Source organism: Amborella trichopoda, chromosome 10 (assembly GCF_054954075.1).
Source record: "Amborella trichopoda isolate Santa Cruz 75 chromosome 10, AtrichopodaSantaCruz75HAP2 v2.0, whole genome shotgun sequence".
Taxonomy (NCBI): Eukaryota; Viridiplantae; Streptophyta; class Magnoliopsida; order Amborellales; family Amborellaceae; genus Amborella; species Amborella trichopoda.
In genome coordinates, this window is record NC_142345.1 from 31,575,742 (window position 1) to 31,636,689 (window position 60,948).

At 35.5% G+C, this 60,948-nt stretch overlaps 2 protein-coding genes and 1 long non-coding RNA gene across 5 annotated transcripts; 2 read left to right on the forward strand and 1 right to left on the reverse strand.

The window, feature by feature from the left end:
- The first annotated feature begins 4,994 nt into the window (after positions 1 to 4,994).
- On the forward strand, positions 4,995 to 18,188 carry LOC18429792 (ABC transporter C family member 3). 3 transcript variants are annotated; one of them, XR_016041936.1, is made up of 11 exons: positions 4,995 to 7,903; positions 8,126 to 8,212; positions 8,373 to 9,020; positions 11,639 to 12,293; positions 14,525 to 14,689; positions 15,340 to 15,634; positions 15,985 to 16,199; positions 16,829 to 17,134; positions 17,237 to 17,300; positions 17,473 to 17,712; positions 17,798 to 18,188. XR_016041936.1 is itself a non-coding variant. In XM_020664608.2 (11 exons), the coding sequence occupies exons 1-11, from the start codon at positions 5,510 to 5,512 to the stop codon at positions 17,908 to 17,910; spliced, it is 4,428 nt and encodes a 1,475-aa protein (XP_020520267.1). In that variant the 5' UTR covers positions 4,995 to 5,509; the 3' UTR covers positions 17,911 to 18,188. The 3 variants fall into 3 exon arrangements, 2 of the variants coding, with proteins under 2 accessions (XP_020520267.1, XP_006839138.3); XM_020664608.2 differs by lacking the exon at positions 11,639 to 12,293 and having other exon boundaries at positions 8,373 to 8,766; positions 8,866 to 9,020; XM_006839075.4 differs by lacking the exon at positions 11,639 to 12,293.
- LOC148780147 (uncharacterized) lies at positions 8,221 to 21,347 on the reverse strand. Its single transcript, XR_016041937.1, has 2 exons — positions 21,024 to 21,347; positions 8,221 to 9,047 (listed from the first exon to the last, which is right to left on the reverse strand). It is a non-coding gene; the product is annotated as an uncharacterized LOC148780147 (long non-coding RNA).
- Positions 21,348 to 52,497: 31,150 nt separating this feature from the next.
- Positions 52,498 to 60,660, forward strand: LOC18429793 (ABC transporter C family member 3-like). Its single transcript, XM_088848722.1, has 10 exons — positions 52,498 to 55,095; positions 55,299 to 55,385; positions 55,545 to 56,192; positions 56,414 to 56,578; positions 57,944 to 58,238; positions 58,525 to 58,739; positions 59,297 to 59,602; positions 59,706 to 59,769; positions 59,943 to 60,182; positions 60,269 to 60,660. The coding sequence occupies exons 1-10, from the start codon at positions 52,702 to 52,704 to the stop codon at positions 60,379 to 60,381; spliced, it is 4,527 nt and encodes a 1,508-aa protein (XP_088704848.1). The 5' UTR covers positions 52,498 to 52,701; the 3' UTR covers positions 60,382 to 60,660.
- Positions 60,661 to 60,948: the final 288 nt, after the last annotated feature.

Genomic DNA, 60,948 nt, shown 5'->3' on the forward strand with positions numbered 1-60,948 from the left:
GTAATATTTTCGGATGTAGAACATCCGAAAACTCACTGTGAAAATCTCACATACTCACTGTGAAAATCCAAGAAGCAAGTTTTCTGATGTTCAACATCCGAAAATATTACTTTTTCGGATGTTCAACATCCGAAAATGGTACTGTGAAAATCTAGGAAGCTCCTGGATTTTCACAATGAGTTTTTGAATGTTCAACATCCGTAAAAACAATATTTTCAGATGTTGAACATCCAAAAACTTACTTCCTGGATTTTCACAATGAGTTTTTGGATGTTGAACATCCGAAAACTTAGTGTGAGATTTTCACATTGAGTTTTTGGATGTTGAACATCCGAAAACTCATTGTGAAAATCCAAGACCTTCTTGGATTTTCACAGTACCATTTTCGGATGTTGAAAATCCAAAAATATGTCAATTTCGGATGTTGAACATCCAAAATTATTTAGACATCACATTGATCATGGACATCAAGATGCATTGGCATGATAAAAAAATAGACATCATTTATGGATGCATGGACATGAGAATAACTCATTATGGATGTATGGATATGAATTTCATTTTTCTTATTTTAAGGCTATCACAAAGATTTCTAATATTGAAATCATCTATCTTGACACAAAGATTGACAAACTCATCTATTAGAAGATTTATGACATCAAAGAATTCCGATTGCACTGATACAATTTTGACAACAAAAACACAATATTCACTCAATTCATTAATTCATGAAAATCATAATTCCATACAAGAATACAATATTAACATCAAGTTCACTCTATCGGTTCTCTGCATGTCCTCCTATTATGACCCTTTGCGCAGCATCGCTTGCACTTCAAAGGCCTGGTAATTGGATGTTCCGTTTCGGATATTCTTCGTTGTTTTTTTTGGCGAACCTGGAAGGCGTGTAGTCTTTAGTGGCAACACTGTCCAGTTGTAAATACATGTCAACTCAATATCATCCGAGACAGGTGTAAAGGGAGTTTCAAATGCCATTCTAAAGTATTTCACTGTAAAATATTTAAGGCAGTACACAGTGGGATCCATATGCATATGGTTAATGGCCGCAATAGCATGGGCACAAGAAATGCCACTGAGTTTCCATTTTCTACAACTGCATGTCCACTGCATTAAATCGACAGCGTACTTCTTCCCAAGATAGTGGATATCAAAACACGCGTCCATGGTGGATATAACTTTGTGCAAAAATCGAGCCCACATCTTTCGCGTGTCAAGTAATTCTTGAGCCTTCGATACTAACATGCGCTCCAAGTATTACCTAATTCCCTCTTCTCTTCAAACTTGGTTATCAACTGTATCCTTATTTCTTCACACATTGTAATGATCGACATTTCTTGAGCCGATAAAATCCAAACAATTGGGTGAAATATTCTTAATCTAATCATATGCTTCTAGGTCGGCACACTGTATATCAAACATTATTTTTTCAAACCCACCAATGATCGCTTTACGAGCAGCGTTGCAAAACAGAATCAGCAATATTTCAGTATTTGCTGACCTCTTCATAAAGCCCTTGAAGTCTCTCCCATATATCGCATGCAAAATGATGGAAACACATATTGGAAAACATTTTTCTATTGCTTCTGGCAAGCTTTTCTGTTGATTCGATATAATGGTTAAGGCAGGCAGACTAGGGTACCCATTTAAGAGCTCACTCAATATACTTAAGAACCAATACTAACGCTGGTAATTCTCCTTCTCAACCACTGCAAATGCCAATGGGAAAAGCTCATTATTTGCATCTACCGCGATAGCGCACAATAAAATGCCTTGATACTTTGCTTTTAGGAATGTTCCATCAATACCAATTAATGGCCTGCATCCATTGACAAACCCCATAATGCATGAACGATAGGCAATGAATAGTTGTTTGAACCTATCTTCATTTGTGTGGATGCGAACTTAGGTTCCTGGGTTGGTTCTTCTGATCTTCTTAATATACAGAGGGAGGTTATGGTATTGTTGTTCATGTGATCCATCTATCATCTCTCTAGCAACCTCTTTTCCCCGCCAAGCTTGCATGTAGGAAAGCCTGACCTCGTGATCACGTTGAACATCCTTTACAATGCCTTTTGCTTTACTTTTTTGTTGGTCAAGACGGTGGCCTTTAATATTTGTTGTCACAACCTCTACGAGCTAGTGGCTGATGGACCCTCCCTATGGGACAACTACATGTGTGCTCCTTAATTATAGACTTCACTTTAAAGTATGCGGTGATGCCAACTCGTAAGCACCGCACTTGCCATGTGCATCCATCTACCTTGCAACTTGCCCACACCCGTCCTAATTCACTTTTGTCAAACTTCAAAACAAAATTGTTGTGGATTGTCAAATTAGATGATGCCGATATTCATTAATATTTTCAAAAAATTGCCCAACATTCAATTGAACATCGTTACCAACTGCTCTACATGGACTCTCTAGTGGTTTAATGTCCTCCATATCATGCTCTGGTACAAGCTCAGGGTTGGGTACCACTCCAATATTTTGATCTTGCTCAAGTAAAGTGTTACACCAACTGTTGACAAAAGATAGAGTGCAAGATGAAGCAACAATTTCTACACATATAAGATTAAAATAAAGCAATTTACAGATGAAAAAATAAAGGGCAGATATACCTAATCCTTGAAGATGGGCCCTCAGGAACAAATTCTTGTTGTGCCTCGGCAATATATACTACAATTCTCGAAGATTCTCCACCCAATATAAAAGATACATCTATATCATCACTAACATCAATCAAATCAAGCCCACTAGATAGACTTATGTTGTGGTACATAATAGCTAATTTGTTTAGATCACACTTGGTTAAATTTGCAAAATGACTTTATATCTCCTTTAAGAAACTATTCCCATTATACTTGGTGACCTTCACTTTTCTTCCTTTATAAATAACACGTTCGTCATCTGCATTCGTCTCAAATGACCCCCCATATTGGATTACTAGTTGCACTCAATCAGTAGTCATTGTCAATACTACTGTATTAAATGAATAACAAAGTTACTGTTATAAAAATTCAACACAAAAAAATTACCAAAAAATGGTATATTTCTAACTACTTTAGGGTTCATAAAATCTGAGTATTCCATAATACATTGAAATAGTGTACTACTAAAATTATCAGTAGCGATCATCAATACTCATGCATTAAATGAAAAGCAAAATTAGTGTTACAAAAAAATTACCAAAAATTGGGATATTTCTAACTACTTTAGGGTTCATAAAATCCGAGTATTACATAATAGATTGAAATAGTGCGTGAGTAATACTCACATAAACACAAAATAAACAACAAATTTTATTACAAACAAACAAGTTTAACAATTATTTCGCCAAAACAAATAATACAATGTATCAACATGATACAAAGAACAAATAATTATATAAAAAAACAACTTCATCAATATTTAAAATAATTCCATTTATTAATCTCAAATACACAATAAATGTTATTAACAAAATTAAATATTCTAAATAATAACAGATAAATAAACTTTAATTAATCAACCGTATAAAGAAAGAGTAAGAATGGTACCAATCACGTCCAAATAGTGAGTCAATCTCTTCAACTTTGTGGGTTACTGTATTAAGGGATAGTAAAATGGGGCATATTCTTTTAACGAGTGGTTTTTCCCAACTTTATAAAAATAAACATATATAAGTTTCCGCCTGTGCGCGGGAAGTTTTGGCGCGTAAAATTTCGGATGTTCAACATCCGAAATTTGTAAGTGATAGTTCTAGCTGGCTGTTTTTGGATGTTGAACATCTGAAATTTTCATAAATTCGGATATTGAACATCCAAAAAAAGGCAAAAGTGTCTTTTTAAAAAAAAAGCATTATGAAAGACAAAAAACAGACAGATGAGTAATAACGGAAACTATTAGGTGTAACCGTAACAACGTAAAATATAACAGATATATATGTAATTTTCTCTATTGTTTATTTGAAATTTTTGACTTCAACCCCTAATAATGGTTATTTGTACAGTTAATGATTATACTTTAATTGGTTTTGTGTGTTATTGATTCTATGTTTTATGATGTGTTAATGATTTCTTGTGTGCTATAGGCAATATAGAAAGAGATAGTTCGTTAGGTAAGTTATGACCAAGCGGGTGCACAGATAATTAGTTATGTAAGTTAGTATATGTTATTTGTTGTCCTGCATTATCTAATTAATTATCTTCATATATCCAAAATCAATAATGATATTATATAATAATAGAAAATGTGAAGTATTTATGTGATTAATTAAAGAATTGGTCATTATATTTTTATTTTACATATTAACAAAATTATTTACACAATATTTTAATTTCATTAATCCAACTAGTGTTTTGAAACCTTGGGTTCCATAGTTTATATCTAGATAGATTATAGGAAAAATTACAAAAAAGCCCTCCAAAGTATATTTTTTTATGCAACTTACCCGACTAACTTTCTTTCTCACTTTTTTTCAAAAAAAAACAAAAGTTTTATGCAAATACCCCCAACCATCCCAAAAATAATAAAAAAGCAAAACTAACCTTAATTTATCCATTACCCATGCCTCTCTCCGGCACTGTGTAAATGCGCTTCGGCACTGTGTAAGTGCGCTCCGGCAGTGTAACACAGCGCTCCGGCACTACGTAAATGCGTTATGGCAGTGGAGCATTCTGAGTCACAAGGCTTCGACACTCTTTAAATGCGCTCCGGTAGTGTAACACAACACTCCGGCACTGCGTAAGTGCGCTCTGGCAGTGTAACACTACGCTCCGGCACTGCGTAAGAGGGCTCCGACACTCTTTAAGTGCGCTCCGGTAGTGTAACACAACGCTCCGACACTGCATAAGTGCACTCCGGCAGTGTAACATTCTGAATCTTAGGGCTCTGGCACTATTTGAGTGCACTCCGATAATGTGCTACGGGAAGGGTATTTTTGTCTAAAAAATGAATTTTTTTTCCCTTAGGGGTATTTGCATAAAAAATTTGTTTGTTTTTTTTCTTTTTTTTTGTAAAAGAGTGAAAGAGAAAACTAACTCGGTAAGTTGCATAAAATGCATATTTTGTGGGATTTTTTATAATTTTCCCTATATTATAGGGAAGACGGGCTCTGGAGAGTCTCTACGATATATCTTTTCTCAAAGTATATAGAGAGTCCGATTTGGAAATTTGTTTTAAAATCTCACACAAGGGTTTTACACCCCCCCCCCCCCCCCCCCCCCCGCCCCCAAATAATAATAATAATAATAAAAGAAGTAATGCAACAGCGTGATCCCGTGGGGCATTAGTATTAAATGGGCGTGGATTTCCGATATTTGGCCGTTTTCGAGGAGGTGACCGCCGCGTCCCCTCTTGTAATCCACCACCTCCGCCCCCACCGTGCTCCCCAAACTTCCTCTACCTCTATTCAAACCTTCCCGCTCATAGGGCCACTGATACCGCCTAGGAGCAATGCTATATCTGTCTTCGTTTTTCCATTTTTTTAGATTGGGTTCGGTTCAGTAAAATGGGAGAAGCCATGAATCCAATTTGGAGGAATATGGTTGAGTTTTCAGGCCGGTTTCAATCATTCTATATTCGAACCAGTGACGTTGGGATGGAGTACATCTCTGCAAATGGTTCTCTTCTTCTTCTTCACGCCCTTTCTTCTGTTTTTCATTTGGGTGTTTTTGCATTTGTTGTCTTTGTTTTGGTTGGAAAAGGGCCCAAGAGTTCTCAATTAAAAACCTTATCAAAACCCAGGTTCAGTCGTCCTTACAAGCTTAGCCTCTTCCTGTGCTTCGCATTGTCTGCGTTTTATGCCTTTCTTTCGGTTTTCAATTTCATTTTCTTTCGAGGTGGCGAAGGAGGAACGAAGTCGTTCGTTGCAATTGAATCCGATTTGATCATCAGAACCTTGGCTTGGTCAGTAACCTCGGTTTATTTGCAGTCGCATTTACCCAAGGGGGGAGAAAACAAGTTCTCTCTCTTATTGAGGATATGGTTGCTTTTCTTCTTTATTATTTCTCTAACCATCTCCATTCATGACTTCTTCGCATTTCGTCTCCGTCTCCAATCGATTCCCCTCTACTACTTATATGTTGATGGGTTCATGATCCTCTGCGCCTCTCTTCTTTGTTATATGGGGTTCTTCGGAACCATTCGAAATGCTAACTGTGAAGAAACCACCATTAGAGAACCTCTGTTGAATGGGACATTTGTTGAAAGAAAACCAGGGGAAGATGGTGAAAGGAGACCTTATGCAACTGCAGGTCTCTTTAGGATTTTCACCTTTTCTTGGATGAACCCATTGTTAACAAAGGGCTACAAGAAAGCATTGGACCTCGATGATGTCCCCGAGCTTGCAGAGCCAGATAGTGTTAATGGGGTTTACCCTGTGGTTAGAGAAAAGCTTGAAGGCAATGCGGTGAGCACATGGCAACTAACTCGAGCTTTGGTAGTCTCAGTCTGGAGAGAAGTCTTCATCACTGGTTTCTGGGCTCTCTTATACACATGTGCCTCTTACGTGGGTCCTTATCTCATCGATAGCTTTGTCCAGTATCTGAATGGGATTCAGCAATTTGAGCACCAAGGATACTTCCTGGTCTTGGCATTCTTCTTCTCTAAGATGGTCGAGTGCATCGCCCAAAGGCGCTGGTTTTTCATGTTACAGCAAGTTGGCATTCGTAACAAGGCAGCCCTGGTTGCCATGATTTACCGAAAGGGACTTTCTCTCTCTAGCCAATCGAGGCAGAGCCATATGAGCGGTGAGATAATCAATTTCATGAGCGTGGACGCAGAGAGGATCGGAGATTTCAGTTGGTATATGCATGACCTTTGGATGGTCCCGGTTCAAGTGCTTTTTGCTCTATTGGTTTTATACAGGTGCCTTGGCCTTGCCTCTGTGGCTGCCTTGGTTGCCACCTTTCTTGTGATGCTTGCCAACCTTCCTATGGGGATTCTTCAAGAGGAGTACCAAGGCAAGCTCATGGAATCTAAGGATAAGAGGATGAAATCCATGTCTGAGGTACTAAGGAACATGAGAATCCTCAAGCTTCAGGGATGGGAGATGAGGTTTCTCTCAAAGATCGTAGACTTGAGGAAGGTTGAATTGAGCTGGTTATGGAAGTTTCTTTACACGTCGGCCATGACCACCTTTGTTTCTTATGGTGCTCCAAGTTTTGTCTCAGTGGTCACCTTTGGGGCTTGCCTGCCTATGGGCATCCCTCTTAAATCAGGGAAAATTTTATCGGCTCTTGCCACTTTCAGGGTTCTTCAAGAACCCATTTACAATCTCCCTGATCTTATATCCATGACGGTTCAAACCAAGGTTTCTCTTGATAGAATTGCTTCATTTCTTCGCCTCGAAGATCTTCCAAGTGATACAGTTGAAACGCTCCAAAGGCATTCTTCTGAGATTGCCGTAGAAGTAAGCAATGGGTCTTTCTCTTGGGATCCTTCTTCTCCAAGCCCCAGCCTGAAAGACTTGAATTTTCGGGTCCTACGTGGCATGAAAGTGGCAGTTTGTGGTACTGTTGGTTCGGGCAAGTCGAGCCTGCTCTCTTGCATCCTTGGAGAGGTTCCCAAGGTCTCAGGGACTGTTAAAATGTGTGGAACAAAGGCTTATGTGGCTCAATCTCCTTGGATTCAGAGTGGGAAGATTGAAGACAATATATTGTTTGGGAACGAGATGGAGAGAGATAGATATGAACGTGTTCTTGAAGCTTGTGCATTAAAGAAGGATCTTGATATTTTACCATTTGGAGATCAGACAGTCATAGGCGAGAGAGGAATCAATCTGAGTGGTGGACAAAAGCAGAGGATACAGATTGCACGTGCTATATATCAAGATGCCGATATCTATCTGTTTGACGATCCCTTCAGTGCTGTTGATGCCCATACAGGAACCCATCTCTTTCAGGTGATCCATTTTTACTCCCCTTGGTTATCCTTTCTTAAAATAATTGACTGTAAGTTGCCATGAAACTGCATTTTCTCAATAAATTATATTTATCTACTCTATTCAATTTCTATGCTTTCCTGTTGCACGTTTTCTTTGTCTTTTAAGTTTAACTTTCTTGAGATTTCTTTAGTCCCATTTGTGTGATGAGGGTGTCTTTCTGATTAGTTTGTGTCCTTGTAGGAGTGCTTGCTCAGGTTTTTGGCTTCAAAAACTGTGATATATGTGACACACCAGGTGGAGTTCTTACCTGCTGCAGATATTGTGCTGGTGAGTTGTTTTTCTTTCTAATATCTCTCTGCATTACTTCAAAGTTTCAATCTGTTATACACCAACAACTTGAGAAACAAATAGCTTTTGAACTTTTAGAGAATGCCAATGCATTCTTCTGGACTACTTATAAACCAGTACGTTGTGAATTTTTGTGTAGGTTATGCGTGATGGGAAGATTACCCAAGCTGGGAAGTATGACAGCATTCTGAGCTTTGGAACTGATTTCATGGGACTGGTTGATGCTCATAATAAGGCGCTCGAAGCCATTGATTCTGTGAAACTCGGAAAACAGGAGTCCAGAGATTTAGAGAGTTCTCAAAACACGGTGAAAACCTCCACAAGCGCTGAGCCAAAACTGGATTTTCTGGGAGGTAAAGTAAATGAACCAGTAGTTGAGAACCAGAACAAGGGGCAGCTTATTCAGGAAGAGGAGAGGGAGAAGGGGAGTGTTGGGTTTTCAGTTTATTGGAAGTACATTACAGCTGCATATGGAGGAGCTCTTGTTCCACATATATTGATGGCTCAGATCCTCTTCCAAATCCTTCAGATAGGTAGCAATTACTGGATGGCTTGGGCAACCCCTGTCTCAGAGGATTCTGAGCCCACAGTTAGCCCCTTGCTTCTGCTACTAATTTATGTTGCTTTGGCAGTGGTGAGTTCCTTCTGTATCCTTGCAAGGTCCTTGCTTCATCTGACTGCTGTGTACAAGACCGCTGCCATTCTGTTTGAGAAGATGCATCTGTCTATATTTCGTTCTCCAATGTCATTCTTTGATTCCACACCAACTGGACGTATCCTGAACAGGGTGAGTTTAATGTTCAATTCATTGTACCTGCAATTTTTGTTAAGTCAGATTGCAAAAACCTTTTTGGGGGAACCCAAGTGGGTTTTGTGCTTTCTATGGAATGGTATTATGTGTATGTGGGTGCCTGCCTGTGCGTGCATGTGTGTGTGAGCATTTGTGTGTGTATATGTTTGTTTCTTTTTTTTCTGGTTGGCCAGGCAAGGGGGGGGGGGGGTTCACATTTGTGAAGCCAAATCTCACATGTGATTCTTTATGTTTGACTTGCCTCTCTCCTTTTGGGCCATTAGATTGCATCCAATCCCAATGGTTGTGATGTTATAGGAGCTTTACTCTCTAAAGGGATTAAAACTCTTTTGTTTATAGAGAGTGTGAGAGTGAAAAAGCAAGAAAGGAAGAGCACTCACGATGGGGTTTTTCTAGCCTTGGTGTTCCTGCTCTATTTCTAGTAAGAGAAAATGCTAGAAGAGAGAGTTTGTTAGGCTCTTGAGGCTTGGTTGCCGGCCCAATCTAGAGAGAGAAAGTACACATTTGTTGTTTGTTTGGATCCTGTTTTGGGCTCGGTTTTGAGACAGTTAAAGCTGTTGTAAATTGAAGCTTTGGAAGTCAATCTCTCTTGTAATCTCTATCAAATTAGTTAGTAAAGCCTCGTAACATTCTCCCGTGGATGAAGGTCACTTTTTGTGGCTGAATCACTATAAAACCTTGTGTTTGGTGGTTGCATATTGCGTATTTTCATTTCCATGATATTGCTTTGGTGCTATATTGTTTCCCTTGCTGGTTTGTGATACTTTGGGGTGCACAATAGCCGTAAATGAAACATACACCTGTTGTATTTTCACTAGCATCGATAACAACAACCGGTATCAGAGCTTAGGGTTTGTGATTCTATGGTTTGGGATGAATGGGTTTTTACTATTGTGCTTGTTTGCTGTATTTTTTCTTAAAATGGAAAGGGCAATGGAGTTTGAGAAACTAAATCAAAATAATTAGCCAATATGAGAAATGATGATGGAAGATTATCTTGTTGGGAAATAATTAAATCGGCCACTTTGAGGAACTGTTGGAATGGGAGATTGGGGATGGATTATTCTTGATCGAAAATATTTGGTAACCATTAGACCTTGTATTACACCCTCAATTTTATTTGATGTTTGTCAATGTAAAACATTTGCAGAGCTTTGGCAATCTTTAGAGCAATCTTTTGAGCAACCCTCTTGTGAAAATAAAATACGTGCCATAAAAAGTTCTCTTTTGAAAATGAAAAAAGGCGCAACAATTAAAGTGCATGTAAGTGATTTTAATTCTATTTCTGTACAATTGAGGTCTCTAAAAGTCAATTTGGATGAAGAAGTTTTGTATTTGCTTTTGCTGAGTTCTTGGCCGGCGAGTTGGGATACCTTGGTCACCACTGTGGCAAATGCAATGGGTAACAATTTAATTTGAAAACTGCTGCTTCATTGTTAAATGAAGATACTAGAAATGCATCCACACAAATGCTTGTTGAATCAAATCAAGCATTGGCAGCAGGAGATAGAGGTAGAACGCAACATGGAGATCAACCATCTGGATTTAATAGGGATAAATCTCATGTTTGAGGCAGATTTAAGTCACAGGGCAAGAAGGTTACTTGCTGGTTATACAAGGAAAAATTGTTATGCTTTGAAGAATAAACAAAAGGTCAAGGGCAAGGATAGCCATGCCGAAGCAAGTACGGTATCCGATAGTGAAGATGGGGTCACTTTTAGTATTGCATATAGAACACTGTCTACCGAAAATACTTTGGTGTTGGACTGGTGCTTTATTTCATGTTTGCCCAGAAAGATCATACTTTTTATCATATACAGATGTGAATGGTGGCTTTTGCCTATTGTGGTGATAATCAAGTTTGCAAAATTTTGGGCATTGGAAATGTTGTTATCAAGTAATCAAATAGAAAGAAGTACACATTGAGAAATGTGAGGCATGTTTCAGACTTGAAGAAAAATTTCATTTTAGCCGGGCAATTGGATGACTCTGGTTGTATAGTGATTTTTAGAAATGGGTCATGGAAGATTTCAAGAGATTGTGTGACAATATTGAAAGGACAAAAGGATGTGAGTCGCTACATTCTTCATGGCACGACTCAAAGGAATGATGATGCAAAAAAGATCGTTGCTACAGCTAGTAAGCAAGAAGACATGCAGGTTTCGCATAGTCGCTTGGGTCATCTTAGTGAGCATGGTATGAAAGTATTGCAAAGTCAAAACCTTATTCTTATTTCTAAACATCATTTTCTTGATTTTTGTGATCATTAAGGCATGTGTAAGCAGCATAGAGTCAGTTTTAAAAGAAATGATTCTCATAAAAAAAGTAAAGCATTAGAATTGATAATTTTTGATGTTTGTGGCCTATTAATGTTAAATCTCTTGATGGAGCTTCTAATTTTGTCATTTTTTTAGATGATTATTCTAGAAATTGTTAGTTGTATCATTTGGTATCTAAGGACCAAGTTTTTGAAGTTTTCAAAGCCAAGGTTGAAAACAAAACAGAGAGATTTGTTAAATGCTTGCAAACTGATAATGCTGGTGAATATTGCTCGAATTCTTTTGATACTTTTTGTAAGAGAATGACATTCACAGGGCAAGGACTATTCCTGGGACACCACAACAAAATGGTGTCATTGAGAGGATGAATATGACTACCATTGAAAGAATAAGAAACATGCTTTCACAATCGGGCTTCAGTAAGCAATTTTGGGATGAAGCTGTTAATACAGTTGTATATTTGATTAATAGATCTCCTAGTGCACCCTTGAATGGTAAAATACCTGAAATTCTTTGGAAAAGTAAAAGTGTGTCATATGAACAATTGAGGATATTTGGGTGTGAAGCTTATGTTCAAGTGTGAAGTGAAAGTAGAGCCAAACTGGATGCAAAGTCAAGAAAATGTGTTTTTCTTGGGTATAATGATGATGATAGAGGTTATAGGATTTGAGATCGTATTGCAAAGAATATCATAAAAAGTAGGGATGATTTCTTTAATGAGAATGTGATGGTTGCTGAAAAGACACAAGAAGAGCCAAAGCAAAAAAGGCTTGTTGTGGACATAGAAGTCCAAAATCCCATTATGTCACCTCGACAAGTGCGAGATATTCAAGCTTAAGCTCAAGACAATTTGATGGAGGTAATATTAGTTATGATGATGACACTTAATTGATTGAAGATGAAGAAGACTTACCAGATACACCTGAGCAAGAACTGAGAAGATCTAGACATCCTCACAAGCCTACACAAGGTACTCTCCTTTCTTATATTATGCTTTATATATTAATAGTGGTGAATTTGAATCTTTTCATGAGGCTATTTGTTGCCCTAATGCTGGATAGTGGCCTAAGGCAATGGAGGAGGAGCTTAATGCTTTACATGAAAATAGTACAAGGAAGTTGGTAGGACTTCCACATGAGTAGAAGACATTGAGGAATAGGTGAGTATATGCAATTAAGTGGGAGGCAAATGGTCTTATGCAATATAAGGCCAGAGTTGTGGTGAATGGTTATGGGAAAAAACCAAGTGTTGATTTTAATGAAATTTTTGCTCTTGTTGTTAAGCATAGTTCTATTAGAGTTATTTTATCGTTAGTTGCTAACTTGAATTTGGAGCTAGAACAATTTGCTATTAAAACTGCCTTCTTATATGGTGATCTAGATGAAGAAATTTATATCTATTAGCCTAAAGGTTTTATGAATAAAACCAATCCTAACTTGGTTTGCAAGTTGAAAAAGGGATTGTATGGTTTGAAACAAGCATCTAGGCAATGGTATATATTAGCCTGATGATATGCTTATTGCTAGCAATGATCTGAATGAAATCAAGTGTTCAAAGCTTGATATGTCCAAGCATGTTACCACCAAGGATCTTGGATCAGCTAAAAAGATTTTGAGCATGCATATCCATAGAGATAGAAATCAAGGTAAGTTTTGGTTAAGTCAATTTGAATATATTTTTAAAATTCTTGAGCACTTCAATATGATTGGCTATAAATATGTTTCTCACCATTAGCTGCTGCACATTTTAAGTTGTCTAAAAAAGACTCTCCGATGAAAGTAAGATGAAAATATTTCATATACTTCTGCAGTTGGTAGTTTGATGTATGGGATGGTTTGTAGTAGACATGATATTGCCCATGTAATGGGAGTTGTTTCTACATTTATATCTAATCCAGAATGGGAACATTGGCAAGCAGTTAAGTGGATCTTTTGGTATTTGATGGGGACACGAAATGTATGTTTGTGTTTTGGAAACTCAACATTGGAAGGGTTGTGTAGATGCAGATTATGTAGGATGCTGTGATACTAGATGGTTTACCACTGGGTACATTTTCAAAGTTGGTGGTGGTGCAGTCGGTTGGATGTCAAGGTTGCAAGATCTTATTGCTTTGTCATCAACTGAAGCTGAATATGTGGCATTGACAGAGGCAACAAAGGAAGTAATTTAGTTGAGGAGGTTACTGGACCAGTTTGGGGTTAAATATGATAAGTATGTTGTGCATTGTGATAACCAGAGTGCTTTTCATCTGGCTAAAAATGCAGCTTATCACTCCAAGACAAAGCATAAAGAGGTCAACTATCATTTCATTCGGTTGGCCCTCGAGCATAGAGATCTGCAGGTGAACAAGATCGACATTGACAAGAACCTTGTTGATATATTGACAAAGGTTGTCTCAACCGAGAAGAACAAGATGTGCAGGAGACTTTCGGGGTTGGATGAAACGTAACCATGAGTGGATGAAAAGTGGTGCATTGGTAGTTATTTTAGAAGCATGGTGATTTGTCTTCAAGTGGGAGATTGTCACATGTGTAAAACCAAATCACACATGTGCTTCTTTATATTTGAATTTCCTCTCTCATTTTGCATCCAATTCCATGGTTGTAATGCTGTAGGAACTTTACTCTCTAAAGGGATCAAAACCCTTTTGTTTAGAGAGAGAGAGAGAGTGAGAGTGAAAAAGCAAAACGGAAGAAAGCTCAAGGTGGGGTTTTTCCAGCCCTGGTTTCCTACTCTATTTCTAGTGAGAAGAAGTGCTAGAAGAGAGAGCTTTGTTGGGTTCTTGAGGCTTGGTTGCTGGCCCAGTTCTAGAGAGAGAAGTGCACATTTGTTGTGTGTTTGGACCTTATTTTAGGCCCTGTTTTGAGAGAGTTAAAGTTGCTGTAAATTGGAGCTATGGAACTCAATCTCTCTTGTAATCTCTATCAAATTAGTAAGTAAAGCCTCACACCATTCTCCCATGGATGTAGGTCACGTTTTATGGCTGAGCCACGTTAAATCTTTGTGCTCTGTGAGTGTGAGTTACATGTTGTTGTAATTTCATTTTATGATATAATGTTGTTTCCATTGCTATTTTATGTGATTTATGATGCACGATATTTGTTACTTTGATAAACCCCTGCTGTAATTGCAACACCATCGATTACAACAGAAGGAGGGGGGTGTGTTATGGGGTATACTAAATGGCCCTTATTATTGCAGGCATCAACTGATCAAAGTGCAGTGGATATGTTAATTCCTTTCCAGATTGGAGCCTTTGCTTTTACAGTAATCCAACTTCTCGGTATTATTGCGGTTATGTCACAGGTTGCCTGGCAGGTTTTCATTGTGTTCATCCCTGTGATTGTTGTCTCTATTTGGTACCAGGTAATGCATGTTACCTTGCTGATAAAATTGAAAAGCCCAGCAATTTGTTATGGTCCCACTTTTTTATGATTTTCTTCAAGACGAACCGCTCATCACTCTGAGATAATCTAAAAATTGAGTGAATATATATCATTGGAGGATCATTCAGCAAGTAGGACCATGAAGAAAGTTCAGACTGACATCAACTTTTTGGAATTTAGATTAGACCAATAAAGTGAAATGAAAACAGTCATAATCAAATTTCTCTAGGTGTTTGTAGTGTCATGCGTTTTGGGCTGAGTAGCTGGAATTGGTTTTTGACCTCTCTGTGAAATGTGTGGTATTGATTACTGTCCTATAAACCTTGTGAATGAAAAAAAAAAAGTATGGACTATCGAAGGAATTCTGAGTTCTTATTTGGCCACTTAACATTTGATGCAATCAGTGGAGTTCCTTGGATTGTCTCCAGATTTCAAAGACCTAAGAACTCACACTTCCATCATTCTACCTTTATTTTAGGTCTGCACGATGTGGCACTCAATCATTCAGTTCTTGCTTCCCATAGTTTACAAACTTCATTTCTTGTTGTTCTTCTGAAGATTCTGTGAATTTTTACTTTCATAGGAGAATTTCTTATTCTGATTCTCTTGGCCCATGTCTTTGTTTAACAGCAATACTACATACCCACTGCCAGGGAATTGGCCCGGTTGGTGGGGGTCTGCGAAGCTCCAGTCATACAGCATTTTGCCGAGTCAATATCAGGCTCAACGACCATCAGAAGTTTTGACAAGGAATCAAGATTCATGACCACCAATCTAAAGCTGATAGATGCATATTCCAGACCCAAGTTCTATAATGCGGGTGCAATTGAATGGCTCTGTTTCCGATTGGATATGCTCTCAGCCTTAACATTTGCTTTCTCATTAGTTTTCTTGGTCACTTTGCCTAAGGGAATTATCGATCCTGGTAGGCCCATATTGAGAACTTATATCCATTACCTATTCCGTTCCCTGCATATATAATTACAGAACGTGTACTCTTGTCCAGTGCATTATGGACTACGGAAGGCTGTAGTCCAGGGAACCATCACTGTCCAATGCAATTGTGGACTTTGATGGAGAGTGAGTGTTACACATCATTTTGGTCGTGTCCTGTTCCGATGGTTCCCACTCTCCTTTAACGTCCATTGTAATCTGGCAGTGATAAGCACAATGGAGTCTGGTTTTCCATTGTCCTTATGATTCTAGTTTATTTTCACTTAGTTTTGGGCACACGATGCAGAAAGGAAGGGGCATATGACCTTGCCTTATTTTCAGGCATTGCTGGCTTAGCTGTGACATATGGACTGAACCTGAACATGCTACAGGCATGGGTTGTATGGAACCTATGCAACCTTGAGAACAAGATGATATCAGTGGAGAGAATTTTTCAATATTCAAGTATGCCTAGTGAACCTCCCCTTGTAATAGAAGAAAGCAGGCCAGATCCTAAATGGCCCTTAATTGGGGAAGTCAAAATTCATGATTTGCAGGTAACACTTGGGATAATGAATATTCGTGTGTGTGTGCGTGTGTGTGTGTGTGTGTGTGTGTGTGTGTGTGTGAGAGAGAGAGAGAGAGAGAGAGAGAGAGAGAGGATTTATGTGTTGTTTTGTTGGTGTTCTTTTTTGATACAAATAGGATTCATTTTTATTCTTCTTTCCTTAAAGGACAATCATTTTAAAAAGAAAATCTGAAACTGTGATTTGTTTATAACAAAAAAGTGATGCCCATGTTTTACCTATTTCTTCCAGTATCATTAGTGTTTTAGCACATTATTTGACCTGTATATATATTTTTTGAATGCTAATAGTACTACATTTCATTACTAGTATCAAATTAAACTACAGGATAAGAATCCATCCTACACAAAAAATGAGTCTATGTACAGTCAAATCTAAAAAAGAAAGAAATAATGAAATAAGAGGCCCGGTTTGGTCTACTTCTTTTGCAGCCAAGTCAGCGTCTGAATCCGTTTCAGAGAGAGAGAGAGAGAGAGAGAGTTCCCCAGGGATGATGGGAGGCTCATGTTATGGGAGGCCAGGTGGCCAAAACCAAGATGACCTATATAGAAAAAACATTTATGGTCATAAAGAGTGATCTGTGCATTTTGTTTGTTCAGGTCCGGTATGCCCCACAACTACCTTTAGTTTTGAGAGGCATTACATGTACATTTCCTGGAGGGTTGAAGACTGGGATAGTTGGTAGGACTGGCAGTGGAAAATCCACTCTCATTCAAGTCCTCTTCAGGATCGTGGATCCTGTCGGAGGCCAAATTCTCATTGATGGCATTGACATCTTCAGTATAGGACTCCATGACCTGCGTTCCAGACTAAGCATCATTCCTCAAGATCCCACCATGTTTGAAGGCACCATCAGAAGTAACCTCGACCCCTTAGAAGAGTACTCTGATGATGAGATATGGGCGGTGAGTTGTTCAATCCGTGCTTAGTACATATAATTTTGCTTGACCTTGCTTTTTGGTTTTCATGCAAAAATAAGTTTGTTGGGCAACTATTACCTGATTCAGGCTCTAGACAAATGCCAGCTTGGAGAAGGAGTCAAGCAAAAGGACATGAAATTGGAATCCATCGGTGCGTTTTGTTTTTCTTTGTTTTGTTGTCTTCATCCCTCTCTGTTACATGTCAGTTCTTTGCACACACACACAAACACAGAGGGTAATGTTCTTATACTAGCAACCTTCAGAATATGAGGACATCTTTGTGAAGTTTAGCTTCTAATGATTTTTACATACGTAATTTGCAGTGTCAGAGAATGGAGAGAACTGGAGTGTGGGTCAAAGGCAGTTGCTGTGCTTAGGGAGAGTGCTTCTGAAGAAGAGTAAAGTGTTGGTGTTGGATGAAGCAACTGCCGCGGTTGACACCACAACTGACAGCCTTATCCAGCAAACCATCAGGAAACACTTCTCTGATTGTACTGTTATCACCATAGCCCATCGTACTGCAACTGTTCTTGATAGTGACATGGTCTTGCTGCTTGACAATGGTCAGTATATATATAAAATCCATCGCATTGTATCCCAGAGTCGTCTTCTTTTTAATGCTTATTCTAATTCATTGTTTTTGAGCAGGCATTGTGGCTGAATTTGATTCTCCATCCGTGTTGTTAGAAAACAAGCTGTCCTCTTTTTCTAAACTTGTGGCAGAGTACACCATGAGATCGAGCACTTGTTCGGAAAAATGATGCATCTGTATCGCGACTATGATATGATGATGACGATGATGCAATTCGAAGTTATTGGATGCACCCTGTAAGAAGTGTGCAATAGAGGAAGGTGTGAACTCAAGCACCCTTCTGGCGTCTGAGACGAACCAACAGTGCTAATCCTGGTGGTCTTTAAATACTTGTTTTGCCATTTTGAAAGGCAAGAAGAGTTTTTTGGTGTATAATGAAGTGTTTCATTGCTTAGTCATATGTTTGAGAGAGCTCGTACACTTGGGTATTCTAAAGGATGTTTCAAAGTAGCTGCCTCTGACCCACACTCCAGTATGGCTAAGTGGAAGTTTTTAGTCTTTTAGGGTCTAGATACAAACCTCTCTATGGGTTTATGAGTGTGAATTTCAGGTAGCATTTAGCACCATGGGGACTTGGAAGAGAGTTGGGGATTTTGGGTACTTGGAGTGCGCATAGCTCACTCACATGGCGGTTAATCCCTCAAAGGCCTTACATAGAGACCTGACGTTTGACCATGGTTAGATGACTTCTCACTGCATTTAACAAAGAATCTCTTTATTAATACCCCTATTTGAGACTGAAATTTGGTTAACATAAAACAATGTTTTCTTCAAATATTACCCAAAGTGAATATGGAAGGTCTGTGTGCGTTGATGATTTTAGGAGGCTTCGTTTGAGCATGCAACTTAGAGAAGATTTTACAGTGCTCCGTTTGGCTTGGTTGTATAATGGAGCATTGGGAACTCATTGCATTTTGGAATTTTTAACCCTTTGATGACCACTGGAGCATTTTATACCTCTAGGTCAATTTTTGAAGAAAATGGTCTATATAGTTTCCGCAACATTGAAGTTTTTGCCTTGTTTGGAATCCTACATTCTTTTCAAAAAGTTTGAGCAAAAGGCTTTGTTTTGAAACTTAGGTTTTACGATGGGGAAGGGCCAGCATACACTTCTCTGATTCAGCTCTGTGCAAAACTTTTGATTATGGCTAAGAACAATTTCCCATTTTGGCTGTGGTTAAGGAACGCAAATTTAACAGCTGTTTTTGTTTGTTTTTTTGTTTGTTTGTTTTGTGTTTGTTTGAAACTGTAAACCTTGTATTATGCTTAAGAGTATATAGTATACAAAAACTGCCCAACTCGGGCGCAATTTTAACCACCGTTAAGGACTGGTTCCTGGTTTGGCTCTTGAAGCCAAGAGTCAGAACTTACGCAAAAAATCGATGAACCTGGATAAAACCATTACAGTAGATGTCAAAAGCTTATTGAAACACGAAATGGCCTCTCGGAAGAGTCGATTGTTTGTCTCTCTAGTGGATGCAGTCCGTAAGGAAGGACCATCAGTGAGGGCGAACCATGTCAATTCTTGTATGTCCGGGTGAGCCACACTCTTGTTTGCCCCATACTTGCTTTGTTATGTTTTTGTTTTCACTTCTTCAAGCACACATCAACAAAGTGTTTGATATTTGGCCCAAAGGACTCCATTGCCCACATCCGCATTAATGTGAGTGGTTTGGTTATAAGCCTATCATTAGCAATACCTCTTGGTCTTTTCAAACCGGCGTGGGGAGCCTAGCAATCATTGCATCATCTATCTTCAAAAATCTAAGATTATTGGACCATATGGAGAAAATCTTTGAAAGTTTCATCCTATGTAGGACCTAGTGTTTTAAATTTTTTTGGTTTGGACCAAGGACACCTTGTTTGAACCGAAACTGGCGGTGGGGTGATCAATCTCTAAGGAAGCCTGGGGTTGCCCAATTTCCCCAGGTTTTTAATGAATTGTAATTTATGCATCAATATTGGGAATTGTCGATTCAAATCTGTTGAATTGAGAATTGGTCCCTCATGATTCCCAGCATGGATTTTCATAGCATTGGTTGGAGTTAATTGGGACAGTGGTGACAAACTCTGTGAGACTTTAACTTCTATGTGGGATCCACTACGACGAATGATAATACCCAATCATCAATGGCCATTGCTCATCGATGCACTCTCCTACTTTTCTTCTCCGTTTGCTGACCAACCAAGGAAAGCAACCATTGGAGTACCAAGTATTGCAATAAAGCACTATATCGTTTTAAATTCTTCCACGTCCCCTTTTGTGACATCTAAACCTCCGAATGTTTCAGTGAAGACGTTCTCGAACTCAGCTTGGGCCAAAGACTTGCCCCCGTATGGGGCAAACGTTCTTAAAATTTTTAAAAAGGGGAAAATAATTTGTAACCCTTGGACCATAGGCATTGCCCTCGATACTTTTTAAATTATACAACTAATCAAATTACCTTTATTTATATATATATATATATAGCAATCCCAACTCCACAAATAGATCACCCAGCCTAGGGCGCCAGTAACTAGACCCAGCTAACCAAGGTCGATCCTAGAGATCTAGCCACCATAGTAGGCCACGGGGTCCTTCTTTATCATCCATAAGCAACCATCCAGTTTTGCAAGCTTTCTTGCGAAACTTGGTTAGTCAAGGTCAGCGCAATAAGGCTCAATTAAATAGTCTAGGCGGGTTCATAGGTCAACAACCAGCCTATCTAGTCTAGTCCGCTCTGCAAGTTCAGCCTTTGGAGCAGCCAAGTGTACTAGTTTATCATTCAGTCGAGGCGGGTCGCGTACCTCAGACTTAAGTACAGCAGTCCATGTTAGGCAACCAACTGTTTAGTGAAGTTAGTTCTAATGGCAACAGCGCAGTTAGCCAATGTTGAGGCAAACATGAAACAGATTCAAGAATCCTTAGAAGAGATAAGAAACTATAATTTCTGAACTCCTAAAATATATGTACAAGAAACACTAGGAAATAATGAATATTTGCTGATGGGATTCATCATGCCACAATTCAAAAAGATATTTTTTAGGAAGGGTGTTTTAAAAGCACATGTCACCACTTACCTACTATCGATACCAACTCTATGTGACAGACCCAATTAGTAAAAAGTGATGTTCTCGCATAGCCTATCGGTAAATACCTTGAAATGGCACTGAGAATTTATGAGGGATAGCCCTGATGCTAGATGAGATGTATCAAAGATTTCAATCAAACTACCAGGGCCACAAACACCGATCTATTTCATTCAAAGAGCTTATGGGGGCGGAAGGATGATGAATTATTACCCAACTTTGTCGGCCAATTCACAAATGCTTCTCGGATCCTTGAGTGCACTCTCTCCAATGATGCACCGATCAACATCCTTCTCCAGAAGCTCACACTCGAGTACAAGTCCTTCTTCAGCTAAAGTAGTGGGCCTTATCCTTCGATTCCATGCTCGAAATGGCTGCAAATTAAGAGAGGATTCAAAAACCTGGAGCATACTATCCCAATACACCATAGGACACACTCAAGCATAGTCATGTCCAAATCATAGTGCAACCTAGAATTCCAAATATCCTCTTTAAGAAACCATGTATCCTAAATATCGCCACCTAGGAAACCAAATATCCTTCAGAATACAAAATTAAAAGGATCAAATATTCTCCAAAACTTCCTAATATTCTTAGATATTCTGAATATTTCATGTTAGGAAGCCGAATAATCCCAAATCCCAAGATAGGCAGGTCAACCATTTAGAATCTCCCAGTAAGAAAACCAAATGTCCAAATTGGGTAGTTTCAATAACTTGAAAAGGAAAATTCACGCTTCGCGCTACATGCTAGAAGTGTCCAAATTTGATCAACCACCAACAATGGATTCAGATTGACATTCTGATCAATCCTCTCAAGTTCCGTATTGAGATCTGATAGTGCTATGATATCTGGCATGCAGGGAAGAAGGCCCACAATGGCAAATGCAACATGGGACACATGGCACCTCTATACTGGTTCGAACAACTGCTTTCTTGTTTTAGGGTGTATTTTTCCTATATTAAATCAATTTTCATGTCATTTTAGTAGTCAAAGACCTGAACAGAAAACCTAAGCCTAATTTCTAGTCATGGAAATTCTACAACCCCAACACCCTAACTTAAGTCATTGAATCCCTAATTCAAGGAGCCTATTCCAGCTATTTTTAGAGAAAAAATAACTCATTTTAGTCAACAAAGCCCTAGATATAAAAGTTTCTAGGCATCCCTCTCTTCCCGAGAGTGCAATCAATCATTCAGGATCGTCAATCTAGAAAATCAAAGAGTAAAGATTGCCACTTCACCATCTGATCCGGGCCTAACTCCAGGTACTCTTTCTTTTATTAATTGATATGTTTTACTGCTTTCTTATAGTTATTTTTTTCTGGTTTAGTATATTTGTTCTTCTTATTTTCTTATTTTATCCTCTTTATTTTCATTGGTATTCATTTTAATTCCTTTGATTAGCCTCTTAGAATATTTGTTCATCTTTATTTACCTCGAGTATTGTTTTCTTGCTTTCTTGTTTCTTTAGTAGTTTATTTTCTTGCTCCTCTTTGTTCCACTTTCTCTTCTGTGTTTATTTTGGATTTCGCACTATCCATGCTAGCTAGCCCTCAAAGCTACAAAGAATAGGTCTTTTAAGATAGTTTTCTTTGCAAATCTGAATTTGATGGTGCCCACCTCTCTTGACTCATCTAAGTAACTAAGTGTGCGCACGATCTTAGACATATCAGACTTCCACTAGTCTGGTCGATCTATTATTCGCAGATGTATATCACCTCAAGAAGATCCTTGCCAAGATGAAATTAATGAAATTATAGTGAATGAATGAAAGGCCCAACCCAAGCTTCAATCTCCTTCTAAGATGCTTAGAGACATGGGGGCATGCCTACGGAATTCACTCCCATCAAGGAATCAATGAGTGATGTTCTTGAGTTACTGCTCAAGAACAAATTCCTACATCTTGGATTCCTCCTTTTCCTATTGGAGACAAATCAATTGTTGTGAGTGGCATCACATTATACCCATGACACTGAAGAATGCCTTTCTCTTAGGCATATTGGTCAGGACTTGATCAATAAAAGCATCATAACATTTATAAAGAAGACCAAAGCGAAAGACAAGCATACTTCCGAGCCTAATAAAAAAGAGAGTGTCTTGGCCACCTCATTTTCAGATGGTATTGATGGCACATATAAAAAAGAAGAGGCAAGTCTAGCTTCCCAAATAGTGGTTGAAGTCAGCTTAATTAACACTAATAAGCCAGGAGTGCCCCAGCCTGAAGACCATCCCCTATGGCCATGGGGCACAAGTCGAAACCAACTTGAGAACTAAGATGACCATAAGCAGGAAAATTATATTCGAATTGGATGTTTTGTAGTCCACCATTTTAAAAAGTTATCTATGTTTACATATGAAAATTATCTACGTTTAAAACAAGGTTAGGACCGAGATCCCGTACGCCATCAGTTGGGGAGACATGGTGTGGGATGCATGAAGTCTTTAGGGGTAACCGGAGGCAATGTATTCGGTAATTCTAATGGCATCATGTTTCTTGATTCTTCATGCATTGTATTTTTGTTTAATTTAAAAAATTATAATGGCATGCAAGAGATGATACCATATTGTGGTTTGTGCAATAAATTGATGTTGTATCTTGAACATTTGTGAATGTTCTAGCTGAGATGAATAAAAAAAAGAAGAAAATTTTTAATACTTGGCTAGATCACATTATCCACCTTTCGCTTATATAGGAAATTTGCTGCTTAAATGTTCAAACTTAGTGAATTTAGCTGAATACTTTCACCCTAACTTGAGTATTCCCATTGGTTAAATTTGGGGTTATTTTGGCTTTGTTCTGGATAGGCTGATGATACTGCTAATCTGGGTTATCCGCTTCCATTGCGAGACTTGGCCCTATATGGCATGTAGGTTGAAGAGTGCCTTTGATGTTGAACCTAGGGCTTAATGCCAGGCTGAAGGATGGATGGATAGGTAGCCACACCTGTTGTTTCATGTCATATCTATCTTATTAAATATTAAGCGAGAGGAGGTCCCCACTTATTATTCGTTAAGTATCATTTTTATTTTCTAAACTTGCCCTCTCTCCACACTTTCTTTCTCTCTCTCACATCCTCTCTCTCTCTTGTCTCTCTATCTCATTAGACATCTCTATCTCTCTAGACATCTCTATCTCTACACACATTAATTTTAGGATGGGTTAGAGAGAGGGATAAAAAATTAGAAAGATATAAAGTTAGAAAGAGAGGTACGTGGTGAGTATTGAATTAGTAGAGAAGATATACATGTTTCAAAATTTTAGGACATCTCTATCCCTACGTAATATACATATTCCTAAAAAGAGATGATATGTAGAAAGAAAATTAGAAAGAGAGGAGAGGTGTGTTAGAGAGAGAAAGATGATATGTAGAAGCTCTTTTTTTTTATCTCTCTTTCTTTCTCTCTCTCACGGCTTTTTATCTATGTCGATATCTTTATCTCTACATAATATATTTTTTTACATTTTATCTATGTAGATATCTTTATCTCTACATAATATATTTTTTTAAAAAGAGATGATATGTAGAAAGTCAGAAAGTTAGAGAGAAAGGAGAGGCGTGTCAGAAAGAGATTGGAAGTTTGTTAAAATTATTAAAGTATATTTTCTAGAAATCATAATAGTTTTTATTTAAATTTATTTGGAGTGATGTAGTGATGTTGTATTTATAATTTTGTGTAATACAAAGTTTTTGTGTAATAAGAAGTTATGGAACTACAAGGAGGTTAATAGTTATTGTTGTAAGTTAGGGGTTATTGTTGTAAGTGGGTAGTTATTATAGTAAATATGGTTGTAAGAATTTTTATTTAAAGAGAGACATGTGGTGGGAAAGTTCAGTAACATGTATTAAGACTAATCTTGTGTATCAAGATTGTAATGCCTTTATGTACCCCATGTTTTTCTTTAATGAATGTTTTTCTTCCACTTCATCTTGTTTTTTGTGTCTTTTTTCTATTTAGTTGTGTCTTGGGCTAGTGTGACATTGTCACATTAATTGAGAAGCAGATTGTTCTGTTATTGGGAACTCTGTCTTTGTCCACATGGTATCAGAGCCGCAAGGATGGTGGTTATGTTGTACTCCCTTGATAAAGAAGATCAATTGTTTTTTTGAAGATGGATTCAGGTGAAAAGTCTAATAGTTTTAATGTTGAGTTGGGAACTCAACTCAAGACGATCTTTCTATTCCCAATGCTTCTTAATATCGATAATCTTTATTTGGTGGTCTCCCATTGATGCGAATTCTTCTTAATATCTAGAATCTTTATTTGGTGATCTCCCATTGATGCAAAAGAACCTATTTACAAGCACAAATGAAGTGACTTATCATTCGTGGGTTAAAGATGGAGTATATTCCTTATGTTACTTCTATTCGAGGGTGGGTTATGTAGGCAACCTTGGTAGAGTTTGAGAATATCTTTGGTGGCCAATTAAATTGTCGGATTTTCAATTTCGAGAAATGATGGAGATGATCGTCTATGCGTAGTCTCCTTTCTAAAAAATCACTTTAAATGGGCGTGTTAAAATTATTAAAGTATATTTTCTAGAAATCATAATTGTTTTTATTTAAATTTATTTGGAGTGATGTAGTGAGGATGTATTTGTAATTTTGGGTAATAAGAAGTTTTTTGTGTAATAAGAAGTTATGGAACTATCGGGAGGTTGATAGTTATTATTGTAATTTAGTAGTTATTGTTGTAACTTGGTAGTAATTATTGTAAATGTAGTTGTAAGAACTTCTATTCAAAGAGAGGTGTCTGGCGGAAAAATTGGATCACATGTATTAAGGTTAATCTTGTGTGTCAAGATTATAATGCCTTTGTGTACCTCATGTTTTTCTTTAATGAATATTTTTTCTTCCACCTCATCTTGGTTGTTCTTTTTCTTTCTATTTGGTTATAAGTTTTGCGCTAGTGTGATTTGGTCACATTAATTGAGAAGTAGATTGTTATAGTATCGGGAACTCCGTCTTTCTCAACAGATGTTTACTTTGTGGTAAAAAATTATTGAGACAGATAATATGTAGTAATTTGAAATTTAGAAAGAGTGTGCGTGGTTTAAGAGAAAAGAGAGATAGATAGTTAGAAATTAGAGATCAAGAAATTTAGAGAGAGAGATGTGTGGTTTAAGGGGAAAGAGAAAGAAAGATAGAAAATTAGAAACTAGAGAATAACCTATAACAAGGTCGTCTAGGCATTAAGCTCTTGAACCTTATGGACTATTCTTTGAGATCTTAACTGATAGAGTTTCTCTATGTAGAGGTATATGAGGTTCGTTTTCCTTATCATTGTCTGTTTTTTATTTTGTACAAGCTATGCATACCTCAAAGGTGTTTTCTTTCTATGATTTTGAAGTTGAATTCTCTTTGCTAGCTATTTGCATTTCTTTCAGTTTTCTCTTTCATTTTTAACTCTTTATCGATAAGGGGAGAGAAGTTTCCGGCGTGTTTCATTTATACATACAATACCTGTCGAGAATTTCCTTGGACAGGCTAAGCAATTTCTAGGTTTGCACCTTTATGTAACTCAAAAAGTATTGGAAAAATACTATTCATCGTTGCCAATTTTTGTTTTCTTTCCCTTTTCATAGAATTTTTTATTGGGTCAAGGGTTATCTTTCTAGATATTTTAAACTTTGGGATTGCATGATTTCTCTCAAGTAACATGAGCAACAAAATGCATATATTTATATTATCACCACGCAAGATTGATTCATTATATATGAACTGTTCCTAGAAGATTATGTGCAGGCACCTAACTATATGAAATGAAATTTAGGCAATCATGAGATAGCCAAAAACTTTATTTTCCAACAACGGTACTACAATACTGCCATCTTTCCCTATGATGATTAGCATATATATCTTATGCAACATCTCAAAGAAAGCCTTCATAACGCAAAATTGAGTTTTTTTTTTACTGAATTGGTCAATACCTACATTATGAAAATAATCTTTATACTTCTCATAATTTAGAGACTTTTTATGGATTTTGGGGAAATAAAAACTGTGGATTCTACATGTATTAGTGAATGCTAATTAAACTGAAGTGATGTGAAGAAATTATTGCACTCAGGCACTTAAGAAATATAAACCTCAAGATTAACTTACAAATACCATTCAATTCCACTTCATATAACACCCAAACTATCGCACTTGTCTCTCATATCAAAACATGCCAACAATAAATTCAAATTTGAACAAATTGGCGTCAGTCCTCATAAGATTATATGTGGCATGTTGCTTACTTTGCTGCTCACTCCAATAGGAGTGAGCACGCAGGACTCGATCCAAGAGGTCTTTAGGAACTGATTTGCTAAATGGATGTTCTTTATATACGTGCACATTCATGTTTCCCTTATATATATATATATATATATATATATATATATATTCCTCAATTTTCTTTTTAATATTTATAAATTCTCAATTTTTCATATTTAATACTTACTTATAAGTGAGTGATAAAATTGCAAAATACAAAAAAAAAAGAAAAATAAAATAAATACAAATTATATTTATATAGAATTGAAATAATAGTTAATATGTACTTATTTATATTTGACAATGCAAAAAAAAGGTGAATAAAAAAAACATTTGGCGAAAAATATTAATTGGAATGATTAAACATATATATTACTATAAAAAAGAAAAAAAATAAGAATTTCATTAGTAAATACAAATAAATAAATAAAAATCCTTCTATGTTTTACCTTTAATGCTTACATATAAATTTAAAGTGATGATAAATTTAATTCCCTACAGTTTTAATTTAACTATTTTTTCCTTAACTGTAATCGTTTATAATTTTTTGGAATATGAACAAAATTGATTTAAGTTTGAATATATTTGCTCTAATTAGTATCGAAAGAAGCAATTTTGTAGATTTAGATTCATCAAATTCACTCTCTCCCTAAATAACTGAATGATGTTTTTTAAATATATTATTTCAATAATAAAATTTTATTCAATTATAACTATATCAGATCACGTGCAACACACGTACATAATATTAGGTATATATTAAGCGAGAGGAGGTCCCCCTTTATTATATTGACAAGGGTCCTTTTTTATTCATAATTTATCCTTTTTATTTTTTAGGGAAATTATCGCAAATATACTTTAATTTAAGCTTAACTGGAAAAAAAACCCAAACTTTTGTTTATCTCGTCTGCACCATTTTTTCTCATTTTCAATTTTATTTTTACCAAAATGACGTTCACGGTAGTCATATTACGGTACTAGTTAGTGCATGTTATACGATACTTTAAGTACCGCAATACTTAGAAAATTTTATACGGTACTTTTAATACTGAGGGCATTTTATATGGTACTTTAAGTACCGTAAACTTACACTAAACCTTATATGGCATTTTAAATACCGTAAACATTAGCCCATGTTATACGTCACTTAAAACGTTGTAAACCCTTTTCTCATTATGTTTATTTCTTTCATCTCTAAATTTTTTTATGCTTATCCATTGTTTCTCTCTTTAATTCTTTTTAATATTTATCTCTTCTTTCTCTCTCTACAATATCACCATCGTTTCTTTAGAGAGAGTAATCAAACACTGATTTCGGCTATGCAAAACAAAGGACATGATTTATCTAAGGAAACGATGATGAGATTGTAGAGAGAGTAATAAGAGATAAAAAAGAATTAGAGAGAGAAAAAAGAGATAAATATTAAAAAGAATTCAAGAGAGAAAGAAGAGATAATTAGAGATGAAAGAGATAAATATAAACAAGATAAGAAAAAGATTTACGCCATTTTAAGTACCGTTTAAGATGGAACACTGATTTCGGCTATGCAAAACAGAGGACATGATCTATCTAAGGAAATAATGATGAGATTGTAGATAGAGAAATAATAGATAAAAAATAATTAGAGAGAGAAAGAAGAGATAAATATTAAAAAGACATGATCTAGCTAAAGAAATGATGATGAGATTGTAGATAGAGAAATAATAGATAAAAAATAATTAGAGAGAGAAAGAAGAGATAAATATTAAAAAGAACTCGAGAGGGAAAGAAGAAATAAATATTAAAAAGAATGAGAGTGAGAAAGAAGAGATAATTAAAGATGAAAGAGATAAATATAAATAGGATGAGAAAAGAATTTATGGCATTTTAAGTGCCATATAAGATGGGTTAGTTTTTATGGTACTTAAAATGCCGTATAATGAGTTTTCGTTTTATGATATTTAAAATACCGTAATTGGCTTCACGGTCATGGTCAGAGTTTTACAATACTTAAAGTACCATAATAGTATTTGATGTTATTATGGTATTTTAAATACCTTATAAAATGATATGTATTATGGTAGTGAGACTACCGTGAAGGTCATTTTGGTCCAAAAAAAATAAAATTGAGGAACAAGGGTGCAGACAAGATAAAAAAAAATTTAAGTTTTTTTTCTAATTAGCCTTAAATTAAAGTATATTTACGATAACTTTTCTATTTTTTAATAATTTTCATTTTGTCATTATCATTAGTTAATGAGAGTTATTAGTTCCCATAAAAACCTTTATTATAATATAAACACTTATAACTATTATGATTTCTCATTTGCAAAGGATTTGTAGTAAAATGTTTATCCCAAGCCACCCATTTACTTGAATAAACGTGTAATAAATATTTATTACAATATAAACATTTCACATCTTCCTTTCTTCTACCCTCTCTCTCTTTTATAAGTATATTTTTCTCATTTGGACACACTCTCTCTCTTTCTCTCTCACACACATTGATAAAAAAATTTATTTTCCTACAAATAATTGCTTGCAACTGCATATTACATCTACAGATGCAAAATAAAAATATAATGAAAATTAAAATATTACTCATATAGTAAATATTTACTCTCTATCTCTCTCTCTTAAATGACTCATTATTTTTTAGATTTTTCTTTTTATTCTATACACTCTTATTTATTATAAAGATGTTAGTTATAGTTTCATTAGTAATAAAAATTGTCATTATGAATACTATTTAAATTTTAACTTATTATTACTAATTCATTATAATATTATAGGGAAAAAGTTTATATAAGGTTGCAACCTTACAATGTAGAATTAAAGATGCACATCAAAAATCCATTGGAAAAGGTTGTTTTATATTGAAAAACCTTCGAATTAATCTTCTCAAACATCGAGATGTATGAATATGCAAAAATAAATAAAAATTCGACTCCCAGAAATAGCTCATCTTGTAACACATTATCTAGGCCGTCCATTTTCAAGATTTTTATATGTTTATACATCGACTTGATTTTAACTACTTTTGGAGTTTAAAATTTGATGATTAGATGTGAAAAATAGGGAATAATCCTAAAATGTTTTTACCCTAAAATTACATGCTATGATAAAATTTGGGAGTGCACCTTAATTGGATTGTTTAAGGTTGCAACCTTAGAAACCACACGCATACTATAGTGATAGCATATAAATTTGCATATAACTATGTAAGGGTGCGGTTTGTATAGAGCCTACGCTCTAAATAATCAAATTAGAGCCTAGCCTACGCTCTAAATAATCAAATTAGAACCTACCTTCAAATGGTGTCGAGAAATGTAGTTTCAATACTAGAAATTTTTGTGATAACCTTAAAATATATTTTCATATTTATTTATAAAGTCTAAAGCTTAAAAAATAGTGTGGATCGACAGATCTATGAAAACTTGAAAATTTTGAAAGTTGTTGGTCAAAAAATGCATTACAAAATACACTATTTTCAAAACCTGAATCCATTTCTTTTCTGATGTCCATGCATCTTGATGTTGAGATAATCACTTTGAGGATATATGGGCATCAAAATAACCTCTTCTAGTGAAATTTTTTAAGTAAGCTCAAATTTGATTGTTTAAAACCTCGGCTCTATATAAACTTTTCCTTATAATTATTCTATTTTTTATAATGCCGTTACAAACTCTCTATCTGTAGGTGGTTCATCTCCCACATATATCGTGAGGCTAATATGGTAGCCGATGCACTTTCTAAGTGGGCTACTTCACGGTCGGAGGCTACTACTCTCGCCCACTGGACTTTCTTTCTATTGCTTTAACTCATGATTTGGCACAATTGCCCTATGGAAGGGCTGTAAAGTAATGAGCTATTTTTGTTTATTCTTTATTAATAAAAAAACGGGTAGGGAGCCTAATTTAAGCTAACTACTACTTTATTATAATAATTAATATTGCTACAATGTTCAAAATGGTGATAGATATACTTACAATTAATTATACCACATATGTAATTAAAATAAATAGAATCATTAAATATTATAAATATCTCATAATCATATAAGTAAATTCTGTAATTATTTATTATAGTAAAAAAATTCTAATCTTATCTATATTATTTATTATTTTATATTAAGTAGTTTAATTTATTAATTAATAAATATATTTGTAATTGAATTATGATCATAATATTATCATATCTAAGTTACTTATATGACAATTTTTATATATTTATTTAATCTTTGTGTCTATTCAATGACACTCTTACAACCACCCATTTTAAAATTTAAGGGACAAGAATGATTGTGACCTCCATGTACAAAAGATAAATTATATTTTTGTAGGCAATCCCAAAAGAGAAAGGCATATATATCCCTTTGATTTTTTTGAAATGTACACCAACCTCATTATTAGACTCAATTGCAATATATATCTAATATTATGGGTTATTTGTTAATATGTCTTGTGACATATGTTTTGTATTTTTTAATTATTCATATAATATTTACTTATCAATTAATAAATATTTTTGTTAATATTATTTAAAAATACTTTTAATCATTTTAAAATCGTATAATTTAAAATAAGAAAAAATAAAATAAAAAATAAATTAACCAAAAAATAAAAAGATAATCCATTATTTATTTCCTTTTTTGTATTTTTAGTTTCTCCAATTTTTAGAATAATACTTACTTATAAGTAAATAATATATTTAATAATACAAAAAAATATATTTTTTTTTATGTTAGTGAATGATATAATTGAATATGTACAAAAAGAAAAACATGATAGTAATTAACTGTAAATTCAAATTAGATATGTAAATAATGTAATTGAAATTATATTTTAAAGAAATAATTACCTCAAAAAACAAGTCATAAGTAGAACTATAATCACATTTTGAAGTTTATATGATATTGGTTGGGCCTGAATTTTCTGCAGGTTCACATAGGCCTCAGGTCGAGGGCCCAAGTTGGCAGAAAACCCTTTATTGGAAAACCACACATAAACCGTGTGGATAGATACCAACAACGAGAGAATTTTAACACGACAAATAGGGTGTATGGAGCCTACCTTGCCGTACGAGGTTCGTGAGATATTTCTGGGTAAGTCGCCCTCTTAGATCACTAGAGAAAGCCTCCCGAGCTTGCTTCTATTAGGTCTGAATCCAACCCCGTTTCCTTGTTATGTCTGCTTTAAACTCATGTACAGTTAGCTATCAGGTGTCTCTTTAAATTAGGCTCGAAAAGAGAAAGGAAAATAATACTATTTGAATTTGAATGAAATAAATTAACAATGGACTAGTTGGAAATGGGCAGCCTTCTGGTGTGACCTCTCCCAATAGGTATTACCAGATGACAGAGAAAAGGTACTCGATTTGTGGTAGAAGTACCTCGGAGGATTTAGGAGAATAAAGTCTTGAGGGTTGAACTCATCGCGAATCGTTTTCGAAGACCTTCTTATGCAGGATGCACTATGATGAAATAATTAAGAAGTTTATGTATGCATGACAATGAATAAAATGACTAATCTTTTAGAAATATTAAAATTAAACGAAGTAGATGGATGCAAATGTGTGATAAAGGTTTAAAGAAAATGATGCGAGGGTTTTGGAAAAAGAAAAGAAGGGTTTTAGAAGAGGAAGTTTTAAAAAAGGGAACTTCAAGAGGTGGAGGTTGTGTCGATTGTTCTAAAAGAAAGACTAAATAGTAATAAACAAAGAGAAATATATAATAAAAGATGAGAGGGAGAGAGAAGAAAATGGGGGGGAGAGAGAGAAACAGAAAGAGAGATATAAGGGTAAGAGAGGGTGAGAGGGAGAGAGGGAGAAAAAGAGGGAAGAAGAGAGAAAAGAGGGGAAAGGTGAGGGGCAAAAAAGAGAGAGTGGGAAAGCAGAGAGAGACAAAAAGAGCAGAAGAGGAGAAGAGCGATAGAGGGAAAGCGAGAAAGCAGATATAAAGAGAGAGTGAAAAAGAACAGTGAGAGGGAGAAATCAAAGAGAAAGACAGAGGGAAAGAAATGGGCTTGCGGCTTGGGACTGCAGGCCTGAGACCAAGAGAGAGTTTGTAGGGGAAAAGAGAGATCATGGGGGAGTGAAGGAGAGAACTGAGAAGGATGTTGATACGTATGACTATGAGGCCTTACGTGTCTTAGCCTACATTTGTGGAAATTTCATATATCTAACGGTCATATCCATATGAACGTAACCATTCTTCCAATAGTTATATCCATGTGAACGTAACCTTCAGAAACCTGTTGGAGATCAGGGAACCCTTTCGTTTCTCAGAGGCCCATTGTATTTCTACAACCGTTACCCCTTATTCTTCATATAAAATGAGAAGCAAAAGAGAAGATGTATACAACAAGTAAAAGGCGTACATCTCTCTAAAAGGTGAAGGAATAAAAATCCAGGCTCTGCGATCACCAGCCTCACAGCACCCCTTCTCGGATCTCGGGTTTTGATAGTATACACCCTTCATCAAATATTGCTAACAATGGTATCAGAGCAATCTAAGTTCCATCTTCTATATTGCTTTATCTTTTATTGCTCACGCTTATCTTATACTGGATTCACATATATTCAAGTATATCTTTAATGGTGAGAATATGTGAAGTATATGTTTATCTTATTCACATTTTCTCAAAACAATGAACCTCTATTGGTATTATTGGAGTGAATTTCAATAAATACCACTGATTGTCACTAAATATCACATTTGTTTAAAGGATTGATAAGCATGTATTGTTTAAAGGATTGCATAGTGACGTGCATTCTGATAAGCATGCATTATTTAAAGGATTAGCATTTATATCTTTGTTTAAGAGATTGCTTGGAATTACAAAGTGATACGGAAGGACAGATATTTTAGATTTCATACGATAGAATTTTGTGTCACAGAGGTATAATCGCCTCTGTGAATAAAATATTATCAGTACAGCTAAAATTAAAAAAAAAAAAAAAAAAACACTGGTCCCTGCAATTTTAGAGTTTCTTCGTTCTGATTTTCTCTCTCTGAAAAGGGGAAACTCTCTCCTCTTCCTTCTTTTAAGGGGCACGCCCCTATTCTCTCCCTCATCCTTCTTTTAAAGGGGCACGCCCTTATTCTCTCCTTCTTCCTTCTTTTAAGGGGGCACTCCCCTATTCTCTCCCTCATCCTTACAATGATTCTGATGGCCTCTGGTTGTTGTGGGAGACAAGTATTTCGTTGCTGATGTAGTGGGTTTTTTTGGATTAGGGGTGATGGAGGAGTTTCTCTCTCTTGCATCTCGGTACTTCAAAATGGAGTTGGGAGAAATAAAATTTCTCTGTATTTTAAGCATTTGGGTTCTCATTCACAAAATATGAGGCCAAAAGAGGTCTACATGGGAGATAAGGGCTTTGTAAATTTTGTTTCATGGAGAAATAAGAGTTGCTCCATCTTCTCTAAGTAATTGGTCCCAGCACCATATTAAAAAGAAGAGAAGTGAAGAGATATGTAGTACTTGACATTCGTGCTTGCATTCCAAACTTGTAGTTGAGTATTCAGTGATTTTACATTGTCATGGCGTATTCTCGTTGTTGTTTGATTTTGGTCAATTTATTTTTCACAAAATATTTTTTTGATATTTTTATTGGATTTTAATATTTTTAAAGAACACACGCCTAAAATTTCAAGTGATTTGGATTTATATAAAAAACATTAGAATTTAAATATTAAATGGAATAATGATCATTGGATCGGTCCAGATTGAATCCGGGCTGTTGGGCCTATATGTAGTTGTAACCTACACCAGCATTTCCTATATGTATGTGTGTGTATATGTGGTAGGGTGCGGTTTGTATAGAGCCTAGGCTTTAAACAATCAAATTAGAGCCTACCTTCAAATAGTGTTGAGAAATGTGGTTTCATTCTTGAAAATCTTTGTGATAGCTTTAAAATATATTTGCACTTTTATTTATAAAGTTTAAAGCTTTAAAAATAGTGTACATCGATAGATCTATGAAAACTTTAAAATCTTAGAATTTGACGGTCCAAAAGTGCGTTACAAAAACACTATTTCAAAAGCTTGAAATCCATTTTTTTCTCATGTCCATGTATCTTGATGTTGAGATGATCAAATTGATGATATTTGAGCATCAAAACGACCTCTTCTAGTGAAATGTTTTAGGTAGGCTCTAGTTTAATTGTTTAGAGCCTTGTCTCTATATAAACCTTCCCATATTATATATATTGGAAAACACTACAAAACGCTTATAAGTGAAGGTTTGTATAGAGCCGAGGCTCTAAACAATCAAAGTAAAGCATACCTTCAAATATTATCGAAAAATGTAGTTTCAATAGTGGCAATTTTTGTGATAGCCTTAAAATATATTTTCATCTTTAATTATAAAATTTAAAGCTTCAAAAATAGTGTAGATCAAGCGTATCTCTGAAAACTTGAAAGTCTTGAAAATTGATGGTCCAAAAATGTGTTACTTAATGCACTATTTCCAAAACTTGAAATCCATTTTTTCTCATGTCCATGCATCTTGATGTTGCGGTGATTAATATGAGGATATTTGGGCATCAAAACAACCTCTTCTAGTGAAATTTTTGAAGTGGGTGATTATTTTGAGCCTTGGCTCTATATATATATATATATATATATATATATATATATATATATATATATATATATAGGAAAAAGATCTTGTACGCCCATGTGCATACTACTGCAGTAAACGCCCAACGGTCCAGATTAAATCTGTGCCGATCTGACGGTCATGACCTCATTTCGTGTTTGAATTTTAATTATTTTTATACGAATCCAAATTACTTGAAATTTTAGGCGTGTGTTCTTAAAAAATAGACGAATATAATAAAAATATCAAAAAATTATTTTACATGAAATAAATTGACCAAAATACTCTCGAAAAGTTTCGGGGGTATTTTGATCAATTTATTTTTTACGAATTATTTTGTGATATTTTTATTAGGTGAGACTTGATGAGAAGAACATATGCCTAAAATTTCAAGTGATTTGGATTTGTAAAAAAAAAATTAAAATTCAAACACAAAATAAAGGCGTGGCTGTAAGATTGGCGCAGATTCAATCTGGGCCGTTGGGAGTATTCTTACAGATACACCCGTCGGCATACCGTAGCATATATATATATATATATATATATATATATATATGGGTGCGGTTTGTATAGAGACGAGGTTCTAAACATTCAAATTATAGTCCACCTTCAAATAGTGTCGAGAAATATGGTTTCAATATTAAAAATGTTTGTGATAGCTTTAAAATATATTTTCATCTTTAATTATAAAATTTAAAGTATCAAAAATTGTGTAGATCGAAAAGATCTATGACAACTTGAAAATCTTGAAAATTGACGGTCCAAAAATACATTATAGGACGCACTATCTCTATAACTTGAAATCCATTTTTTTCTCATGTCCATGCATCTTGATATAGAGATGATCAATTTGAGGACATTTAGGCATCAAAACAACCTCTTCTAATGAGATTTCTGAAGTAGGCTCTAATTTTTTTTCGTATATATATATATATATATATATATATATATATATATACAGACTGATAGCGACAGTATCAACCAATGGCGTAGATTGAATTTGGGCCGATTTGACGGTTATGACGTCATTTCATGTTTGAATTTTTTTTTTTTTCTACAAATCCAAATCACTTAAAATTTGGAGCGTCTATCTTTAAAAAATAGATGAATCTAATAAAAATATAAAAAATAATTCATAAAATATAATTGACCAAAATACCCTTGAAATATTTTGGGGTATTTTAGTCAATTTATACTTTTCGAATTATTTTATTTTTATTTTTATTAGGTGAGCCTTGATGAGAAGAATAAACGCTTAAAATTTCAAGTGATTTGGATTTGTATAAAAAAAATGAAAATTTAAATACGAAATATGATTGTAACCGTCAGATCAACCCAGATACGCCTCGTCACAGACATGCTATGTCCATTACGGCTTTAATTTAAAAACCGCCAAGGATCAATAGGAGCCGTGGCTGCCTTTTAATTCATGTCGTCCAAAAAATTTCTAGGGCGTCAAGCCTATGGACAAAAATACTATTCATTTTTGCCCATAAGCGATGTGTAGTGTGTTCCTCTATATATATATATATATATATATATATATATATATATATATATATGAAGATATTACAAAACACCTATGGCAGAAAATGAACAATAATTTTGCCTACCCTCATCACCGTCCAAAGTTCATCGCACGATCAAGATTGTCTGGTAGTGTTTCATTTTTTATTTTTTTTTCTACAAATCAAAATAACCTGAAATTTGGAGCGTGTGTTCATAAAATATAAAGGAATCTATGAAAAATATCAAAAAAATATTTTACATGAAACAAATTGACCAACATACCCTCAAATAATTTCGATCTCAAAATGTTTCGGGGGTATTTTGGTCAATATTTTTTGTGGATTATTATTTTTATATTTTTATTAGGTGAGACTCACTAAGATGTACACACAATCTAAATTTCAGGTCATTCTGACTTGTAGAAAAAAATGAAAAATGAAACACTACCAGACGATCGTGACCATGTGATGAACTTTGACGGTGATGAGGGTAGGCGAAATCACTTTTCACTTTCACCTATAAGCATTGGGAAGAATTTTCGATATATATATATATATATATATATATATATATATATATATATGTGTGTGTGTGTGTGTGTGTGTGTGTGTGTGTGTGTGTGTGTACATCACGGAAAATGCTGGGATTAGCCCACTAGCTCATATGAACATATGTGTTCATATGAGCCCAATGGCCCAGATTGAATTTGAGCCGATTTGATAGTCACGACCTCCTTTTTATTTGAATTTTAATTGTTTTTCTACGAATTCAAATAATTTGAAAATTTAAGCGTGTATTATTAAAAAATAGAGAAATTATCACTAATATACTCATATTTTAAGGAAATTAGAAAAAAACCTCCAACTTCCAAAAACCTCGCTCACATCTTTTTTTCCTATTTTTACGAAATTTTGGATGAAACTATCTTTTACGGTAGTCGTTGTACCGTAGAAAGAATTACGATATTAAAGATACCGTAATGTTTAGTTTACGGTAATATGATTACTGTTTTATTTTTACAAAGAATTACGGTGCTTATAGTACCGTAATACTTCCAAAATGTTATACGGTAGCAAAGTTACCGTAATATAACTACTGTACTGTATTTACAAGGAATTACGGTACTCGTAGTACCGTAATAGTTCCAAAATCTTATACGGTAGAAAAGTTACCGTAACTATTGCTTCTTCATACAAGCATTAGTCATTGTGTATCTTTCCCCGGAAAAAATAAAAAAAGTAAAATTTGTTTTGATTATCAGATCACATGTAACATGAGTTCTTCAACACTTTTGGGTGGGACACCCATATACCAGTTCCATGGTCCAATCAGTATCCGATTCTGCTATGACAAAAGTAAAAACAGGGAAGCCACTGGATATAAAGAGAAGAAAACGTTCTAATAAAAGGGATACATGGGCTTGGTTTAAGAAAAATATTCTCTCAAGGTAACTTTAATGCCGTATAACATTTTGGAAGTATTATGGTAATACCGTAATTCTTTGTAAAAACAATACGGTAACTATATTACCGTAAACTAAACATTACGGTATTTTTAATACTATAATTTTTTTTACGGTACAAAGACTACAGTAAAGGGTAGTTTCGTCCAAAATTTCGTGAAAATAAAAAAAGGGTGTGGGCGAGGTTTTGGGAAATTTGAAGTTTTTTTTTCGATTTCCTTAACATATGGGTATATTGACGATAATTTCTCTAAGAAATAGGATAATCTAATAAAAATATCAAAAAACTTTTTTTGCAATAAATAAATTGACCCAAATACCTCTAAAACATTTCGAGGGTATTTTGATAAATTTATTTTTTATGAATTATTTTTAAAATATTTTTATTAGGTGCGCATTGATTAGAAGAATGGATGCCTAAAATTTCAATTTATTTGGATGAGTAAAAAAAAGTTAAAATTCAAACACAAAATGATATCGTGACCGTCAAATCGGACCAGATTCAATATGGGACGTTGGGCTCATATATTTATATGAGCTAGTGGGCTAGTCTCAACATTTTTCATATATATCGGAAAAAGTTTATATCAGGTTGCAACCTTAAAATGTAGAATTGAAGATGCACCTACAAACTCCATCGAAAAAAGGTCTTTTAATGTTGAAAAGTCCTTTAATTGACCATCTCAACATTGAGTTGTGTGAATATGAAAAATAAAATAAATAAAATATATTTTGAGTCCTATAAACAATTCATCTTCCGTCACATTATCTAGACAGTCTATTTTCAAGATTTTCAAATATTTATAGATCTACTTGATTTTAACCATTTTTTAGAGTTTAAAATTTTATAATTAGAGATAAAAATAGATTTTTATATACTCCTAAGAATTTTTTATATCTCAATTACATGCTATGATAAAATTTGGAGGTATGACTTAATTGGATTGTTTAAGGTTGCAACCTTATAAAAATCAATCCCATATATATATATATATATATATATATATATATATATATATATATATATATATATATATATATATACGTGTGTGTGTGTGTGTGCGTGCGTGCGTGCGTGCGTGCATGTGTGTAAAGGGGGGGAGGGGAGTTTATGTAAGGTTACCATCTTAAAATATAGAATTAAAGATGCACATCAAAAATCCATTGGAAAAGGTTGTTTTCATGTTAAAAAGCCCTCTAATTGATTATCTCAACATCGAAATGTATGATTACGAAAAAAAAAAAGATTTTGCGTCTAAAAATAGTGCATCTTGATACACATTATCAAGACCGTCAACTTTCAAGATTTTCATATGTTAATAGATCTACTTGATTTTAACCATTTTTGGAGTTTAAACTTTTATAATTAGACATGAAAATAGATTTTCAGATAATCCTAATAATGTTTTACACCAAAATTATATATTATGATGAAATTTAGAGGTGCGCCTTAAATGGATTGTTTAAGGTTGCAACGTTATAGAAACCACATTATATATATATATATACACACACACACACACACACATTGGGAAAGATCGTATCAGTCCACGGGCTGATAGCTATAGTGTTAGTCAATGCCCTATATTGAATCTAGACCGATCTAATAGTCACGACCTCATTTCATGGTTGAATTTTCATTTTGTTTCTACATATCCAAATCACTTGAAATTTAGAGCGTTTATGCTTCAAAAACTAGAAGAATCTAATAAAAATATAAAAAAAATAATTCGTAAAATATAAATTGACCAAACTACCTCCGAAACGTTTTGGGGGTATTTGGTCAATTTATATTTTACGAATTATTTTATTTATATTTTTATTAGGTGCACCATGATAAAAATAATGAATGCCTAAATTTTTAAGTGATTTGGATTTATAGAAAAAAATGAAAATTCAAATACAAAATGAGACTGTAACCATCAGATCATCTCAAATTGAATCATGGCCATTGGCTGACACTGTAGCAGTCAGCCCGTAAGTTGACAGAATCCACTCCTATATATATTAAGTGCATCTAGATTATACTTAGAGCATTTTTTTATAGTTGGGAGTCTACGGCTTGGAAGGGTTGCATCCCAAAATTTGATCCCCCTAAGGTTACTCCCAAAGCGTGGCTCACCCGAGGGAGTAAATGAACAAATACTCCCACGTGAGTATTAAAACTCTTGGCATAATAAAAGTTTGTGGCCATCCTAAACTTAATGCTAATCACAAGAAAGGGAAGTCATTTTATGCAACGGTTGTATCATAGTATAATGTAAGTACACCTCTAGAACGCTATGTTTGTGATCAAATAGTCTCTTCATCTCAATAATCAATCCAAAATAAAAAGGGGAAAATTATTGAAAACCCCCAAAAATATACTTTCTAGACACTACCCCCAACCTAAACTTTCCTCACTTATTTTTCTCAAAAACCATATTATCTAACTAATACCCCCAACTAAAATAGTTACATCTTTTTTTAAGAAAATACCCCTTCCCGTACCTTCACCGTATGAACAAATCATTTGGACATATCCCAATAATACTTATTATTTGCCAGACTTATGACGTATGCTGGACTACATTTTTGCAACCTTAAAATATAGAATTGAGGATGCGCATCAAAAATCCATTGGAAAAGGTTGTTTTCATGTTAAAAACCCCTCTAATTGAATATCTCAACATTGAGATGTATGATTATGAAAAAAAAATAGAATTTTACGTCTAAAAATAGTACATCTTGATACACATTATCAAGATCGTCCATTTTCAAGATTTTCATATGTTAATAGATCTACTTGATTTTAACCATGTTTGAAGTTTAAACTTTTATAATTAGATATGAAAATAGATTTTCAAATAATCCTAATAATTTTTTACACCAAAATTATTTATTATGATGAAATTTAGAGGTGCTCCTTAAATATACACACATATTGGGAAAAGATCATGTCAGTCTACGGGGCTAATAGCTACGGTGTCAGCCAATGGCTTATATTGAATGTGGACCGATCTAATGGTCACGACCTCATTTCGTGTTTGAATTTTCATTTTGTTTTTACATATCCAAATCATTTGAAATTTAGAGCGTTTATTTTTTAAAAATAGAAGAATAAAAATATAAAAAAATAACTCATACAATATAAATTGACCAAACTACCTCTGAAACATTTTGGGGGTATTTTGATCAATTTATATTTTACAAATTATTTTATTTATATTTTTATTAGGTGCACCTTGATGAGAAGAATGAATGCCTAAATTTTTAAGTGATTTACCTTTATAGAAAAAAATGAAAATTCAACTACGAAATGAGATTGTAACCGTCTTATCATCCCAAATTGAATCATGGCCATTGACTGACACTGTAGCAGTCAACCCGTGGGTTGACAGAATTTACACCCATATATAGTAAGTGCATCTAGATTATACTTAGGACATTTTTTTATATTTGGGAGTCTACGGCTTGAAAGGGTTGCATCCCAAACTTGATTCCCCTAAAGTTACTCCCAAAGTGTGGCTCACCCAAGGGAGTAAATGAACAAATACTCCCACAGAAGTATTAAAACTCTTGGCATAATAAAAGTTTGTGGCCATCCTAAACTTAATGCTGATCACAAGAAAGGGAAGTGATTTATGCAATGGTTGTATCATAGTATAATGCAACTACACATCTAGAAAGTTATGTTTGTGGTCAAATACTCTCTTCATCTCAATAATCAATCCAAAGAAAAAGGGGAAAATTACTGAAAACCCCCAAAAATATACTTTCTAGATACTCTACCCCCAACTTAAACTTTCCTCAATTATTTTTCTCAAGAACCGTATTTTCTAACTAATACCCCCCAACTAAAAAAGTTACATCTTTTTTGACGAAAATACCCCTTCCCCTACCTTCACTGTATGAACAAATCATTTGGATATACCCCAATAATACTTATTATTTGCCGGACTTATGAAGTATGCCTGACTACATTTCTACAACCTTAAAATATAGAATTAAGGATGCACATCAAAAATCCATTGGAAAAAGTTGTTTTCATGTTAAAAAACCCTCTAATTGAATATCTCAACATCGAGATGTATGATTATGGAAAAAAAAAAGAATTTTGCATCTAAACATAGTACATCTTGATACACATTATCAAGACCATCCATTTTCAAGATTTTCATATGTTAATAGATCTACTTGATTTTAACCATTTTTGGAGTTTAAAGTTTTATAATTAGATATGAAAATAGATTTTCAGATAATCCTAATAATGTTTTAAACCAAAATTATTTATTATGATGAAATTTAGAGGTGCGCCTTAAATATACACACATATTGGGAAAAGATCCTATCAGTTCACGGGCTGATAGCTACAGTGTCAGCCAATGGTTTATATTGAATCTGGACCGATTAATGGTCACGACCTCATTTCGTGTTTGAATTTTCATTTTGTTTTTACATATCCAAATCAATTGAAATTTAGAGCGTTTATTCTTCGAAAATAGAGAATAAAAATATAGAAAAATAATTCATAAAATATAAATTGACCCAACTACCTCTGAAACATTTTAGGGGTATTTTGATCAATTTATATTTTACGAATTATTTTATTTATATTTTTATTAGCTACACCTTGATAAGAAGAATTAATGCCTAAATTTTAAAGTGATTTAAATTTATAGAAAAAAATGAAAATTCAAATACGAATGAGATTGTAACCGTCAGATCATCTCAAATTGAATCATGGCCATTGACTGATACTGTAGCAGTCAGCTCGTGGGTTGGCAGAATCCACTCCCATATATATTAAGTGCATCTAGATTATACTTAGGACATTTTTTTATATTTGGGAGTCTACGGCTTGAAGGGTTGCATCCCAAAATATTATCCCCCTAAGGTTACTCCCAAAGCGTGGCTCACCCGAGGGAGTAAATGAATAAATACTCCCACGTGAGTATTAAAACTCTTGGCATAATAAAAGTTTGTGGCCATCCTAAACTTAATGCTGATCACAAAAAAGGGAAGTCATTTTATGCAACGGTTGTATCACAGTATAATGCAAGTATGCCTCTAGAAAGCTACGTTTGTGATCAAATAGTCTCTTCATCTCAATAATCAATCCAAAATAAAAAAGGGAAAATTATTGAAAACCCCCAAAAATATACTTTCTAGACACTCTACCCCTAACCTAAACTTTCCTCACTTATTTTTCTCAAAAACCATATTTTCTAACTAATACCCCCAACTAAAAAAGTTGCATCTTTTTTGACGAAAATACCCTTTCCCGTACCTTCATCGTATGAACAAATCATTTGGATAGACCCCAATAATACTTATTATTTGCCAGACTTATGACATATGCCGGACTACATTTCTACAATACCAGACTGCTTATTTAGACAATGATACGCCGGACCGTAGATTACTAACACCGGACCACCCTACTCCTGTAGCTAAAACGCCGAACAGAGTTAATGAAATGTCGGACTTACATCTCCAATAACACAATGACCAGAGCGAAGCTACGTAACACAGAATCGCGAGTAAGCTATTGTCAAACTGCATCCTCCCAGTGCCGGATACATCGACCCTAACGTCGGAGCGTAGCTGCGAAGCGCCGAACTTAACATCATTCCATAACCACACGCCGGACCACACAGTACAAACGCAACCGGACTGCACATTACAAACGTCGGACTGAGCCCACTCCAATAAGTAACTTACCAAAGCACTACTTCCAATTACTGAACTGCCTACATTACAGTTAACAACTCGCCGGACCAGGTACATAAACTGCCAGACTAAACGTAGGAAGAAAATGGGTAAGTGGAAAAGGAAAAAGGTAAAGTTAAAATGGGAGGGTAATTTTGTCTTTTTTTATTATTATTTTTAGGTTGGTGGGGTATTAGTTAGAAAAGATAGTTTTTGAGAAAAATAAGTGACGAAAGTTTAGGGTGAGGGTAGAGTGTCTAAAAAGTATATTTTTTGGGGTTTTTAACGATTTTCCCAAAAGAATATTCAATTTGAACCCTAGGGTCAAAATTAGTCCCCTCCAACAACGAATCTAGGCCATTCATTTAGTGATTTTCAAGATCTTAGCTATTACAAACTTAAAATCATTTTTTTATTTTTTAACATTGTTCATCTAATGATAATAAAGCCATATAAAAAAATGGAAAAGAAAAAAATTATTCTAAGGCCTAGATCTAAGCATCTTATCAAAATGGACTGCTTATGTTAATTGAGTTAAAAAAATACTTTTTAGGTCCCATTTTCAAATTTTTCTTTTTTGTGATTGTTCATTAGAATGAAAAGAGTGTATAATTCAAAATTTGGATATTTTTGAAGATTATTGCATTATACTATAATACAACCGTTGCATGAAACCACCTCCCCACATGGAATCCTCCTCTTTTATTGATCAACTCAGGGCCAGAAAGCTGGACGAAACATTGACCTCAATAGGAAAGGCGCACAAAAACTATTTAAATATGTATACGATGTTTTCTTGATAGTATATTTTATTTCTACTCGCATAGTCAAAAGACCTGCATGGGAGGATTTTTTTAACAACTACTTACAAATTACTAGTTATTCTCATAAATTAAATTTGAAATTTTGGTTTTCTAACACTTACTTCTCACCATCTAAATAGTAGACGGTCTCCATTTCATTTGTTAAACATTATCTTCTTTTAAGTGCATAGGGGTACAATTAAGAAGTTGTTTAATTAATCTGTGGATTGAAGAAATTACATCCTCAAGGGTCCTAAAATTCACTCTAGGTGGTATTTTACCCATAGGAGTAAAAAGACATTATACTCTTACGAGAGTATAATATCTTTTGAGAAAGAATAATATATACTAATGCAAAATGTTTTGAAAAAGGCTCAAGCCCTATAAAGCCTTACCTCAACACTCACTAAAAATTGTGGGTCTAACAACAAAAGCTTTTAAATCTACTTGATTTGAATCATATTCAGAGTTTAAAATGATATAATTAGACATTCTCAAGCCATCCTATAAGTTTTTTATATCAAAATTATATTTACATAAAATTTAACGCGCCTTAATTGATGCAAACCACACCCATTTATTAGTATCAAAAAGTTCAAAAACAGATGCCAAAGTATATCATGACTCAGGCTTTTCGGTAAATAGTGTAGATGTGTGGTGGACCCTTTGCTTTTTGTTGGAGAAAAATGTGTGGTGCGCGCCCTTTGGAGCGCAAAATTCCACAATTGGATATACACTTGATACTCTCGTTTGCATCTCATCCAATGGTTTAAAAAATAGATCGGTGATCCGGATCGGGCTTCCAAAAAATCGATTCGGATCGGCGAATCGACGATCCGGATCGAAAATCGAGTAAATCGGTCAGAATAAAGCTTAAAAAAAGTCCGAAAAAATTATTAAAATTCATTATAAATATTTTTTTTTAGAAATTCAATAAGAAATGAGGGTACTCCATTAAGAATTTTCATGTTTTTGAATAAATATGCGAATATTGATATGTTCTTTCCCTACATGAACCACCATTCAACATTTAATTTACATCACACAAAAGGATAAACATATAATTATCATGGAATAAGTATATCAACATACATGGACTACAATAAAGCATAAAATTAGTAACATATGATCTAAAAATAAAATGATAGACGACGTTATTGTTCTTCTTGGTCACGTTGGTGTCATTGATTGAATTCGTTATTCATTGATTCGATCTAAAAACAAATCATCGATATTAGCAGGCGTCTGACTATTCCCAAATCCCTGAGTGTTAGTGTTTTGTTGTGTTCCCAATCTAAAATCCCCGAAGATTGTCCATCTTTCATGCTCACCTACACTGTCGTGCTCATCCCTACACTGTTGCTGTTGGGACTCGATATGTGAATAATATCGCTGGGATAGGGTGGCCTCATAATCATCATCTCTCTCATTTTCTCTTTGAATAATATGGATTAAAAAAAAATACCAAATTTTCAAAAAAATCGATCATGGATTAAAAAAAAAAAATCACAAATTTCCAAAAAATTCTATCATGGATTACAAAAAAAAATTCGATTATGGATTAAAAAAAAAAAATCACAAATTTTCAAAAAATTCTATCATGGATTACAAAAAAAAATTCAATCATGGATTACAAAAAAAAACAAACAAAAAAAAACAAAAAATTCAATCGTGGATTACAAAAAAAGAAAAAAACAATTCGATCATAGATTACAAAAAATTCAATCATGGATTACAAAAAACTCTATCATGGGTTACAAAAAAAACAAAAAACAAAAAATTCGATCATGGATTACAAAAAAAAAACAAACATTTCGATCATGGATTACAAAAAAAAAACAAACATTTCGATCATGTATTACAAAACATTCGATCATGGATTACAAAAAATTCTATCATGGGTTACAAAAAAAAGCAAAAAAAACAAAAAATTCGATCATGGATTACAAGAAAAAAAACAAACATTTCGATCATAGATTACAAAAAATTTGATCATGGATTACAAAAAATTCTATCATGGGTTACAAAAAAAAAAAAAAAACAAAAAATTCAATCATGGATTACAAAAAAAAAAAAACAATTTGATCATGGATTACAAAAAAATCGATCAAGTATTACAAAAAAATCTATCACAAAAAAAAAAAAAAAAAAAATTCCATACAGGACTTGCTGATTCACTGTACGGACTCGCCGATTCCGATCATGGATTACAAAAAAAAAAAAACAATTCGATCATGGATTACAAAAAAATTGATCAAGTATTACAAAAAAATCTATCATGGATTACAAAAAAAAAAAAGAAAAAAAAAATTCCGTACAGGACTCGCCGATTCACTGTACGGACTCGCCGATTCCGTACAATGAATCAGCGAGTCACTGTACAGAATCGTCCGGTTCTCTCTAGAACCGGACGATTTCCGTTTTTGTCGCCGATTCGATCCGTCCATGGCGATTCCCTCCGGTTCGACTCGACGTTTTTTTAAACACTAATCTCATCCCATTACGCGTAAAAAGACAAAACAAATGGCGCAAAAAAATGTTCAAAATATTTTCAAAGTCCAGTCTTCATATTATTGGGTGCTGCTCATCTATAAACAATTTGATAACTTTTCAAGGGTGCAGTTGAGCAAGGAGCGGTTGGATTTGTTTATTATCATTTAATTTATTATTTCAAGTTTATTATCATTTAATTATTATTTTAATGAAAATTAATTATAATAATAAATTATTTATTATTTATCTGACATAAATTTATAATCAGTTTTATATATAAATTTATCTTTTTGAAAAGCTATTCTTACTTTATTCAAAATAATTTGTTGAAAATCACATATTTTTCATAAAAAATAGCTGAAAATCATCGATAAAGTTAGATTATTAAATAATATTTTTTCTATTGAAAGATTATTAAATAATATTTATAAATATTGCTAGATACATTCTTAACTGTTAACAAAATAATGTTATCATCATCATCATCATCATCATCAATGCTTTTTCCCAACTAATTGGGGTCGACTATACGAATCATGATCTGTCATTCTACTCTATTAAGGGTTATACCCTCAGTGAGGCCATAAATTCCCATATCTTTTCTCACTACCTCCAACTATGTCTTTGGCCCTACCATTGTCCTATCGGCAAACTTTCTTCCCCTACAACATAAAACTTATACACTTCCCCTTATCCAACCGGTACATTCTGAATGGAGGGTTAAGATTGCCCCAATCACAATGTCTTTACACTATTTTATTTTTAAGTTTTTTTCTATAAACTATTTTGACACTAAATTTTGGACGTCCAATCCTCTATAAAACTCGCACTAGTGAGAAATATAAAAACAATATTTTCTATAAAATAAAATGACCAAACTAGCCCTAAAAGATTCAAGGGGTATTTTGGTCATTATATTTTATTCAAAAAATTATTTTTAATACTTTTTATAGGTGCGCCCCAATGAGAAGATGACACGTACTAAATTTCATATTTATACAATTTGTATAAAAAAGACTAAAAATAAAATACTTTAGATGTCGGATCAAAGATCAAACGGTGAGTGGCTCTCTTGATCAAAGTTAGACGGCTGGATGGTAGGAGAAGCATAGATCTTCTATGCTGTAGGGGAAGTATAGAAACCTTTCATTTTCTTATTTAAAGCCTTCCACTTGAATTAACTTGCACCTGATAACAAGTGTTGTCTGTACCACACATGGCCAGTCCACCTAAGTCTACTCTATCACATTTTGTCGCCTATTGGTGCCTCATATTTTTTAATGTATTCAGTTTGACTTTTCTTGCTACTCATCCATATCAATATCCTCATATCCGCTACACTCATTCTATGGGTATATTATTTTTTGACCGCCCAGCATTCTGCCCTATACAACAAATCTGGTCTTACAGTTGTCCTATAGAACTTTCCCTTCAGCTTCATTGGTGTGTGGTATTCGCATAAAATTTTCCCTTTTTTAAAATTCTTAGGGTTTTTTACCCCATATGCTAGCAAGTCCCAGGCTCAACCTAAGCACAGGAACATGTGCACTAAAACATTAGAAGGTTTAGATATCTAAAAAGGGGATCGGGAAGAATTCAAAAAGATTTATTATTTAATTGCACTACTTGGTAAGCCCCAATGGTTGCTATCCTTGGCTGGTCAGCAAATGGGGAAGAAAAATACGGAGTACATCGATAAGCAATGGCCATTGATGATTGGGTATTATCCTTTGATGTATTGGAGCCCACATAGGAGTTAAAGTTCCATAGAGTTTCCCACCACTGTTCCAATTAGGTCCAACAATGAGTGGCTCTCTTGATCAAAATTGGACGATTGGATAGTAGGAGAAGCATAGATCTTTTATATTGTAGAGGAAGCATATAAACCATTTATTTTCCTTTTTATAGCCTTCCACTTGAATTAACTTGCACCTCCTATTAAGTGTTGTACTGGGTTTGTGCCACACATGGCCAGTCCACCTAAGTTTACTCTCTCACATTTTATCGCCTATTGGTGCCTCACATTTTTTAATGTATTCAATTTGACTTGTCTTGCCACTCATCCGTATCAACATCCTCATATCCATTACACTCATTTTATGGGTATATTGTTTCTTGACCGCCCAACATGGGCCCTATAGAGCAAAGCTGGTCTTACAGTTGTCCTATAGAACTTTTCTTTCAGCTTCATTGGTGTGCTGTAATCACATAAAATTTTCCCTTTTTTAAAAAGTTTAAGGGTTTTTTACCCCATATGCTGGCAAGTCTCAGGCTCAACAAAGGCTTAGGAACATGTGCACTAAAACATTAGAAGGTTTAGATATCTAAAAAAAGGATGTAGAAGAATTCAAAAAGATTTACTGTTTAATTGCACTACTTGGTGGGCCCAATGCTTGCTTTCTTTTGTTGGTCAGCAAATAGGGAAGAAAAGTACATAGTGCATCAATGAGCAATGGCCATTAATGACTGGGTGTTATCCTTTGATCTACTGGAGTCCATAGAGGAGTTAATGTCCCATAGATTTTCCCACCACTGTTCCAATTAGGTCTAACAGTGAGCGGCTCTCTTGATCAAAATTGGACGCCTGGAAGGTAAGGGAAGCATAGATCTTCTATGTTATAGGGGAAGTATAGAAACATTTTCCTTTCCTATTTATAGCCTTCCACTTGAATTAACTTACACCTCCTAACTGTTGACTATGTGGCATTTCAAGGACTTAAAGCCAATAGTCTTATGCTCAGTAGGAGTTAGAGAGAGACTGAATCTAAGTGTGTAGCGCACTGGGGCCCAGATTCTTATACACCAAGTATTTGAGGCATTGAGAGTATACGTTTTAAGAGTGTGAACTCTTGGGGAGGTGTGAGGATCACCTCCTAATCAAGAATATATTGATTAGAATGCCTCATAGTTGCTGTGATAAGCCAAGGCTTGGAGAATCCAATCGAGAATAATAGAACCCGGGTATTTAAAAGAGTATTCGCTCTATATGGAATGGTTGGCTCATGGGATATAAGCCCGTATCCCGATACGAGATCGGTCCATAGCATGTGCACTCACAGTCGTATGGAGAAGCCACTCTTCTAAAGTATTATCTGACTTATGGGGAAGCCATCGTAAGACTAATGTGTATAGAAATAGAGATATCTAGAGAGATAAAGAGACGAGAGAGAGAAAGTGAGGACATGAGAAAGAGATGTCTAAAGAGATAGAGAGACGAGAGAGAGGATGTGAGAGAGAGAGGGTAATTTTGAAAAAAAAAATGACACTTAACGAAATAATAAGTAGGAACCTCCTCTCACTTAATATATAATAAAATCCATCCGTCCTTCAACCTGGCATTAAGCCCTAAGTTCAACATCACAGGCCCTCTTCAACCTACATGCCATATAAGGCCAAGTCTTGCAATGGAAGCTGATAACCCAGATTAACGACAACCAATAAACTGCACTAGCAGTATCATCAGTCTATCCAAAGCAAAACGAAAATAGCCCCAAATTTAACCAAACTTATGGGAATACTCAAGTTAGGTTGAAAGTATTCTTCTAAATTCACTAAGTTTGGACATTTAAGCAGCAAATGTCCTTTATAAGTGAAAGGTGGACAATGTGATGTAGCCAAGTATTAAAAAATTTATTCTTTCTTTTTATTCATACTAGCTAGAACATTCACAAATGTTTAGGATACAACATTAATTTATTCAATAAACCACAATATGGGATCATCTCTTGCATGCCATTATAATTTTATACAATCAAACAAAAATACAATGCATGAAGAATCAAGAAACATGAAGCCATTAGAATTACCGAATACATTGCCTCAGGTTACCCCAAGGACTTCATACATCCCACATTAGGTCTCTTCAACCGATGGCATACGGGATTCAATCTGAGCCATTGGACCTATATGTAGTTGTAAACTAGTGAGCCTACGTCAGCATTTAGATGCTGCCTAAATTTTAAACGGTGCGATCCAAAATCATAAAAAAGACAAAATTCAAATTTTTTATTTGAAAATATTCATTTAATAATTCTTAAGTGGTTCCCAAAAGTTTTGATTAAAAATCGTGCCTTTCATGGTCTTCTAAGAGACTAAATTTACATTATGCGCCCATGGAGTATATAGTAAACATGCTCTTTATTTAGTAAAGTGTGTTTACTATGGTCCTCGGATGGAGCATATTCCATGCTACCTCAAACCTATTTAAGAGATTCGAGGGAAGGGGACATTCGCAATTAGGGAACGGGCATGGGTCCACACTCTAGTCAGTAGATTCCACTGTTAATATCACCCCATTGATAATTTCAGAAAAGGTAACTCCCAATCTACTTGAAAAAATGGATAGGGCCCATCTTCCAAGTTTAATTAAAAAGAAAAAATAACAAAAAGAGATTGACAATTATATTGAATTAATCAATAGAGAAATTTTCAATATTTTTTTTTTTCGGTAAATCAGTGGGGAATAGAAGCCGTACCCGTTTAAGAGATTCAAAGTTATCTTGAATCATAAGATAGAGAAATTCTCAATTTTTATTTTTTGGTAGATAATTGGGGAATAGAAGCCCCTACCCATTTTAGAAATTTTTTAATTTTTTTTGGGTAATTAGAAAATCTCATATTTGATTTTGCTAATCAGCACTGCTCATCCGGATAGTTATCTAGAAATATCTTTTTTTCTCAAGTACATAGATAGTGCGATATAGAAATTCGTCTTAAAGGGATTAGTTTGAGATATTAAATAATAAAAAAACTTGGATCTCAAAATCTCATTCATCGGTTTCAGCTCAATAATAATAATAATAATAATAATAATAGTAATGCAACAGTACGATCCTGCAGGAGCATGAAATATTTTGGCGCTAGTATAAAAAGGAGGGTGGATTTCGAATGCCTATTTCCGCCTTGACCTCATGACCCAACCATCTCTGGCCCTGCCTTGACCTTTTGACCCTACGACCTCCGTGCTCCCCAAGCTTCCTCCTCCATTTAAACCTGCCAACTCCCAAGCAACTGATTTGCTCTCTCTCTCTCTCTCTCTCTCTCTCTCTCTCTCTTCGTTTTTCCATTTTTTTAGATTGGGTTAGGTTAAATAGAATGGGAGAAGCCATGAATCAAATTTGGAGGAATGTGGTTGAGTTTTCAGGCCGGTTTCAATCATTCTATGTTCGAACCAGTGAAGTTGGGATGGAGTACTTCTCTTCAAATGGTTCTCTTTTTCTTCTTCATGCCCTTTCTTCTGTTTTTCATTTGGGTGTTTTTGCATGTGTTGTCTTTGTTTTGGCTGGAAAGAGGCTCGAGAGTTCTCAATTAGAAACCTTGTCAAAACCCAGGTTCAGTCTTCATTACAAGCTTAGCCTCTTCCTGTGCTTCGCATTGTCTGCGCTTTATGCCTTTCTTTCGGTTTTCAATTTCATTTTCTTTCGAGGTGGAGGAGGAGGAATGAAGTCGTTCATTGCAATTGAATCCGATTTGATCATCAGAACCTTGGCTTGGTCTGTAACCTCGGCTTATTTGCACTCGCATTTACCCAAGGGGGGAGGAAACAAGTTCTCTCTCTTGTTGAGGATATGGTGGCTTTGTTTCTTAATTCTTTCTCTAACCATCTCCATTCATGACTTCTTCGCATTTCGTCCCAGTCTCCAATTGATTCCCCTCTACTACTTATATGTCGATGGGTTCACGATTCTCTGCGCCTCTCTTCTCTGTTATATGGGGTTCTTCGTAACCATTCGAAATCCTAACTGTGAAGAAACCACTATTAGAGAACCTCTGCTGAATGGGACATTTGTTGAAAGAAAACCAGGAGAAGATGGTGAAAGGAGACCTTATGCAACTGCAGGTCTCTTTAGCGTTTTCACCTTCTCTTGGATGAATCCATTGTTAACAAAGGGCTACAAAAAAGCATTGGACCTCGATGATGTCCCCGAGCTTGCAGAGCCAGATAGTGTTAATGGGGTTTACCCTGTGGTTAGAGAGATGCTTGAAGGCAATGCGGTGAGCACATGGCAACTAACTCGAGCTTTGGTAATCTCAGTCTGGAGAGAAGTCTTCATCACTGGTTTCTTGGCTCTCTTATACACATGTGCCTCTTATGTGGGTCCTTATCTCATCGAAAGCTTCGTCCAGTATCTCAATGGGATTCAGCAGTTTGAGAACCAAGGATACTTCCTGGTCTTTGCATTCTTCTTCTCTAAATTGGTTGAGTCCCTCGCCCAAACGCGCTGGTTTTTCATATTACAGCAAGTTGGCATTCGTAACAGAGCAGCCCTGGTTGCCATGATTTATCGAAAGGGACTTTCTCTCTCTAGCCAATCGAGGCAGAGCCATACGAGCGGCGAGATAATCAATTTCATGAGCGTGGACGCAGAGAGGATCGGTGAATTCAGTTGGTATATTCATGACCTTTGGATGGTCCCGGTTCAAGTGCTTTTTGCTCTATTGATTTTATACAGGTGCCTTGGCCTTGCCTCTGTGGCTGCCTTGGTTGCCACCATTCTTGTGATGCTTGCCAACGTTCCTTTGGGGATTCTTCAAGAGAAGTACCAAGACAAGCTCATGGAATCTAAGGACAAGAGGATGAAAGCCATGTCTGAAATACTAAGGAACATGAGAATCCTCAAACTTCAGGGATGGGAGATGAGGTTTCTCTCGAAGATCATCGACTTGAGGAAGGTTGAATCGAGCTGGTTATGGAAGTTTCTTTACACGGAGGCCATGAGCACCTTTGTTTTTTGGGGTGCTCCAAGTTTTGTCTCTGTGGTCACCTTCGGAGCTTGCCTGCCTCTGGGCATCCCTCTTAAATCAGGTAAAATTTTATCGGCTCTCGCCACTTTCAGGGTTCTTCAAGAACCCATTTACAATCTCCCTGATACCATATCCATGATAGTTCAAACCAAGGTTTCTCTTGATAGAATTGCTGCATTTCTTCGCCTCGGAGATCTTCAAAGTGATGCAGTTGAGAAGCTCCAAAGGCATTCTTCTGAGATTGCCATAGAAGTAAGCAATGGGTCTTTCTCTTGGGACAGTTCTTCTCCAACCCCCACCCTGAAAGACTTGAATTTTCAGGTCCTACATGGCATGAGAGTGGCAGTTTGTGGTACCGTTGGTTCGGGCAAGTCGAGCTTGCTCTCTTGCATTCTTGGAGAGGTTCCCAAGGTCTCAGGGAATGTAAAAGTGCGTGGAACAAAGGCTTATGTGGCTCAATCTCCTTGGATTCAGAGTGGGAAGATTGAAGAAAATATATTGTTTGGGAAGGAGATGGAGAGAGATAAATATGAACGTGTTCTTGAAGCTTGTGCATTGAAGAAGGATCTTGAGATTTTACCATTTGGAGATCAGACAGTCATAGGCGAGAGAGGAATCAATCTGAGTGGTGGACAAAAGCAGAGGATACAGATTGCACGTGCTATATATCAAGATGCCGATATCTATCTGTTTGACGATCCCTTCAGTGCTGTTGATGCCCATACAGGAACCCATCTCTTTGAGGTGATTCTTAAACTAATTGATTGATTAGCTATTAAGTTACTGAGCACATTTCTGTTGCCATGAAACTGCATTTTCTTAATAAATTATATTTATCTGCTCTATTCAATTTCTATGCTTTCCTGTTGTAGGTTTTCCTTGTCTTTTAAGTTTAACTTTCTTGAGATTCTTTAGTCCATTTGTCTGATTAGTTTCTGTCCTTGTAGGAGTGCTTGCTCGGGTTTTTGGCTTCAAAAACTGTGATATATGTGACACACCAGGTGGAGTTCTTACCTGCTGCAGATATTGTGCTGGTGAGTTGCTTTTCTTTCTAATATCTCTCTGCATTACTTCAAAGTTTCAAACTGCTATACGTGGACAACTTGATTTACAAATGGCTTTTGAACTATTAGAGAAAGCTCATGCATTTTTCTGAACTACTTATAAACCAGTACACTGTGAATTTTGTGTAGGTTATACGTGATGGGAGGATTACCCAAGCTGGGAAGTATGACAGCATTCTAAGCTCTGGAACTGATTTCATGGAACTGGTTGATGCTCACAAGAAGGCCCTCGAATCCATTGATTCTGTTAACCTCGGAAAACAGGAGTTTAGTAATTTAGAGAGTTCTCAAAACACAGTGAAAACCTCCACAAGTGCTGAGCCAAAACTGGATGTTCAGGTAGGTAGAGTAAATGAACCAGTAGTTGAGAGCCAGAACAAGGGACAGCTTATTCAGGAAGAGGAGAGGGAGAAGGGGAGTGTTGGGTTTTCAGTTTATTGGAAATACATCACAGCTGCATATGGAGGAGCTCTCATTCCACTTATATTGATGGCTCAGATCCTTTTCCAAATCCTTCAGATTGGTAGCAATTTCTGGATGGCTTGGGCAACCCCTGTCTCAGAGGATTCTGAACCAACAGTTAGCCCCTTGCTTCTGCTACTAATTTATGTTTCTTTGGCAGTGGGTAGTTCCTTCTGTGTCCTTGCAAGGGCTTTGCTTCTTGCGACTGCTGTGTACAAGACCGCTGCCAATCTGTTTGAGAAGATGCATCTGTCTATATTTCGTTCTCCAATGTCATTCTTTGATTCCACACCAACTGGACGTATCCTGAACAGGGTGAGTTTTAATGCTTCGCTTCAATGTAGCTGAATTTTTTGTTAATTCAGACTGCAGAAACCTTGGTTTGGGGAAACTCAAGTTGGGTTTGGTGGTTTCTACAGAATGTTCTTTTGTGTGTGTGTGTGTGCGTGCGTTCATGTGCATGCATGTGTGTGTGTGTGTCTTTGTTTCTTTTTTTCTGGGTATGTGGTATACCAAATGGTCCTTACTTATTGCAGGCATCAACTGATCAAAGCGCAGTGGATATGTCAATACCTTTCCAGATTGGAGCCTTTGCTTTTTCAGTAATCCAACTTCTTGGTATTATTGCGGTTATGTCACAGGTTGCCTGGCAGGTTTTCATTGTGTTCCTCCCTGTGATTGCTGTCTCTATTTGGTACCAGGTAATGCATTCTACCTTGCTGTTAAAATTGAAATGGCCAGCACTTTGTTATGGTTCCACCTTTTTATGACTTTTCTTAGAGATGAACCTCCCATCATTCTGAGAGAATCTGAAATATGAGTAAATATGTCATTGGAGGATCATTTTAGCAAGTAGGACCATGAAGAAAGTTCAAACTGATATCAGCTTTATTGAATTTAGATTAGACCAATAAAGTGAAATGTAAACAATCATAATCAAATACCTCTTGGTGTTTCTCTTGTCATTTCTTTCATATAAATCCTAATTTCATTTCAATCAATCTGGCTATGCAGGAATATTGATATTAGTTGTGGAGTTGTATAAATATGTTGGAGTTTTTAATGTTCAAGTTCTACGAGGTTGTCGATGTGCTTGAGCATTGACAATTTCCTACATTGATCTACTTCCTTATGATCTCAGTTATTTCCTCCTAATTTAGAGCTTGGCAGTTCTTATAGGGCTCAGTCGTTGGAATTGGTTTCTGACCTCTCTCTGAAATGTGTGGTATTGATTACTGTCCTATAAACCTTGTGGAGTGGCAAAAAAAAGAAGGATTGACTATCGAAGGAATTCTGAGTTCTTATTTGGCCACTTAACATTTGATGCAATCAGTGGATTTCCCTGAATTGTCTCAAGATTTCAAAGACATAAGAAATCACACTTTCATCATTCTACCTTTTATTTTAGGTGTGCACGATGTGGCACTCAATCGTTCAATTCTTGCTCCCCATAGTCTGCAAACTTCATCTCTTGTTATTCTTTTGAAGATTTCCATAGGAATCAATAGAAAAGGCAAATACCTTATGATACATCCAGTGTTCGCAAAACCGGGCGATCTATTTTTTAAAATTGATTCATTAAAATCCATTTTTTTTAGTAATTTTCAACTTCATTTGAATATGTTTTGTTTTAATCATTCTTTATATGCTTTTCATATTTTAGCAGTATTTTTTTTTTTGTATTTTTTTTATTTTCTTCAACACTTTTTTGACCGCTTGGGACTTGCCCTGTTAGAGCGGTTGAATCAACCAGTTTACCGGTTAGGCCGGTTAATCTGCTTCCGGGCCCATTTTCTGGTTAACCGTTCCGGTTCGATTTTGTGAATACTGGATACATCAGATTAGGCTCGGTTATTAATAGAGTGAATAGATCTGCCCTTTCTTAAAATCTATCTTCTGACCTTTTATTTTAGGTCTGCACGATGTGGCACTCAATCATTCAATTCTTGCTCCCCATTGTCTGGAAACTTCATTTCTTGTTATTCTTCTGAAGATTCTGTGAATTTTTACTTTGTTAGGAAAAATTTCTTATTCTGATTCTCTTGGCCCATGTCTTTGTTTAACAGCAATACTACATACCAACTGCCAGGGAATTAGCTCGGTTGGTTGGGGTGTGCAAAGCTCCAATCATACAGTATTTTGCCGAGTCATTATCAGGTTCAACGACCATCAGGAGTTTTGATAAGGAATCAAGATTCATGACCACCAATCTAAAGCTGATAGATGCATATTCCAGACCTAAGTTTTACAATGCGGGTGCAATGGAATGGCTCTGTTTCCGATTGGATTTGCTCTCATCCTTAACATTTGCTTTCTCATTAGTTTTCTTGGTCACTTTGCCTGAGGGAATTATCGATCCTGGTAGGCCCATATTGAGAACTTTTATCGATTACCTTTTCCATTCCCTGTCCAGGGAGTCATCACTGTCCAATGCAATGGTGGGCTTTGATGGAGAGTGAGCGCTGGTCATATCCTGTTCCAACGGTTCTCACTCTCCTTTATTGTCCATTGAAATCCGACAGTGATAAGCTGAATGGAGTCTGGTTTTCCATTGTCCTTATGATTCTACTTTATTTTCACTTAATTATGGGCACAAGACGCAGAAAGGAAGGCACAGATCAGAAATTTGACCTCGCCTTATTTTCAGGCATTGCCGGCTTAGCTGTGACATATGGACTGAACCTGAACATGCTACAGGCATGGGTTATATGGAACCTATGCAACCTTGAGAACAAGATGATATCAGTGGAGAGAATTTTTCAATATTCAAGTATGCCTAGTGAACCTCCTCTTCTAATAGAAGAAAGCAGGCCAGACCCTAACTGGCCCTTAATTGGGGAAGTCAAAATTCATGATTTGCAGGTAACACTTGAAAGAATGAATATTTGTGTGTGTGTGCGAGAGAGAGAGAGAGAGAGAGAGATGATTTATCTTTTGTTTTGTTGATGTTCTTTTCTGGTATGAATAGGATTCATTTTTATTCTTCTTTCCTTAAAAGGACAGCATTATCATTTTAAAAAGAAATTCTGAAATTGTGATTTGTTTATAACAAAAAAGTGGATGCCATGTTTTGCCTATTTCTTCCAGTATAGTTAGTGTTTTAGCAGATTAGTATCAAATTAAACTATATGTAGAAGAATCCATCCTACACAAAAATGAGTCTATGTACAGTTGAATCTACCAAAGAAAGGAAATAAGGAAATAAGTGGGCCCGGTTTGGTCTACTTCTTTGGCAGGCATGTCACCGTCTAAATTCATTTCCGAGAGAGAGAGAGAGAGAGAGAGAGAGAGAGAGAGAGAGAGTTCCCCAGGGCTGGGAGATTCACGTAATGGGAGGCCCGGTGGTCAAAACCAAGATTACCTATATAGAAAAGAATTTTATGGTTATAGAGAGTGACCTATGCATTTTGTTTGTTCAGGTCCGGTATGCCCCACAACTACCTTTAGTTTTGAGAGGCATTACATGTACATTCCCTGGAGGGTTGAAGACGGGGATTGTTGGTCGGACTGGCAGTGGAAAATCCACTCTCATTCAAGTCCTCTTCAGGATCGTGGACCCCGTCGGAGGCCAAATTCTCATGGATGGTATTGACATCTCCTGTATAGGACTCCATGACCTGCGCTCCAGACTAAGCATCATTCCTCAAGATCCCACCATGTTTGAGGGAACCATCAGAAGTAACCTGGACCCCTTAGAAGAGTACTCTGATGGTGAGATTTGGCAGGTGAGTTGTTAGATCCGTGCTTAGTTCATATAATTTTACTTGACCTTGCCTTTTGGTTTTCATGCAAAAATAAGTTTTGTTGGGCAACTATTTCCTAATTCAGGCTCTAGATAAATGCCAGCTCGGAGAGGAAGTCAGGCAAAAGGACCTAAAATTGGAGTCCTTAGGTGGGTTCTTTTTCTTTGTTTTGTTAACTTCATCCCTCTCCGTTACATGTCACTTCTAAGCGCGCACACACACACAAACATGCATCCTAATGTCTTATACAAGCAACCTTCAGAATATGAAGACAGCTTTGTGAAGTTTAGCTTCTCATGATGTATATATACATACTTTGCAGTGTCAGAGAATGGAGAGAACTGGAGTGTGGGTCAGAGGCAGTTGTTGTGCTTAGGGAGAGTGCTTCTAAAGAAGAGTAAAGTGTTGGTGTTGGATGAAGCAACTGCCTCGGTTGACACCGCAACTGACAGCCGTATCCAGCAAACCATCAGGAAACACTTCTCTGATTGTACTGTTATAACCATAGCTCATCGTATTGCAACTGTTCTTGATAGTGACATGGTCTTGCTGCTTGACAATGGTCAGTATAAATTTAAAATGCATTGCTTTTGTATCATGGAGTCATCTTCTTTTTAATGCTTATTCTAATACATTGTTTTTGAGCAGGCATTGTGGCTGAATTTGATTCTCCTTCCGTGTTGTTAGAAAACAAGTCTTCCTATTTTGCTAAACTTGTGGCAGAGTACACCATGAGATCGAGCACTTGTTCGGAAAAATGATCCATCTGTAGTGTGATTATGATATGAGGATGACGATGATGCAAATTCGAAGTTATTGGATGCACCCTGTAGGCAGTGTGCAATAAAGGAAGGTGTGAACTCAAGCACCCTTCCACAGTCAGATATGAACCTACAGTGCAAATGCTGATGGTCTTCAAATACTTGTTTTACCATTTTGAAAGTCAAGAGGGTTTTTTTGGTGTATAACGAAATGTTTCATTGCTTAGTCATATGTTTGAGAGAGCTCGTACCCTTAGTATTTTAAAGGATTTTTCAAAATAGTTGCTCTATTTTCCTTCTGTTGGTGTTTTTCAAGCTAAAGCAAAGTATGCTAAGTGAAGTTTTAAGTCTTATAGGATCTGGAAACAAGCCTCTCTATGGGTTTATGAGTGTGAAATTCAGTTAGCATTTAGCACCATGGGGACTTGGAAGAGAGATTTGGGGCTTCTGGGTACTTGAAGTGGGTATCACTAATTCACACGGCGGTTAATCTCAATGGCCTTACATAGAGACCTGACTTTGGACCATGATCAGACGACTTCTCGCTGCTATTAACAAAGAATCTCT

Excerpts from the sequence above, each read along its gene's own strand:
- LOC18429792 (XM_006839075.4), top strand. The coding sequence starts at position 5,510 with ATGGGAGAAGCCATGAATCCAATTTGGAGGAATATGGTTGAGTTTTCA. Across the intron at positions 9,021-14,524 it reads CTGGACGTATCCTGAACAGG|GCATCAACTGATCAAAGTGC; the intron begins GTGAGTTTAATG and ends TTATTATTGCAG. Across the intron at positions 17,713-17,797 it reads GGTCTTGCTGCTTGACAATG|GCATTGTGGCTGAATTTGAT; the intron begins GTCAGTATATAT and ends GTTTTTGAGCAG.
- LOC18429793 (XM_088848722.1), top strand. The coding sequence starts at position 52,702 with ATGGGAGAAGCCATGAATCAAATTTGGAGGAATGTGGTTGAGTTTTCA. Across the intron at positions 56,193-56,413 it reads CTGGACGTATCCTGAACAGG|GCATCAACTGATCAAAGCGC; the intron begins GTGAGTTTTAAT and ends TACTTATTGCAG. Across the intron at positions 58,740-59,296 it reads TCAAAATTCATGATTTGCAG|GTCCGGTATGCCCCACAACT; the intron begins GTAACACTTGAA and ends TTGTTTGTTCAG.